Source organism: Ixodes scapularis, unplaced genomic scaffold, assembly GCF_016920785.2.
Source record: "Ixodes scapularis isolate PalLabHiFi unplaced genomic scaffold, ASM1692078v2 PGA_scaffold6__148_contigs__length_123643588, whole genome shotgun sequence".
NCBI lineage: Eukaryota > Metazoa > Arthropoda > Arachnida > Ixodida > Ixodidae > Ixodes > Ixodes scapularis.
Window position 1 is genome coordinate 47,346,118 of NW_024609881.1, and position 72,089 is coordinate 47,418,206.

The 72,089-nt window shown below is 44.9% G+C and overlaps 1 protein-coding gene across 1 annotated transcript; it reads left to right on the forward strand.

The window, feature by feature from the left end:
• The first annotated feature begins 7,518 nt into the window (after window positions 1-7,518).
• On the forward strand, window positions 7,519-56,909 carry LOC8025829 (cytochrome P450 3A14-like). Its single transcript, XM_040207943.3, has 14 exons — window positions 7,519-7,618; window positions 11,542-11,638; window positions 15,333-15,385; window positions 16,409-16,505; window positions 21,814-21,939; window positions 24,929-25,166; window positions 26,503-26,633; window positions 28,327-28,402; window positions 30,470-30,539; window positions 35,371-35,479; window positions 36,395-36,486; window positions 39,066-39,206; window positions 44,127-44,289; window positions 56,573-56,909. The coding sequence occupies exons 1-14, from the start codon at window positions 7,560-7,562 to the stop codon at window positions 56,648-56,650; spliced, it is 1,530 nt and encodes a 509-aa protein (XP_040063877.1). The 5' UTR covers window positions 7,519-7,559; the 3' UTR covers window positions 56,651-56,909.
• The last annotated feature ends 15,180 nt before the right edge of the window (window positions 56,910-72,089 follow it).

Sequence of the window (72,089 nt, forward strand, 5' to 3'; positions counted from 1 at the left end):
TTTTTTTTAGTGAGTCCACAGTGTAAACATCGCCCGGTAGGTTATTGAATATGGAGGGCAAAAAAACTCCGAATTCTTTTTTCGTACTTTGTCACAACAAAAAGCATTTCATAACGTTCGGTTTTCCGAAGTGATCTAGACACGACAAGGGGTACTTCGTAATTATCACACCAGAAATGTTTCAGTACAACGAACTGAACCAATAAAAAGCTGACCAATGGCAAACCCAAGGCTGCTATCATCTCCTCTTCAGTTTGCGACATTGAAGCATAAACAATGGTTTTAAATATTCCTTTCAATTGAATCAATTTCTTGACCCCTGTCGTACTGGGCTGTGAGAAAAAAATAGTTATTCCGTAATGCAAAACACTGTATTCCAAAGTGTTGCACTATGTATGCCTAATAGTTGCATTAGGTATCAGAGACCTGGAATGGTACAGTAAACAAGATACGTTTTTCAGTCGTTTCCTAAGTTTTGACAGATGAAAATTCTACGACAAAGCACTTTCACATTGAATTCCTAAATATTTAATATGATCTGCATAAGATATAGGAAAACAGTTACAGGATAAAGAAAGAGAAGTATGCATATAGAGAGGATGATCGGACGTTAACATTTTAAGAGAATTACGAAAGCAGACAAGCTGAGTTTTAGATGTATATATCGTAAAACATTTTGTTTTGAACCAGTCATAAAGTCGACAAGTGTTTTCGTGGAGTAAAGCGACTGCTACAGGATAATCAAGTTGTTTCGAAAGTGTCGTCCAGCTCCGCCAAAAATTCAGCAACAGACTTGCTGTTGTCGAGCCCCATAGCTTGGGCTCACGCCGCTGCTGGCCGCCGGTGTCATCCTTGACCGCTGCTAAACACTCCGTCACCAACTCCAGGGCAGTGGACATGCCGCCCGTGAGAGCCAAGATCTCAGCCGACGATGGACCGGAGCCCAAGTCCGACTCCGTGTCGCTGGAATCCTCCTCATCCTCGGCTCGCAGCTTGGGAGGCAAGGGAAAGGAGACGAAAACGTACGGCAAACAAGAAACAAGCAGGCACGCGAAGCTAACATTAAAAAACAAATCATCACAGCTAGTGTTTTCTATTGAAAGGTATCGCGCGCGTACGCGCGAAAAGAAAAACCGAGGTTGAGGCTTAGAACGGTGTCGACGCCGATGGCAAATTTTGCGATCAGTAAGTTGCACTCACTTGTTCCTTGTCGCACCATTTTCTTCTGCTCGTAATGGCGCATATCATATGTGACGTGAGTTGTAGCACACCCGGATTGAGGCACATCGAGTTGAAATCCAAGTGACTTGTCACTCAGCTCTGCCGGCCCTTCTGCTTGCGTTTTGCGGCAGGGTACACACGGCGGCCATCACACTTGACGGCGGTCTCCATCGGCATACAGCAACCACATTGGTAGCTTAAAACAGAAAACCGGCATCAACTATACACGTGAGTCTTACATGTTTCTTGGAGCACATAACTTTCTGATTTCTAGTCATCATCGGACAAATCTTAGCCAGTTTGCAGGGCGCAGAAAAAACAATATTAATATTGTATCTGCTGGCAATCCTTTCTTATGTTGTGTGAAACTCTGTGCATATAGGGAATGACATGTATTCTCTTTTTTTCCTTTTTTGTGATACTACCATTTTCTTGATTCTCTTGTTTGATTTTTTTGGAGCAGGCTTTCACAGACACTATACTTTGTCTCATCCTACGACGAACTAAAGGCCAAAGCCACGGGCCGCCAGGTTCAATCACGTTACACGCTAAACTATGACATGCTTATCATTAATTAGGGGTGGACGAATAGTGCTCCGAATCAAAAAGCGCGGCATCATTTTTGTAGTCTGTATGTCGTGGCTTTCTTTGCGATGTACAACTGATGAGTCACTCAATGCTATTCAATTTGAACCACTGTCCACCCATACCCATTAGTGATCCTAGACGGAGGAACCGACAGGTGCGCAATAAAGAAAAAAAAAGAAACCGACACGTGCGTCGAAGCGAAATACCACGCAATTTCTAGGTGGCTTGTGATTGGATCTGGAGGCCCGTAGCTTTTCCCTTTAGTCCATCCTAGGGTGAGACGAAAAATCAACCATGAAGGGAACCCTGCATTCCGTAGCCTTTTTATTTGTATATCAAAGCTAGTCGACATTTGGTGATTACAAATTTTTTGCGAATGCCGCTTGGGGGCGGGTAATAGCCATTCCCCGCTTAATGAGCTCGAGCTTAGACTGAGCACTGTCAAACGACGCTAAGCTTTTTTTTATCTCGGTTTATACATCCAACAGAAATTGTCTCAAGAAAAATTGATCATAAGATCTAAGAATTGAATGCGCTTGTCATCTGGCATCTCCCAAGTGAACTTCAAACCTCCTGATGCCTCTGTGAAGGCTCTGACAACTTTCCCAACAACTTCATCCAAATTAAAATCAGTATTTAAAATTACAAGGAAATCGTCGACATACCTAAACGCCTTTACTAAATGTAATTGTGCAAGACCTTCAGAGATCCGCTTGTCCAACCATGCTAAAAAATTTTAATTTGCAAAATTTTGAAACACCGCCTCCCCCGAATCAATAGTCCTGTTCCACACAGCGCTCATGAAACCTTCGTGCAGAGCAGAACAGTAGTGGCGTGTGCGTGGCACGAGCAAACGTGAACATTCTTTCGAGCCACCAAATCATGTTGCTAGTTCCGATAAGCTACGGTGACCTAGATTGAGCTTGTGGAAACATCACTTTTGTGCCGAATGTGACTCATATTTCACCCCAAAGTCCATGCAATGAAGGTTTTCGCCTCGCCTTCACAAAGACGCCTTTTGTTTCCTAGAGTTTCTCCCAAAAAAAAATCCTCAAGCAGCAGGGGTGGTTTTAAGGAAGTTAAGATTGCCACACTGAGACGCAACGCAGAACGGGAAACGACTTACAACAACAACGCGCACTTCAGTGGCAAGGAAATAACAAATAGAAGCAAATGCAAAGCGAACACGAAATTAAGACTTTTTTTTTTTATTTATTTCGCTACGGCAAAACGCCGAGGTTCTTTTCTCCGCTTTATTTTTGACGTCAGTCCGCCACTTATTGCTCTCGCGAACACTGTCTGTAAGCGAACATTGATAAGCAAACAGGAAACGAACTGCGAACAGGATGACCTCTCAAAATGCCAACAAAGCGTCCCCCAACGTTGAGAGCCTTTCTGAACGCAACTTACTTGAAGAAGTTGCGACGAGTGACGTGGTTATTATGTTAGCTCTCTTTGTTATCCATTCACTCATTTCCGTATACCAAGTTCGTTTATAGTAAACTCCCCATATAGGGAATATGGATTGCAGTTAAAAACTGCGTCTAAGGTGCGCCGCAGGACGTGATATTCAGCGATGTCACTATTCGCAACTCTCAGCGATGTTGGCACCGCGGTGTGAAAATCGCGCTCTCTAGCTCTTAGATGATAGGCTTCACAAGAAAAAGTGATTGCCTATACTTCCAGGCGGGAAGAAATAAACTAAGGCTATTCGTATGAAGCAAAACTAGAATTAATTACGCGTCGCAGAACGCGTTTCTCACTGCTGTTCTGCGACGATCATATAGGTAACAGCCATCTTGATAGACACCATCGCGCCACTTATAGGCCGTGAAAGTTGCGTATAGCTAAAGCGACGTTTTGTTTTGTCCCAGAAATGTTTTGTAACATGTATCAGTGATATTTTGCTCCTTATAGTTGGAGTGCATAAAATAGCCCTACTATAGTTTGGTCGTTTTGGGTTGTTACGTGCTAATAAACCATTCTTGTAAACTAGAGTTGCGAAACTATAATTGTGCTTGTCACTAACGTCGACACAAATTACGCAATGTGGAAGTGTCTTCAAAACTAATTGAGTTACATTTCTAAGTATTTTTATTCCACTCAAGATACTTTACAGAGAAAGTAACTTGAATGGTATTTTAAATACTTTATGCTGCAGGTATTTAGTAACTTTGCTTAAATTTTTTATCGAATATTTTGTCCAACACTGATTCGAACGGAAGCCACCATGCCATCCTTGATTCGAATGCAGAATGGCAACAAATTCAAGGAGAAACTTGGCACGCGGCATTCGAATTATGGATATGGCCGTTACTAATGTCTCCAGACTGCCTTTCGTGTGATGTGTAAGCAGTGTGAGCCCGGCTTAACGGCTGTCGAGTCATTACTTGACGCGGACTTCTACTCAGGAAGCGCGATAACGATAGAGATCCCTACGGGAGTTTTGAAAAGAAAACACCGGAGGTAAAAAAGGGCAGAAAAACAAGGGGTATTGCTATGAACGACCACTAACAAGTTGCAATCGGGAATCTCACCAATATTTCTTTTCGTCGGATTACAGTGACATAATATAGGATAAAGCAGGTCACTCGGCACAGGCAAGTCATTTTTCTCGCCTCGTGCGATTGCTGATGACGGTAAATAGAAAATTCGGGTTGTTTTATTTTCTAAACTATAGTCCGTTGCAACCTAAGAACGAAGGGCGAGGGTAAGACGGGCCGGGGAGGAGGAAGCAGACGGAACGCTGGAGAAGAGAGGGGGAACCTCCTTCTCTCTTTAGCGTTCCGTCTGCTTCCTCCTCCCCGGCCCGTCTTACCCTTGCCCTTCGTTCTTATGTTGCAACGGACTATAGAAGGGTAGTTCTGTCCAGTTTACTCGTCGCTAGTTGGTCACCCGCTTTCTTTAGTTCCAGCGGTTCAACCCTTGTCTTTCGCAAACCAACTAGGCGGTACGAAGTATTCAAGCTCTATGTTGTTCGTCTTGTTATGTTTTGTGAGGTCTATCCGAGCGAAATATGTAACAGTGCATTGATTTATCATGAGTTGACCTGATTCGCCTCTTGCCTGCCACTAAACCAGCGCGAAAAGATGTTTACGGCTAAATATGCTGGTTTGTCTTGAGTCATGAAAGACCTGACCTTCATCTGCTCAAATCGTGCGAGTATTTAAGCGTGCTTCCTTTTATGTGTAGCGCGTGCCATCGAATTTTCTGGTTTGTTAGCAAAAGCTGGGCTTCTTAACGTGCTCTCTCGGTGCAAGTGGTAGTCACAAAATCACGCAGGCCAAAGGAGGTCTCCCATTGATGCTCAAGACCTGACGGACACTGATCGACGGCTCCTTTCTTTTCGCTCAAGGGCCTTGAGCGAGGAGAACGGAGACTTCGATCTTTCTCCGTCAGTTGACACATTAGCGATGAGTAAACAGGAGACAACTTTCCCAAGCATTTTTTTTAATAAAGTAATCAGAATTTTTTACTTACCCTTATCAGCATCCTCACAACCGCAGAATGACTCGCATGTGTCGAGTGACCTGCTTCATTCCTCGATATGGCACCATGCTCCGACAAACAATGAACTTTCTAGTGCGGAATCCCCGATTGCAACTAGTCAGTAGTCGTTGGAAACAATACCTCACGTTTTTCCGCCCGTTCATAACGTCAGTCCTTTCCTTTCAAAACGCCAGTCTCACTCTATCTTTATCGCGTTTCCTGAATAGGAGAAGTCCCAGTCAGGTGATGCCGATGCCGTTAGGCATCAAAGTTCGGAGTGAGGAGGGTTGACACCGGTACAAAGGAAGCAGCGAACCTTCTATACAGTGGCGGCAAGTACGATTATCACACCATATCCGCCGTTGTTTGCGTTTACAGCCGAAAAGGGCGAGTGGAAGCGGCTGCGGCAAACCGCGGCGTGTCTTTAACTGTAAACAGTGAATTAATACGCAATGCATTTGAGAGTCAAGAATGGGCATGCGTAGAACCCTCTGCGAAAATCGCAGTCCCGACCAGAAATTGCCTTGCGTGTGCTCAAAGCTTCTCAGCTCTCCTGTCAGCTCTCCTGCCAGGTGGCATGTTGTGCGGTGAAGAGGCCGTAAGAAACAATGCCAGGTTGCGACGCGGGAGCGCAAATGCAATATTTTTTCTCGCTTTAGAAAAGAAAGTCCTTCTGATTAATCTTTCAGAAATAAAAAGCAATAAACTATTCTTCTAAAGTCGTTATTTTTTTTTTTTTTTTTTACTTGGACCACCTTAGGGCAAACCGGCTGTTTAGGTGGCAAAACTGACTTTTTCACAAATTTAGAATTTTTTCTCTTTAAATATATATTTATTTATTTATTCAGGTTACTTTGAAGCTCTTAAAAAGGTATTATTGGGAGGGAGCGATGCGAAAACATGAGCAAATCTACAAAAACACAGGGCACGATAACCAGAGCGCACAAGCATATTTGTAGTAATTACGTATCGTACTCAATTGAACAGTGCCATGAGAATGATAAGATTCGCATCAGTTTAAAAGTCAACATTTAAGACATTATCGAAGAACAAAGTGTTATACGGGATGATGATCGTGTATTCCGGTAGACTAGAGAGTTCCAGTCAGCCGTTGTAGATGGAAATAAAGGAGGTTTTAAATACATCCGTTCTACACGGGTACTCTCTCACTTCTTTTTAAGGATCTTCCTGATGTGAAGTGGGGAGGCAGCATATAGTTAGCTTTATTTATGCCGATGTAATTATGAAAGACGCTATAATACAATTTTAATCACACAGACCTTTTTCTGTGGGATAATGAGATTGAATTAAGCTTTCTTACTGGATTTAATAAATTCAGTTGTACGGCCTCAAATATGTTTCGTTTTTAATAAACCTGCAGGGCTCCCAATATAATAACTAATAATTGCCAGGCGCCAAGCGATATTTAAACGAGAAATTGAGAACTTTTCTATGTTATAATTTTGTTTAATTAAAAAATACGTTAACAATAAAAAATGTGTAATCATCAAACGTAACTAGCTAAAAGCCGTTTGAATTTCATAAAAGAAAGTGTGACGCATTTAAGAAAAGATCGTAGTTCGCTGAATTATTGAATGGTGCCTTGTTTTACAGGCATTTTAAATGTCAAAATCACGCTCAGGAAAAACTAACAAATTTTTCGGCTGTTTAAATAAAACTGTTTAAGGAACAGGTTAAGAACATTGCATTAAAAAGCCATGATTTATATTTATAGGAAATGGTCGAGCGCAACGTTTGGGACGTTTGGCGTAAAATGGCCCAGCAATATCTTTTCTGAAAATATATAAGAAGCATGCTTTGCTAGATTTTCTCGAAGATTTCAAAACTTTGCGACTTTTGAAAGACGCCAGCAAACATAGTTTTCATATATTTTAACCAGAGTCTACAAACACTCAAACGTATTTAAACATACGAAGGCAAAGCCTGAGGTAAGAAAGTGTCCATCCTAATTGGCGTCCGACGGTCCCGAACAACATAACATTCGGTAAAAGAGATAATCTTGATATCTTCGAGTTGCGTTTCGGGATTCTCGGCTATGCAGGAATCTTTGTCCCGAGCTCAGCGCCGGGTACCTTTCAAGATTAAACGGGTTGAATGGACGCAGTGATAAATTATATCTGATAAGAGACTCCTTCAGTCGCCTTTAAATCCAGTCTCCTGCAGGTTGGTATAGAAAACACCTGCTGCCTTCATGGTGTACTCGTCCTAAAACCTGAAGTGCTGGCAAAAAAAAAAAAAAGATGTATGCCGTTGCTGCCTTGTTTACCGTTCTGATCATTCTTGGAATCATACTCTTAAGGTGAGTTCGTTCATTCATTGATTCATTTATCCTTAAATCTTTCCTGACGACGAAGTATTCGTGCAAACGTTTTTATTTTTCTATTTTGCGTGCGGAGCATTATGACATATAAACATGTGGCCAATTAGTTGTTCTTTCAAAAGAACAGAAGTTAGTATATTGCGCAAAAAATATTTTAAAATGTTATATCATGAAAGTACATTGTATGTGCCGAAAACGTATGAATGCAGAAATTTCTACAGCATTGTCAAATTAAACAACAAATAAGAAAAGTTCAAAATACAGAACATTTGCCCCACACTTACAGCTATTACTTCTGAAGGTTAGTGTAATCTAACTGATGTTGTCTATTTTTGGTTCGTCGGAGAGATAGTTTCCGTAACACGAGCGCTTTTCAATGAAGGAATGTCTATATTAGTTAAAGACAGTTAGTAAACCTCACATCCTCAGCAGAATGCTTTCTTTTTGTTATACTTTGGCTTTGTCGTAGCCTTGATTGCAGATGCTTTATATTTAGCACTTCTGTCCATGGGAACATAAAACGTACAAACGTAAACGTCGACTCAGACGAGCATTGGAATATATAGTGATGCTTACCGACAAATATCTGTATAGTAACGTCTATAGCATCATTTAAATTGTCCCCAAAGCTCTTGAGGTTTATACGATATGCCAGAATACAGGTTAATTATGTAAATAATGCCCTTTTTGTGACGAAGACTGATGCAAGCAGTTAGCCATGTTATACAAGTGCAACCACCGTTTGCGGTACTCTTTTTGACAACCCACCAGCTTGTCATTAAGATCAAACCAAAAATGAAATTGAAACGAGAGTACATCGGCTATTTACGGTATTGTGGAACAAAGTTCTCCGCAATAAATTTAATTTCTTGGCGCCGCTTGGAAACCTTCAATAACCGGTGATCGATGGCTTATGTGCGCGTTCAGGAAAGAGTTAAAGGCTCCGAGGGAATTAGTTGTTGCAGTTAGAGAAGTATAGCGTATCCCCGAAAAATATTAAGTAATTTTTCACCGCACCAATTAAACTGCGCATCGGAAAAATCTGTCTCCGCCCAAACAAAGCGCTGGCGGTCCGGACAAGACGTCAAAGTTTAAAAACTAACAATTATCTTGTTCAAGCGTTACCAATGGTTTTCTGAAATTTTATTCGGAAATGGGGGGTGATCTCGCGCTGACGGCATTCAGCTCCCTGTATTTGTGGGCTTCGTTTTGTCATCATTTTCCCATTTAAATGTCAAAAATGTGCTCTTACTTTGGAATAAGATAATATATTAGTTTGAAACTGCTAAATCTGGTCCGTACTGCTAGCACTACATTCAGGCAGGCCGTGAGCATTCGGCGTCGCGTAGGTTTTTCCCTTGAGGTGACAAAGCGCTGTAAACTATTTTTCGCGGACACACCCTGTATGTTCTACCTGTGCCATCAGAGGTAACAAGCTTGGAATAAAGTAATTATATTAATCTGTAAATATATCGGCTTGAAATAGTTCTGCAGTGTATAAATGTGATTGTGATCGCTCATGGAAATATCGCGAGTGTAGAGGTATAACATCTCGCATTTTCTTTTAATAAGCTGAGGCATTGAAATAAAAATGGCTTGACAAATGTTCTTGAGACATGTGTCTAAAATTATATGTTATACTATTTAAATAAATTATAAACTAAAATAGTTTTTGGCATTTGGAAAAGTTGTACAAAAATAGGGCAGTTCTAGTTACATTAAAGAGGAATGCTTAGGAATTTCGAGATCATTTTTATATCTAAATTTAACTGTGCCCTATAGTAAGTCAGTGCTTAAAATAATATAATGTTAAAGATTAAATTAATTAGCTTAAGTATTACAGCGAAATGGAACAATATACGCGAATGATGATCCAATTTTCTATAGTAAATAAATGACTAATTTCGTGAATTGCGTGCTAAACAAAGAGCAAAAAAAGAAGAAAAGCGCCTTATACAGGGACATGTCCAAAGTTGAACATAATAATATTAACAGCTTTTTTGCACAAGATATGTGTGATGCTGCGGTTGATGGTGATGGATATGCTAATACTTCTAATTCGTGGACTCGACTCGACTTACAAGTTAATTATATAAAATTTAAATTTTAATCAGTGATTTAATAACTGAAAAAACTGCGTTTTTAACTTAAACGCTGTTAAGCGCAAAATTTAGTGCCGATATGCGTAATATAATCTACTGTGCCGCAGCTATATAACTAATGTCAACTTAGTAAAGCCACAGACGCTGCGCAAAACGTTTTGTGAAAAGAAAAGCTGTGCTCTTTTTTTTAATTTTGCGTGGATTTATTAGAACCAAATTGTTCCTTCAAACTTTCTGCGTAAAACTATTGTATTCCACAGCTCTCGCAATTTTGCTAGCAGCCTTTTGTTTTTGACAAAAAATAGTTGAAATGTATGTGATAGATTGCACGCGCTAACTCTGTTGCACTTCGTCGGCACTGCAGATAAAATAAAAGTTGTTTAACATGCTGAGCGCACTGATGTATCAGAAATTAATTAGTCAGTTACCTTTGGTGAACAGCCATCATTGGCTTGCAAATTGTTTGACAAGGTCGGAAGAATCGCTTGAAGAAATGTCAGTTCACAAACTGATATTTATATATTCCTTGATGTATTCAAACGCAACAATATTAATATTAAATGTATGAATAAACCACGAAATATTGGGTGAAAATATGACTAGTGCAAATGTTGTTTCTCTGACTCTCTTCAAATATTCGGCGAGGGTCGTTGCCAGCTTTCGGTACTCATCGGTCGATAAGATAAATTGTAGGAGGGGCAACCTTTTTACTGAGAATATTTTATCATGTCGTAGATTTCTAGCAGTTAAGATGTAGCAAGCATTGACATTAGATACCTGCTGTTGGCAAAATGTCTAAGACACTTGTACGCCAGAACGCGAACCCTCTTCTTCGTCCAATGTTTACTGCAGTTGTTTGCCGCACGATTTCTTTTGTATGCTGGGGTTTATTACGCAACATATGTTGAGAAGATTGGCAAAAATTTTGGCGCTGCAATCGCGTGGTGACGATGCTCGATAACGAGAAAAATATAAACAAGAGATTTATGGCCGAAATGAGTATTAATCTAACTTTGTTAGAAAACACTTTAGTAGTATGGAATTTTATTTAATGAAAAAGGTTCATAAATGTAGCACTTTACAGAAAACTTTAGCGCATGAAAAGGTTTTGTAAAAATAACCCCCGTGTCGATATTGATGATTCCTTGTCTAGCATAGATTTCAGTTGTTTTCGCATCAAAAAGAAGCGACTCTCCTCAGCTGTTCTTTAAGTATAGTGAGTAAAGGTTCGTAGTAATTGTCTTATTTTCATTTTCTTGGTTAGGCAATTTCTGTAGATGACTTCATGTACTATTTTTTATTTATGTAAACTAATAATACAAATGTCTGTAGGCTTGTGTCATGCAATTTTTTATAAAATCGCTGGCCATATTCTTTATCTCAATATACACCAAAAACAGGTGCCATTTCCACCGACATGCTAGTTGAACATATCCAATAATTTTAGAAATTCTGAACTGTAAAATATGTAGGATATGTTAAAGTGCCCAGAGACGACAAATGTTTAATTGTTTGTGAGTGTTTTTTCAGGGAACGTTTGACCCTCCTTGTAAGAAACACTCTGCAGAGGCATTGCTTTTTTTACGCCTATGGCCTGATCTTAGTCTGGTACGAAAGCAAAATAGATAAGAATAAGAATAAAATAATTCTATATGTTATCCCGAAGGTTATCGAAGCCGAGCTGACAAGCTATCATCAATAAACTCTCACTCAAAATATTTTTTAAGAACGCCTGATTGGGCAATGAAAAATGCAAGATCAACATAAATACCAGATATGTATTAAATGTCTGTTTTACAGATGGAGACAGAAGACCTTTTCTTACTTCAAAGACATTGGAATTCCTGGACCCAAACCAAACCTGATTTGGGGAAACCTTAGGGAATACCACGAAAAGGTGAATGTGGTTATTTATTCTGATATGTGAGCTATTGATAATACTGAACACCTTGAAAACATATGTTGAAATACAATACTCAAAGGGGGGAAAGAATGGCCTGGTCCACACCTGTTGAGTGTCGATTCTATCACTTCAGGATTATGGAATATAGGCTGCAGTTACCTGCACCCTTGCCTTAACTATGTTAATTTTCACATACATATATACACCAAGACATTGTGCACGCATTTGATTAAAAATAAGGATCTTACTGTTTTATTTTATATTACTCCTTCTAAATAGTCTTCTTCACAATGATAGGAAATCTAGTGACTTGGTACAATTTATTCCTGTTTTTGAGGAACGTTCTTGCCCAAATATAAATCACTCTAATAATTGTTAACATAAATCATATCTCATGGGTTGTATTACCATGTAATATTTTTGTTGTTAGTAATATCGTAATAAAATTTAAAAGCCCAGTTAAAATTAACCATTGGGTCCAATTAGTTATTGACAATTAGAACCAATGGGGAATCCTATCTGTGATTTCGGACTCCTAGTTAGAAAAAGTCAATTGGTTCCAAATAGTTGTCGACAATTAGAACCAATGGGGAATCCTATCTGTGATTTCGGACTCCTAGTTAGAAAAAGTCAATTGGTCCTAATTAGTTATCGACAATTAGAACCAATGGGGAATCCTATCTGTGATTTCGGACTCCTAGTTAGAAAAAGTTGAATGGTTCCAATCGTCGAAATCTAATTGAACATCACCAATTCGAACCAGTTCGGCATTGTCAATAGGATGCAACCAATTGGAAAAACCTATTTCTGTTTTCGGACTCCCAAAAGGAAAAAAGCAATTGGTCCAACTGTTTAAATCATATTGACAGATACGAATTGGGACAACTGTTAGTGTTTGGATATTCCAAACTAGAAAAAGTTGCAACTAGATCTTAAGGTACATAATCACGACAGTCTTTATTTAACTTATTAGAAATGGTTTCTTGCTTCCAGGCATCGTCGTTTTCTTCCAGGATAGCAGCTGCAGCTTCCTTAAAATAAAGGATAAATATGCATTTAATGACCTTATGGGACTATAAATGTTTAAATCAAGCTTAGAAACATACTAAACATTTTTTTTCGCTGCAAAGAAATTAGTTGCCGTGGTATAAACCTGCAGGCCTTGCATTAAAAGGCAAACATCTTTGGGTGACTGAAACACTGGTCAAAATTAGGAGATGAAGCTTTTGCCGAGACTGGGCTAAATTTGCATCTGGGATGGTTTAAGACTACTAAGTTTCCTATGAGCCTGTGAGACATATTCTCTGCTATAAAGAGAAAAAACAGTCAAATCAAAGGCATCTCTGTAAAGCTGGCCAGCGCACCTGAAAAATGCTTAAAGTGTGCCTGGGTACGTGAAAATATAAGTGTCTTTCGTATCTCGAAAAGAAATCATGCATTGCAGGCTGTGTTCCAAATCTTACTTGAATGGATCAGAGGCAACGCTGGACGCGGGTAGGTTTTTGAACTTACCCTGAGTGAGACAGAGTAAATTTTGAAACATAGCTGCAAATAGTCCGCCGGATGAGATGCAAAATTTTCGGCAACTACTGTTATTTTATTAAGAAGTCATTAACATCCGGAGGTAATGACCCGACATCACCAACCGACCGACCCCCCCACCCCACTTCGCACTCATCGAAAATTTCCCCAAAATTGCTTCATTTTGAATCCCAAAGCTTCAATTTTTGAAACTGCCCAGTCAGTGTTTTCAGCAATTCATAGTTTCGTTTTGAGATGCTTAAAACGCACTTAACTTTCCTCGCAGATACCCAACAACTTCCGAACTGATAGCTGGCCGGAAAATGTTCTTCTCTAAAGCTATACATTCACGCTGGTATCGTTCACTAAGATCAAGCAACGAGTGTCTCAGCAGGTCTAACAATCCGAAATCCCCAAACTGCAGCGCAGCAAGGACAAAGAAAATTTCTTACCTTGCTCCCATAAACGTTTGTTGCCAATCCTTCGCGCTCTAACAAGCTGGCAGCTCAAATGAAGTAATTATCACCGCACCATTGAGCACTCTGCAGCAGTAAAACACAAAAGAACTTTCTTGAATCATTGCCAGAACCATGCTACGAATGCCGTGCACGCCATCGTCGCCATGTGCTTCATGCCTCCACCGTCCTCGCGGCGCATCTTTGCCGCCCAGTGTACACCGACGCTGCCGGCAATTCCGACTAATTCGAGCAACAGATTTTTTTTCTTTTTTTTTCGTTTTTATTATTATTTTTTTATTAAATAGCGTACGAATTTTTCCCTCTTTCAAATTGCAATATTGAAAAAAATTTATTGCAACGCAATACTGAAAAAAAAATTGCGATCTTTGGAAACTTTGTGGTGAGGATAAAGAGATAATGGCAAGTTCTGTCTAAATGGTTTGACCAATTAGGTGACCCAGTGCCAATTGACTTTTATTGATCCCAATTGGAGATCAATAAAATTCAATTGGAAACATTGAAAACATAAAGTTGGAAACATTGAATCCAATTAGAGTGACCAATTAAGTGACCCAGTGCCAACTGAATTTTATTGATCCTAATTGGGATAACCAGTTGGAAACGTTGAATCCAATTGAGTGACCAATTATGTGGCCCAGTGCCAACTGAATTTTATTGATCCCAATTGGGATAACCAGTTGGAAACATTGAATCAAATTGAGTGACCAATTAGGTGGCCCAGTGCCAACTGAATTTTATTGATCCCAATTGGGATAACGAGTTGGAAACATCGAATTAAATTATAGTGACCAATTAGGTGGCCCAGTGCCAACTGAATTTTATTGATCCCAATTGGGATAACCAGTTGGAAACATTGAATCCAATTATAGTGACCAATTAGGTGGCTGAGTGCCAATTGAATTTCGTTGGTACTAATTAGGGTAACCAGTTGGAAACATTGAATCCAATTAGAGTGACCAATTAGGTGGCCCAGTGCCAATTGAATTTTGTTGGTCCTAATTGGTGTAACCAATTGGAAACATTGAAACTAATTAGAATGACCAGTTGGATGACCAAGAACCAATTGAATTCCATTGACTTCAATTGGTTCCAATTGAATGTCCTAATTGGAGTCAATGGTTATTTTTAACTGGGAGACAATTAGAAAAAACTGTTTTTGTACTTTTAGATTTTCACGAGAGTTTGCAGGCATGTTTTAAGCAATCGTCTAACATTGAATCATAGAACAATACAGGAAGGTACGATTTATTGTTAGTAATGATAAGTCATTTGACATGATCCAGTAAAATACTGCTTACCAGTATGTTTCAATGATAGCATCAGGTTAAAAGGCGAAGACGAGATTGGTTCGATGTTTACTACATCAAAATATTCACCAGGGAAGTTGCGATCTGTGCCTAATATAATACTATTGTTTCATTTTAAAAGATCTGCGGTATTTTAGTTGCTTAGAGGTCATTTACCACATATAATGTGAACATGAAGACGTCTAAGTCAGCTGTCATCAGGAAAGAAGCTACAATATTTTTTTGCGGGTTATTCATATCTCTTACCATTATTGTGCCAATCAAACCCCTTTTGAACCATTCACTAAAAGCAAAAACTCTTGACATTATTCGAAAGAAGTTTTTCGTACCGCTTATCTATGCAACTTCTATTGACTTATTTTGTATACTTATTACCAACAGGACTTATTCCAGGCTGTGAAAAAATGGTGCAAGCAATATGGCGATATATTTGGGTAAGAGTCTCTAGGCTATCAACTTTGAAAGAGTGGAGACTATAACATCTAAAAGTAATTCTCTAAAATTATAAATGTTCGATTGTCCTAACTTTTTTACAAATATATCTTAATCTGGGTTGTGGCAATTGTTTGCGTACAGTTCACTTTCATAGCGCAGGGGAACTTTTGCCATAAAGCATATACACGTTTGAATGAGTCTTCCGTACATAAAAATGGTCTTTCATTTCAGCTTGACTAAAAGAGCACGTTTAGCCGACTGTAATGATTTATAAATTAAGCCTATATAAGTTCCTCGTTATACAATAAGGCCCTTTTAAAAGAATTACTTAAACTGCAGCAATTGTTCATAACATAATACCCATGAGCCACAGGGGAACGGATGTGTATAATCCGTTTTATATTCATCATAATTAGGGTTCCGTGTTTTCGGTCAACATCGATAATCCTCGAAAATTAACTCCCGAATCGGTTTTATCAAAATAGGGAAAAAATTAAAAAAAAACACCTCGAATGAGAAAATCCAAATCTCCGGGAGAAGAAAATTTTTTATCTGCAACTTTTTCGTGCCGACTTGAAACACAGCCCCCAATAAACTGTATACTAGGCTGTTTATATCTTCAAAATCACACACATTTTCACCTTTTCATCTTTTCTCGGTACGAGGCATTTTCCGAGTACCTGCGTCATGGGTATGCTCTTTGGAAGTTCTGATATCCAACGTCAGTGCCCTATTTTCTTCTGCAGAAGCCCCGATAAGCCTCTTCTTTTCCGAGCTTTATAATTTATAAAAAAAACACAAATCTGTAAAACGCGGCGCAAAAAAACACACCCGATATCGAGAAACAAATGAAACCCAAAATACTGAACGCTTATTATAACCAAGCATTTAGATGTTCATGAGCAAACAAATTAAACAGATGATCGTGCTGATAACAACAAAAAAATACTACTTTTTATTATAACCATTGCCAAACTCCTCACATGTGTACCTTTCTTGACTCTTTGTCAATGATTTTTCAGCTTCTACAATGGAGATGTTCCAATGCTCGTGGTGCGGGACTTTAAATTTCTGGAGTACGTCTTTGTCAAAAACTTCTCCAACTTCACTGGCCGTGGCGTGAGTGTTATTTTTGGCACTGATTCTAGTACATATTTATATCGTCTTATTTTTTTCTGAGCGCATAGGGTGTACATGTTAATTTATGGCGGCGAATTTATTAACCTCAACTTTTCTACACCCTTCCTTGTAGATTTTCATGCATTTCGCGAATCTCGGTAAATTTTTCATAAAGAGATAAAAAGAAAACAGATATGCAAGGAGCACAATAGTTCAAAGAAGGTACGAAAAGTAGATACGATTGCGTTTAGTTAAAGGGACAATGAAGGCAATTTCAGATATTTTTTTTGGCGATCGTACTGGGTTCCCGGCACGCCTCAGGCCACGATGCCCAAATTTCAGCCGAAACCGGCGCTTGTGTGCCGCGCAAATCAATTAAACAGTCGCGGTAATAATCGTACCGGGATCGATCGAGGCGACGCCCCGAGCGTTGCGGGAGAAACCAGCAGAAGCGGAGGTCACGTGAACCTGTGGGGCCTGGAAGAGTGACGTCACAAGAGACGTGTCAGCGATTGGTCGAAACGAGAAACGTGCCCTCGGTCACGCTTTGGTTCGTGGTTTTTATTAACACTGTTCTAATTCCACTTGAATAACCATGAAAACTATAAATCGAACCGAAAATTATAACTAAACCGTAAACAAAACACCATAATTATTTTTCTCTTTGCTACACTGCACGCGAAACGGGCAACGAGCAACTATGGGCAAACAAAGTATATAAAATAAAGAACACAGCGCGGAGCACGCGGGAGTTTTTTGGCTCTGGTTTCAGATGTCGGTGCCGTGTTTACTTTAGGAACACGGCACTCAAGGGATTCTGCAAAACGGTAGTCATGCCAAATTTGTGCGCAGTTGAAGGATGTCCAAACGGTCGACTGAAGACCCGTGATCGTTCGGGCGACGCTAGTTTTCACCTACTCCCAAGCGATGAAGCATTGCGAAGTCTCTGGTTGAACAGCGTTGTCTTGCGCAGAGGTCTCGGCGATGGCGTCAGAATTTGTTCGCTGCGTTTTCGATCAGGAGACTTTGAACAGAACCTTCAGGTTAGCCGGAGTCTGGGCGTAGGTGTGAGACGAATCACTCTGAGTCGGCGGCAATTCTGGGGCGTCCTCGTAAAGAGGCATTCCAGAGTTCCGTGTAATTAGGAGCATCACCAGTTATGTTGGTGTCAGGTCACTGAACGGGAGCCCGAATTCGCTCGCGAGAGCGGCATTGCCGTCCATGTTGGTCCGACGAAACGACTGCGCCACCGCGCTGCTATAACCCAACTCGGTAACCAGAGTCTCGACGCCCTAAATGCTGCCGGTACCGACAATTCACATGTGACGTCACTCCCTACGTCACCTCCGTTTTTGGAGACCCAAAAACGAGAAACGCAGATAGTTCAGTTTCGGTTTCTTCAGTTCTTTCGTAGGTACAGAAATACGCGTCACAACTGTCTATAAAAAATTGGGCAGTATGCTAGGATCCCAAGAAGCCTAAAAACACCATTTAAAAAGAATAATTAAAATTGCCTTCATTGTCTTTTTAAAGCGAATGCAAGCGGCCTCGTCATACATCCGCCGAGAACATTGTGTATAATGCTATAGTTCCATAGGGGTTGCAGCTGGAATAATGTTGTCCAGATCAGTGTTTATGCTAACATGCAGAGTGTGCTTTTTGTTTCACCCAACAAAATTTGGCGTTTTCATTTGTTAAATAGACTAACTCTAAGTTGTTTCTATTGGTTGCGATGTCTTGAGGATTACGTTGTCTTGCACCAGAAGTTTATTCATATTTTCTGCTTTACGAAATTGTTGTCGAAGATATTGCTAAACAAGTGTATTTTTCAGTCAGAGATTGACCGGGCGCATATAAATATATTAAAAAGCAATGCAATCTAAAAGATACCTTTTATATTTCCACAATTATTTCGAGACGCGAACAAAACTTAAAGCCTTTGGCTCCGCATAATAGCGCAAAACGTGTAAGCTCTTCTACTCATTTCGTGGCTTTACAGTCTAGGTCAGTATAGTCCCTTCTTCTCGGCTAAGCAACGCATTAATTTTTTTTATATGTTATTCACAACTTGCACTAACTTAGCAGTGAGTAAACTGTTCATTTTTAATTATAAATATTTAGTCCTAAAAAAGCCACTTTTTATTTACTGTAAGATGGGCATGGGCCAAAAGTAAAGGGCGCCAGGTCAACATGCCAGCCATTTCGGAAACCACGTGGTACATTTGCCCCGACGTTTGTGCCAGTGCGCGCTTCTTGAGTTACCAATGTGAACGTCAGAGCAATGCAGAGAAACCCGAAGAACATAAGGCAAAATATGACTAAAGGCGTGTTTATACTCCGACGTTGAGCGCAGTGAACGCAGAGTAGCGCAGAGCGCGCGCCTTTCATTGGCCGGTAACCAGAAACACGATATCTGCGACCAATCAGTATCTTTGCGCTCTGCGCTACGACGCCCGTCGACGTTACGTTGGAGTATAAACGTACCTTAAATACAGATAAGCAAAGTAGGCATTATTGTACAGTTCTTTAAAGGGCAACTCCGGTCGATACTTTCGATTTTGGGATTATGGCTGTTTTCAGTGCAGTTAGCGCCCCCGAATTGCAAGGTGTAATTTTTTTCTCGTTATTGTGCGTAGTTTTAAAGATATCGGCGTCTCAAAGTTTTGTTTGGGGCGCGGCCGACAAAACCGAAACTAGCCGCTCGAGGTTCCGGCAACACTGGAAATCAGCCGCTATGTGGACGTGACGCCAAGATCGTTCTCGTTCAGCGAGTACGCAGTCCAAGCGGCACCTACCTCTGTTGCGCTAGCCGTCTAAAGATAGAAGGTAAGCTCATTTTGTTTTAATTCTGTATACGTGGTAGTTATCCAGCATATGTTGCAACAGTTAGTGCGTATACCCAAAAGCTAGCGACTGGAAAACCCGTCAACTCGTTCGGTGGCGTACTCGGCGGCCGCCGCCGCGCGTGCGCTATGCCGTGCCGTACTCGTTGCTTGTATACCAAAAAGCTAGCGACTGGAAAACGAGTGAACTCGTTCGATGCCGTACTCGGCAGCTGTCGGAGTGCGTGCGGTCTCCCGCACTCGTCGCTAGGCCTAAATTGTCATCGGGGCTCCGTGGATGGAGCGGCGTTGCTCTACGCCGCGCTGCCAGTGACGTACAGTGCTGGCGCTTTCGTGCTGCGGGTCAGTCCCAGACACGAAGCTTTGAGGCTCTCCGGCGCGTTCCGCGACAACCGAACAGACGTGTGTCAAGCTGTAGACGTCTGTTTTTTCGTTATTTTTTCCTCAGGCGCATAAAAGCCGAATTTGTAAGCTACGACACTAATTCACCACATAAGTTCGTCCAGGTAGTAAATCTTTGTACAAATTAAAAAAAAAAACTTGCCGCACTAAAAAAAAAAAAGTTCTTTGGGCAGTCGTTTTCTTCTCAAAGCTAGCAAAAGTTTTTGTGGGTGATAAAGGAAAACAGAGAACGTTAGCAAGGTGAGAACACTTTCTTTCCCTTCCGCATTTCCACCCCCACCCACAACAATTTTTTTTATTAGAATACATAGGATCTTAAGTTTTCCTCCGTAACTTTTAACTAAAGCAAATTTGTTTTTTGTTTTTTGCATTTTTAAATATTATATTTACCTCCAGCCGAACTCGGGCAAATTAGAGAGTTGTAACTTCCAAATCCGAACTTTCGCGATTTCTTTAAAGTCCCTTGTGGTATTCACAAACGCAATGTTAATTAATACTGCTGCGTAACGGGTTCGAACGATTGGAAGGCGAATGTTTATATCGTTCGCTAGTAGTCGTTACGGACCTGAATACTACGCACGAGATAGCGTAGTAAACAAGCAGTGACGCAAAGAAGAACATTGTTTTCGTTTTCATTACAAACTTCAGTGTTTGGAGCTAGTTAGTGGTTGCACTCTACATGCCCACCATTCCCCATTCAACAGGCATTCAATGGAGCGTGAATGCTCAATCTTCAACACTGCACTTGACAATGACTGTTTTATTTATTGATCAGGATACTTTTATCATGTTTACCTTTCTGTACATGTACAATGGGCAAAGAGCGACGGCACGGCATCCTTTTAAGCCTCGACCCCTTCGCTGACAAGCCACAAGCAACCAACACCTGTAGGTTTCGTTCGTAACTCTCCGGCGGAAAATGATCGGAGCAGAGCTTCGGTATGGGGGTCGACGTTTAAGGCTTTCCAAAGTCCACTCGTCGAAGAGCGTTCACCCACACCTTCTACAATTTCCGATCCGTTGGAAACTTGTTAAAAAGCACCTCCGGGTTGCGCAGCGGCTTGTTCGAGCAGCCCACAGCGCTTTAAGTTGTACTCGGCATCTTTCGAGGAACAGCTGGGCAATCTTGGGCGCACCGAGTTGCTCGCTAAAACGAGTCTAGGAGTCCTCACAAGCAAATAAACAAAAGGCTATACCGAAGCTACGCGGGCTACAGGTAAAAGCAACGGCTAAACACGCAATTACAAGCCGAAGTTGCGGTGGTAACGGCACAAAGAAGCGCCCGCAACGGCTGCGCCGTGCGCCCGTCCGGAACGGAGGAAAAAAAGAGGACGATGTTGACATCACGGCCCAATGTTGCTTTAGCGATCGGCAACCCGCTAGCCGCCCGCTAAGGAGCAGCGGCTCGCGGCGGGTCGCGTTTTTATTATCGGCATTAGTTGAGAATGCGGCGTCCCACGGACGTGAAATTTTGGCTGGGGTCGTATTTTGTGTCACTAAAGCGATACCAGTAATTTAATTCATTTTGAGTTTTGGCCGGAGTTGCCCTTTAAGCAGTCATCTAATTACTATCAGGCTGTCAGCATAGAGCAATGAAATTATAGTGACAGCATTCGAGCTGGTGTGTATTTACCATCTCGATGAATTACCCGAGACTGGGACTAGGTCTCAGAATCATCAAGAGTGGAAGAGAAAGAAAAAGAAAAAGGTGACAGTAAGACAAGGTCTCAAAGCCTCGCTCTCTTCCACTTTTGATGTTCACAAAATTTCGCCCCAGTTTCGGGTAATTCATCAAGATGGTACAGCAAAGAGGTTTCTCGCTTGATGCATAAACGGGCTTTATAGATTTTATTCGGAGACGTGATCAAAATAGTCGATAATCAAAAAAAGGGGTCAACTCGAATTCATTTGTCTGTTAACATAACCGCTATTTTGTTGAACGAAATGGAGGAGTGGGTAAATCCTAAAAATAAATCGTGTAACCTTTAGGTTATTTACGTATCCTCCACTTAAGGCGCCTGGAGGTAAAAATAGTTACGTTTTTTGGGCTTTTTTTTACGCAGGTAACTATGAGGACCGACCAGATGCACCCAGTCGTTGGGCGAGGTTTGATTCACGTAAAGGGCTCCGAGTGGAGGAACATACGCTCCTGCATCACTTCCGGTTTTACCGGACTCAAGATCAAGCTGGTGAGAGTCGGGTCCATCGGCCTAATATAAGCCCAACGCGCTCTTTACAGAACGAGCCAACACGAGGTGTGTGCGCGCTTCGAGTGCGTGGTAGCCACATTCGCGTGAAGTGGAGGTTCTGCGTATCTCTTGATAGTAGCGCCATTGCAGCGGCTTTACGTCAAGGACTCGTTGTGGTGTTATATATAGGCCTGTGTCTATCAGGTTTCGCGCATCGCCCCTCAGCGAGCGCTGTAAAATATGTTTCGGTGGCGCCTCGATTCCGCGTCATCGCGCGCATTCAAAAGACATTCGCGGCGGCTAAGCTGGCACGATGACATTGGTCAACGTAAAGTTGTGAAAGAAAACAAGAAGGACAGAAACGTAAAACCTGAGCTGGGAGTACGGATACCGAAAGGGCATCTCCAATGGAAAGGAAACCAAAAAAGGCTCGAGGCACACCTAAGCACTCCTTATGAGTTGTGAATCCGAAAGCACGCACGCCGCTCTTCGCTTCCTTCTTTAATCTGCGGCGTACAACGCGCTAACCTTGGGCGTGGAACGGTGGAGCCGCTGGCTCGCGGTCAGGCAGCGCCATAGGGTGAGCGATCGTTCAAACTGTCGTGGGCCTTGCGGCGCGAGGACGGAACAGACAGCAACGTAGTTTCCAACAAAATGAACCCGCTTGTTTATTCCATGCGCCGTATATAGTGCCACGCGCCGTACAACCGACAAGAAACCAGCGAACGCGGTGATCAGTGATAACACAACAGTGTGATAACACGGTCAGGATGACAACACACAAACTGATGCGCAGCGGCCAATGGGAGTGTCGTCGACGCGCGCCAGCCAATCGGACCGAAGTGTAAAAGGTGCCATTGGCTAGCTTTGCGCGTGGTATCATCAAAGTGCCGTTTGGCACGGTTTCAAACTTGATGACGCCGGCTCGCTCCATGAGACAGTGCTTTCGCATTAATAAATGAATGGGTGTCGCTATAGTGGCAGGAAATGTGATCACAGCCGAAGTGCGTGCTGTGTTGAACTGAAACCGCATACTCCACACTAAAACCGACTTTGACGATGCGACGAGCTGCTCTTTTGGCGGGGAGCAGGCGGGTTAGCCATTAGTCAAGGACCACTGTCAGAAAGGCGGCTTGCGATTGGTTGACGCGCGACCGTCGTCACGCCGTTGGCGCCTCCGCTGAATTCTCTGCTCCAGATTTTTCCACTCAGAAATAGGCGGGGGCACGAGCTTCGGTCACATTTTTAGTACGGAAATAGACGGTGCACGAGCGTAATGTTCTTTTCTTTAAATTTCGGAGTGCTAAAATTTTGTAGAATGAGTTATCATCAAGAACAAACGACCTCAGAAACCTCTTTAGTGCACCTTCAATGCCGCCAATGTTACTCCCGTGTCCCCTTTCTTTCGTGTTCCAGGAGAGTTACGCCTGGCCTAAACTCTTAGAAATCATCATGCTGGTAAAGATAAGAGATGGGAACGGGACAAGGACTCTGGTTCGGATAGAAAGGAACAACCCTAACCACAGCTCAGTTCGACAGCGGCTGGAGTTCCGGGTCAACGCGAAAAGAAAAGTAGGATAGAAACTGTGTTTCAGTGAAACTGGCTTTTTTTTATCAAAAGTTTAATTTTTTGCGTTTTTTTTTTATTTAAGGAAGTTGTCATGGGGGTTATTTTGTGGTGCTTATTGATATATGCCGAAAACACGGAACCCTAACTTATAGTCCACCTTATTTAACAGTGTGCTCTAAAAACCTCGCAAGCTGAGGCACAGTGGCAGTTATAGTGTATAGGTTGTGCTCTTCTTGGGAACAGTTTTTAGTGGTGTTTTTCGCTGCAAGCCGCATTCGTTCATATTAAAAATGGTGATAGCGCAGTGTTCCACGTACATACAAGCATGGCATAAGGTTTAATTCAGTATTTCGAGTAGCTAATCATTTTTACTTCAAAACATTTACAAGATGTTGGAGGATTAGAAGGAAGCTGAATAACTTTCTGGGTACCAGTTTAATAGTTTTCTCCGAAGTGTCTCTATAATATAACACATAACGAAATGCATGTCGTCTTATAAAATATATTATGTTTACAGCTGTATTTTTGCTGACCTCCCTTTCTGATGTATTCAACCTCAAGTTAAATTTTTAAGGATAGTCATGCGAAATTTACGCCTGGTCGGAAGAGGTTAATGGAATCTACGGCATTCATTTAGCCTCTTATGCAAAATTTTGATGGTAATTGTTTGGCTCAAACCCTGCTCTACACATTAATAGAACAGAACAGAAAAACTCTAACCACCTGAAATTTGAAAGCCCAAAGTTTTAAAGCCAGTTCGGAACCCTTGATCACGTGTTACTGTTTACGCCCTTGTCTAGTTTTCCAAAGTGCACGGTGTCAGGCTTTTCAAAGTTCCCAGTGTCTTCGAAAATTAGAATGGCTTTGGCGGTTCAGACAGAGATGGTTCGTTGAAAATAGCGTTGGGCAAGTCGGAACACGGCGTGACTTTTCGTTAGGCATCCACCTGGCTAGCAAATATTAAAATAGAATAGAAAAGCCACTAACCATCGGGTGCTCAGAATTTTTTTCATGCTATTCTCATTATTTCTAACCAGGTAGATGTCTACCGAAAGGCAGACTTTTAGGACAATCGTAGAAACATCTGGCTTGGTAACCCAAAGTGCAAGTCACCGTACATGTTTTGCTGTTTTTGTCTGAGAGCTTGAGAGGCACCATGGCAGACAGCGCTGAAAACGTTTACACTATATGTGACGTCGCCCCACTGGAGATCGCGTGAAAATTCGAAAGTTGATTTTTCCCATGAAATTCATTTGTCGGTTTTTCAGTGGCAATTTTGAATTTTAAGATTATTAACATAATGCTAGAAAGAACGAGGCCTGAGTATTCCGGATACCAATTTAGTTTGGGTAGTTTAAAAAAAACGACCGATCTTCCTATTTTATGCATGATTCTGTTTTTTTGACTCCGTGTGCGCAGATGATGGATCACTTCACTAAAGTTGGCGACGTGTTCATGGATGTGCTCGGCGAGATAGCCGACCAGGGCAAAGAGGTAAACATGCTGGAGCCGTTCCAGCGACTCATGATGGACTACATCGGTCGGGCAGCGTTCGGGATCGACACCAGTTTTCAGAAGGACCTGAAGAATCCATTTTTCCTCACGGCGCAGCGAACAGTAAAGGAAATCATGACCGGACCCTTCCACATGCTGGCCCGTAAGCTCTTTTGTTTTTGAAAGAGGTAGCTTCATATGGGAATTCTCGATGGACACTGATTGCTCGTGTAGGCGTTGGTCGCACCGGAGGAAAGCGATGAAAGATTGTGTTAGCACCGGCGACGCTATTAGTTTCATAGCGCGAGAGACAAATGAACACCAGCTAATGGAAGACGAGCAGGCTGTGTACACGACACGGCCACAAATTTTAGTCGCGACGCGCCTGCATGCCGAGTCTAGCGAAATAAAGGGCAGGTATCACATGTAACAAATTTATTTTGATATAACGTAATTTATGGAACAAAGCACAGCTATGAAGTAGAACGCATTTGGTTTTTAGTCGCATAATCTAATTAAAGAAAAACATATTAAACATGACGTAAAACTTACACTATCTTAACGATAGACAAGAAACCTAACAAAACAAATGTCAAGACACAACACAAGCGTATTCAACCAGAATTCAAACAGGTAATCGAAACACGTGTTGATCGAAACGCGAGATACATTTGACCTTCGGAGTCAAAACTCATCGATTGCAGATGCGATTGATTATAAGACGACGGTAAAAGATACATGAAATCTATCGTACCAGCGTTTCAGCGGTCATGTGGCCTCGCGCCTCCCTGAGCGCTGACCAACGGGTATTGCACTGACTCCGGGATCGGCTAAACACTTCACGACTCTGCGATGAACAACCACCTCCTCAAGCGCCGACGATAGTTTAGTGTGTATAATATAAAGGGAAAGTTCTTATGCGTTAGGGCCGCTTCCGAACGGTGGGTATTGATGCGTGCATCGGTCCTCCCGGTTGGTGGTCCCGATGGACCCATATCGCTGGCGACGCCTTGATACGCAGAAAGCAGCAGCAAGACATTGCCTGCAAGGTCTGTACCTAGTTCTTTTCTAGCTTACTTCGCAGGAAACCACCGGAATTGCGTAATGTATAAAAATAAGTAAAGCTCGCAAGCAGTTCAGCAACTTCAACTCGTCGCGGGAAAACGAACGCCCATAACTTTTTGTCTGCTTTCGCTTTCTTTTTTCTTGACGCTCTCTTGTTATTTCTCTCGGCACCACCGATGCCAACGGTCAGGATTTGCCGCTTAGTGTTCCCGAGCTTTTTTTTTTATTTCTCCGCTTTGCGCTTCCCCCCCCCCCCCCCCCTCCCCCTTCCTTGCTTTTCCTCCCTTTGATGTCGCGTATGCAACTCTGAGCAGTATGGACACCCTATGCCTGACGGACTTTTAAAAAAAAAAATATTGCTCATCGACAGTTCAAAAATTTAAGTATGCAAAAATTAACCTTTGTACCTGTTATTTTTTTTTTTTTTTTTTTAGAGTGCACAACCTCGTTTGGCATTCTGGCTGCTCCGATTTTTTGGCTGAGCCGGATATTTGGCAGTTTTTCACATCAGGATTTCGGTGAAGAGACGGCGAAGGTCATTGAGCTCCGTAAAAAACACCCAGAGGTTGGTTTGCTTGTTTTTAAGCATTATATCATGATTACTAATTGTGAGAAGTTATCAAATCTTACCCTAAAACACAAAAACATCTCCTGAAAACCGCATGTTTTCAAGCGGTTTATTATCAGGTTCTTCTTGTAACTTCATCCTAAAACTTTTTTTATTCAATTCACGTTAACAAGACACAGTAACAATGTTATTTTAAACTGTTGGACCTGCTGTACGTCATAGGGCTGTTATGTAGGAAACGGCCGATACCAGAAAGCGACCGACATGACAAAAGCGACCTGAAAGTAACGTCATCAGAATAACGTTATCAGCGCTACGTGAACACAAGCCGTGACGTGAACCTACTTGTCACATGACTTGGTCATGTGGCGACAGTTAACTAAATTCGGCGAGCTTTTTCTCGCCCTTCAATTGAGAATTTTGTTGATTTGATATATCTCGAACTTCGTTGCCGTTGCAATAATGACACAGGTGCAGCAGGGCTCCATTGGCTGGCGTAAGCGATGATGTGATCGTAGCGCCAGCCAATGGTGTCCTATCGCTGGAAGTTGCCGTTTGAGCCTTGGTACACAAATGATTTCACGAAGAGTTACAAACTTCACGACGTCTGCTTCACAGTTTTATCGGCCCAAAGTACTCCTGTAAAGGTTTCCTTTAACGCTATATTTATTATCGGTTACGATGTCGGTTCGCAGTTTTCGTCAAGCCAAGAACGAACCACACGCGTCAGTTCAGCTATTTGTTTTAACCAAATTAAGAATTCGACGTGACGGCTTCAGCTTGATGGAGCCATTTGTCAATATTCTAATCTAATTATATGCCTGCCTAATAACGGAAAGCGGCAACAGTATCTAAACGATAGGTCTGAAAACTGAATTAACAAAATGCTACGAGCCTTTTAGTGCAAATAGGGTTAGTAAGATCGTTAGGTTACTCGCTTACAAATATAAGCGTACCAACTCCTTTAATCACTATAGAGGACCACTCAGGAATCATCCCATTGAATGAATACCAATTTTATTTATTTTCATATCCTTTTTTTTTCAGCTGTTCAAGGGCGCATTTTTTTTTTCTGAGGGGATTTTGGGGGGGGGGGGGGGGGGGGGGGGACTGAAACGAGGGCTGTGTCTATGTGTCTTAAAATATGTCTGCAAATTTTAAGGTCTAGACTCAATAAATTAGCTAAATTAGCTAGGGCCAACGAATGATTAAACAAAATGAAAAAAAAAAAATCTTTATTCACTCGACTCGTTTCGAGCAGCGCTGGCGATCGCCATTTATTGGGGCGAAAAGCGTCCGCTTGAAATCGAGTCCCTGCCTAAGGGCCCGTTCACACTCTTGCAACCGAGTACGACCGAGAGAGACCAGACCCGTTTTTAAGCCTCTTGCGATCTCTTAGGACCAGCTCCACTGCATCGCATCCGGTCTTAAGAAGTCACAAAAAGCTTAAAAACCGGTCTGGTCTCTCTCGGTCTTGGTCGCAAGAGTTTGAACGGCGCATAACGCTGACGAAGCCGTCGTCTTCCGATACATGTTCAGGGTGCGTGGTGCAAAAACTACGGCCAGACTCAGATCACTGGCGCAGCAGCTGCTTAAATAACGCGCAATTTTGAAAAAAGAAAGAAAGAAAAGGTCTAGCGTGAAACGAGTTGTTTCGTCTGCGTTTACTTCTTGAATGATCTCTCTTTAGCTACGAAGGAATGACATGCTCCAGAATCTCATCGATGCGGAGTACGAGGAGCTGGCATCGACGCAGACATCCTCGGGTGAGGAAACAAACGACGCTATGAACGATGCGTGTTAGCTATTGAACCTTTTATACATATATATATACATGGTGTTTTAGAGAACGCAGGCCAAATCGCTCCTGCGAAAACTACTCATCGCAACGAAAGAAGGCTTGTGGCGTTTTGGTCCTGGGCCAGGGGCCCATTTAGGAAAATTATTAAAGTCCAGGATAATTAAGCTGTTAATTATTTTTGATGACAGCGCAGCAGAGGTTGGTTGCACTATCTCTCCTCGGGGCGCGGTGCCGCCGGGGCTGAGATGCGCTCCGATAGCAAACCGAAACTTAAAGACCCGTCGATTTTGTGTGGTTTTTCGGAAAGCCATAAAATGCTTCGCGTGCCTTCTATCCTTCTGCTATTTGTTGATTTGATGTTTTTCGATAATGCTGAGCAATTTCCTAATTTAAACAATGCCCTTAAACACAATATTAAAAAGTAAATTACGCAAATATAATTAACAACTTAATTTTCCTGGACTTTAATGATTTTCCTAAATGGGCCCCTGGCCCAGGACCAAACCGTCACAAGCCTTTTTTTCGTTACGATGAGTAGTTTTCGCAGGAGCAATTCGGCCTGCTTTCTCTGAAACACCCTGTTTATATATATATATATATATATATATATATATATATATATATATATATATATACAGTAGACGACTTCATTTTCGCGAATCGCTCACAATTCGCGAGAGATAGGTTACGCGAACGATTCCGGTAAAATGTAAACACATTGGCATTTATATCGAGATCCCACCGCGAATTATTCCAAAACTTCAGCTTTGATCTAAATCGCGAAATATTGAGCCCGCGAAAAATAATTCGTTTACAGTATATAGTACGATCTTTTTATCGGTTCCGTCTATTTCGGAACGTCACTTTCTCGCTACAATGTTGTTGTTTTTGTTTTGTTTTTCTCTTGTCACTAATAGCTTAAGAAACGCTGGATGTTTCTTATTATCTTGATATTTTTGTTCTTTAGTTTTCTTGAAGGCTAATGTCGCGATCTCATCGCCTCCATAACAATAATAAGACTCCGGGAATTCGCCGCGCATTGCTCTTGTCAAGCCGTCGTTTACTATATAACCTTGCATTTCTAATTTTTGGCATCGTGTCTGAACCACTACCACCATACGTGCTGGCGGACTCTGAGATTTCGGCGATGCGTAGACTAGTTTTCACGGAGGGAGGGGGGTTTCCGGGCTAAGACGTGCCGTCGAATGGCGGGTACAAGGCCAGCGCAGTAACACTTCTCCCTACTCCTTGATATCTACACCCCTCCCTCGAACGGTGCGACCAATGCCAGCGGTTTCCGTGAAAAAGACACTTCTTCAAAACAACAACAGTGGTGGAGGGAGGGGATGGTCAACATTCCGTAAAATCAACACCTCTTACGTAGCAGAGCCTTTGCGCTAGTCTTCACGTCATCTACCGAAGGCCAGCGAGGTGCATGGGTTGGGCACGTGTGCTTCGGCTGAATTCGACTGGGACTTGTGCTATTGCTCGTGCCCACTCAGCGAGGACAAAGAGCGTTCTAGCGGCAAGAGGACGTAGCACTCGTCCTGAATCCTTGCCCCCCCCCCCCCCCTCCCCCCTCTGTGGCCCCTGGTGGGTGGAGCGACAAAATCCACCACACGCACCTTGTTGTCTAGGGGAGGGGGGGGGGGGGCAATACCGCTTAGAAGGAAAGGCCTGCGCGTGACGTCATTGTTGGTGGGTCCCCGACTTGCCCCAAGCGGCAAACAGGCTGCAGCTTGACGAGAGTAGCCGCAAAGCGGAAGACGCGTCCGTCTTGGCGTCGACGCATACTAGCGTCAGGCTCGTTGAAAAGTAGTTGTTTTGTTTATGTTTTATTGTACATAACCCAAATTTACCATGATATTGTGTAACAGACTTTTATGTTCAGATCATTGTCTTCGAATAATGTTTACTTGTATTGCCAAGCCCTTTTCGACCCAGTTATTTTTTTTATTCAGGCACTAGTGTGTTATCAGGCTTGAAAATGATAGGCAATAACAAGTGTCTTCAATTTAATTTAACTTTGCAGGTGTCAGCAAGACCAGGGCATTATCTTCGAAAGAAGTTATCATGAACACAAATATTCTATTTCTAGGAGGGTGAGTTTTATTCGCTTGTTCGCTTCATTCCGCTAACGCGTTTGATCTATATAATGTTTTGCTGTGAAAAGAAGATTCGATATCAGCTCTGAACTTTTCAATTTTTTGTGTACGTGTCATACCAAAAACCGATCTTCGAGCATGTAGTGTCATATTCATGTTTGATAACACTTCGTTTTGTAGGGTGTGACTTTGGGGAGAAATCATGTATAAAACTAAATTACAATTAAAATAAGAGAAGAAAAACTTTAAAAAAATTTCACCCGGGTGTTAGAACAAAAACTCTCAGTTTGTTACGTTATTTATCAAAACGACTAGCCATTTAATGCCGTATAAGGCCCGTAAAATACAAAGGCGTTAACAATAGTTAATGGCTTTCCGAACAAATAGTCCAATATATTAAAGTGGGTATGCCAGTGAGCAGGTTAAATTGGCTAATATACAAAAATTAAACAAATAAATTGCCCTTATTACGAAAAGCTCATAGGCGACCTAGGATATTGACTGAGTTTTACAATTTTAAGAGGTCTAAAAATTACGAAAATTCATTTTCTAATCTCGATCATTTGCATCTGGCGACCAAGCAATCCTGAGATAACTGTAGCGTAACCAGCCCAGAGTAATCATATGCAGCCGATGAACCTTTTGACTGTAACTATATGGCTGAAGGCTCTCTCAATTTCGACAAAAACCTTCCCAGAATTCCCTATCATGATGGAGTCCGATAACTTCAAGTTCTGAAGCTTTTTCTTCTTGTCCGCACCGCTAGCATTACATTTTGGGGGAGACTGAGCCGTCTGCTATACGCAGTTTATTTTTCCAGTAAAAACATCCTTGTACACATTGTTTCCAAAAACTCGTTGTAAGGCAGACTCCCTTTGAAGACTTTTGTTTATAAATATCATATAATATAGACCGACACGCGGGCTTGACGTCACGGATCTGCGGTGGCGCTGCGATCGCGCCGGAGCGGGGTGGTGTGCGGAGAAGGGCGCACGTTTCGCATGGGCGTCATTGCATTTCAGCATGACGCGAAGCTGTGTGATCGTTAATTTCACCGCAAACTACATAAAAAGTAGCGGCGTGAGTTTCCACAAGTTCTCGGCAGACTCTGAAAGGCACAAAAGGCGGATAATATCCGTGGATCGAAAATAATGGTCTCCTCGCGCGAACGACCGTTGTGCGCCAATTCTTGAAGGCACGTCCGGCTTTCATTTCAATCTCCATCCCGAGGCTTGCTTATGTGAAGAGAGACCGTCGTCTGATCGAGACTAGCCGGATTTTGTTCCCACGGTGTTCGCGCTCAAAGCACCGGCCAAGCGCTCGTTGGAGGGGTGGTTCCCGTCTCGACCCATTCCCATATCAACCTTCCCGTTTGTACCTTCCCGTTTCGACCCGGCCCAAAACGACCTTCTCGTTTCATATTTTCTCATTTCGTCCTCTCCCGAAACAACCTTCCCGCTTCAACCACTGATCAGTATCAGTTAGGTTGGTCCAAGCGTCCAGTGTCCGTCGTCCTTGGGGACGTCATTTCGCCCTCTCCCGAAACAACCTCGGAGATTTGATCACCACCAGTCACTTTATGCACGCTTTTCTGGTGTTTGGGTGCCTGCAGTGCTCCAAACGAGCGTAGCAGTTATCGCTTTCACCGGCGTAGGATGTCTTCACTCATGCTTGACTGTTTTGATGGCATCTTAAGAATGGCCATTTTCCATTCATCGGTGGAACGGCTACGGAAACCGAGGACCACGGACCAAAAAACACAATGAGTCTTGGCACCGTAGGATAACCGCGGTGTCAGGGAGGGCTCACCCGAACATTTAAAGCTTCATTGATCTGATCAAAGGAGATGAGGCCTTGACAAGAATATCCTTTCAGAGGCTTGCAAACGGTGGTGCCGTGCGGGCCAGGGGGCATATATGTGTCAGCAAGGACCGCAAACTATCAGAAGGGACCTTTTCCATATACCGACGGCACCAGGCGGTAGCTGCATGAACTTAAAATTAAGGAAGTGACCTACCTGCGTTACCAATCGATGATGTGAACTACGCTACCAGTTTTTTCGCTCTCTGCGCTGCGGCGTGCGCCCAACGGGACTGTAAAGAGGGGCCTCCGTGGCGTCCATCTAAACGTCGTGTTTTTCTTTCCGGCCACTTTATTTTTCTTTTTTTTTTGTAGCACAATTATATATATGCTGCAATTACGTGTTCTACTCGCTGATCCACAGCCTCCTTTTGAATTTCCTTGATTTTTCGTGCCGACTTCCGCCGCTTGGCATCGGGTGCTCGCGCGTGTGCAGAACGCTTCTCGGAAAAGGTCCATTGCAGCGTTGCCTTTTTGGTGGCACAATTTCCCTGTTCGATTCTTCAACAAGGTGACGGCATTTTCTGGTCTATAATATTTTTCTGTGCACGCGAGGTTTCAGTATTTGAGATTGGAAAAATAAAATAAAGTTGCAATCATACGTCTGTCAACCTGTCTGATCTATCGCTCTTCAAAATACCTCATTTACTATGAGGGAGTTTTAGAATAACGTACCCAGCGCATTGGGTACTCTAAAAATAGCGCCGCTGTATAAAAAAAAAAAAAAAAAAAAAAAACCTGTGGCGACGTTAACTTTTACCTTAACCAAAATACTTCCGTACGTTACACTAAGACTCCCTTATTATACAGAGCACGACACTGTTAGCGTGAACAAGTAATCGACGGTTTTTGCAGTTTATCTCATAGAATCAAAAGGCTAGCATCAAAACTATTAGTGTCTTCGGAAGTGCTCATCTAGGCCACTAACCTAAGAGGTAAAATTTGGTGCCTATACTTATAACAATTCGAAGTAAAATTTTAAAAAAGCGCCAACGTCATGTTTGGCGTAACAATAGGAGGGTTTACATGGATGCGATTCTAGCGCATCGAATCGAACAGGGAACAATAAGACGCACCCTGTCTCTTTAGTTTTTCCTCTTTTACCCCAATCGCAATAGCCAAATCTCGATTCGACGCGCTACCGGTCGCATCCATGTAAATGCAACCAGTATCGCGCAGTGTACATAGTCCGTTTCGCGTTTGCAGGTTTTAAAGACCATCTTGAAAAGAAAAAAAACGTATTAAGTGGTTGAAGTAGGAATATATTACCTTGAAGCTTGTCTGAAAGTTGACATGCAAAAATAATTCAGAACACAATCTTAAGAAGAAAACATGCGCATACCAGGCTTAGAATGATTGAAATTTTTCGCTAAAAGGTTAAGATGTGCAGTGTCTTACAAATGCGTTGAAACGGGACGGATTCAAACGCAAAGAGTGTTTTCGATACGGGTTCAGATAAGAAGGCCGTTTCAGGAACGGGAAGAAACGGGACGGGTTCAAGTGTGAAGGGCGTTTCAGAAATGGGTCGAAACGGGACGTGTTCAAACGCGAAAGTCGTTTAGGGATTGGGTCAAATCGGGAGAAATTCAAACGGGACGGTCCTTTCAAGAATGGGTTGACTTGAAGCGGAAAGGGTTCAAACGCAAATGAGTTGTTTCGGGACACCCCGTTGGAGGCTCGCCCGTGCTACCAAGCGGAAGGGTATCGGCGACAGAACGGCAGTGTTGGAGGTGTTCCCGAAAAAGAGTAGCGAAATACGTTACTCGTTACTTGCAAATGAAAGGAACTTGTTACCGACCTACGTTACCTCAAAATAAAAGGAACGCGTTACCGCTACCAATAAAAAGTAACAGATGTTACTTCTGCGTAACTTTTTAAATTATGATTTAAAAAGTTTTACTGCTGTTTTGACGGTACAGGTATGCATAAGATCATATATCAAGAAACTTTATGTTCATGCAAAAACTGAACATAATTATTTATCTCTTTTTATGGTACCACCTAAATACTCGCGAGAAAAAACGCAAAGAAATACGCAGAAAACTCAGAAATTCAAATGACTTAGCGCCTAAAAACACGGAAAAAAATTGAAGTGTAATTTTTTTAAGACTTGGGAAGTAGTAACCAGTAATGTAACTACGTTACTTGAAATAGTAATGTAAGTACGTTACCCGTTACTGCCTCGAAAAAGTAACTAGTAGGTTACTACGTTACTGAAAGAAATAATGCGTTACTGATAACGCCGTTATACTTGTAAAGTGTTACCGCCAAGACTGCCTAACGGGCAAAGCGTTACCGCTTATCATGCCTTGTGGTCATGAGGGTAAGAAATATATCATAAATTTACTTGATTTGAAAACGTTGTGTGTATAGAATCAATTAATAAATACACTTCCGCACGCTCACAGTGTGCTAATCCCGCCGGCAGTGCGGAAACCGGCTCGACGTAATCGTAGGCCTCAAGAGACTTGTACGCTTGTACCGTATCGGCGAAAAAACTAAATAAACGACGTGAGCCATCGACTTCGGGGGCAGCAACTTCACGTTGGAAGTCCAGCAGGCCATGTTTACGGTGTACGGATCGTCTAAGACAACACCATCCACGCACAGTTTGTCTCGATACCACTGCCGTTCAGGCTAGTGGCAGCGAGCTCAAATAGTCGGGCTTAGCATACGACATACGTTGTCAGGAAATACGGCGCACAAATAAAGCTAGAAGCGTCCCTACAACGTCAACAGCAAGCGCACGCCACACAACGGAATGGCGAAAACACGGAGAGCCTGGCCGCTTTTGCCCCCATAGCATCCGCGCATGCGCGGTCTTTCGGACGTGTTGATAAGCAGAGCCGCGCCACGTGTCGGTTTATAACCATTCTTTAGGGTGTGTGTGAAGGCCCATAACAACCTTTTTTCAAATATAAGAACATTTTGAGATGCTAATAGTGATGCGTGGTTTTGTCACTCACAGCTTTGAGACAAGTGCAACCGCCCTGTCTTTCATTACGTATGCTCTCGGCAAGTACCCGGATGTTCAGAAGAAGGTTAGGCAGGAAGTCAAGAATGTGCTCAACGAGGGTGTAAGTTTTTTTTTTTTTTTACACAGAATGTGCTTCTACGGGGGTTTTCTGTGCAAACATTGTAACGCTCAACCATCACGTTCAATAGGAGCTACATAGCGCATAGGCACCATGGGGCCCATTTAGGAAACACGGATGCAAGAATACTCCCAACGGGAATTATGCCCGAGACTAAGTGATTCCCAGCCAGCTACTACACTGGCTAAGCTAACCAGAGCAGGGGTGTGGGGAGGGCTAACGGTTGGTTTCTAAAGTCAAAATTTTACACTAGCTTTGATCACTCTGACCCAAACCGGGGAACACGGAATGTGCTCATCTATCGTAGGCATAATGTGTGTCGGTTGGTCATGCTGTCCTTATGTGATGGGGATTAGGGCTGATGTGTGAGGGTTAGCGCCACCGCACGCTTAATGCGTATGGTAACTCTACACATTCCGTGTCCCCAGGTTCTCGTCAGCACGATCAACCTAGAGTAAATTTGTATTCAAACTGAATCTTTAATACAGTATATTCTATCAGTGTTCAGAGCATTATGGGCAACTGGATATATAAAGTTAATTTGGAAGGGACTCATCACGAAGCCAACCACGTTGTGGATAGTGAAGGCCATAATTTGTGAACCGAATAGAACGAACAGAACGAGTTTAGACTTCTCGCAATTTGAGGATACCCAACTTTATGTTTGGACAAACAAAATCTGGTTTCCGAGGTCTACTTGCTTTGGGCGTACACTGTTCCAGATAAGAATGTTATTCCACCATAATTTAATTTGTATTAAGTTAGTTATTTAGATATAAAAATGTGCATGTAAATATTGTTTGTACCCTTTTATCACAACAAAAATTGAAAGGTGATTTTTTTGTTAATGGGATTGGTACTTACGGGAGTTTTTGTTTATGGAGTTTGTACTTACAGGGGTCGCTGGACTACGAGACAGTCACAAAAAAACTAAAGTACATCACGCAGGTTATCGACGAGGCAATGCGAATATGGCCACCCGCTCTCACGTGAGTGTAGAAGAGTTTTTATTAAGTGAAAATGCAAAACAAATAACACAATTTTTTCCTTTGCTTTTATATTAAGTGATCTGCAGCTTTCGTCTTGTATGTTAACTTGAATATAAAACCCAATTAAATTACAACAGCAAATATACATTTTTTTTTGCAATTTCTATTCTTAGGTTTAAAAACCTATATCAGTTTTGCTAACAGCTCTGTTTTTTTTTTCACTTTAACACTAATTACCTCTAAATATTATTGCTTTTTTGGAACCTAATTGACTTACAGAAAGCGTTAAGTAAACAAAAGGCAATTCGAGGTGCTCAAACGTAATTTTTTTGTTTTTTTGTTTTTTGTTGTTGTTTTTTTTCAGGGGGGGGGGGGGGGGTAATTTAGCGTTTCAAGTTCAACTTGAAATTAAGAAAAGACAGAACAAAAAAAAAAAAAACGAAGTGGTGACTAGCAATGCGGGAAAGCGGTTCAGTACATAGCAAGAACATAAACAAAGTATCAAACTGAACTTTCGTATTCGTCCATGCTGTATTCAAGTAACCTTTCCTACGATCTGATGAGCTGGTAAAGATTGGCTAAATTCGGCTGCATCCTAACAATTACCAGTTGAACTACAGAACACTGCAAACGAAGCCGATGTGTTCACCGAACACCTCCTTGCTGTAGCACTAAAGTTTCGTCGTCAGAGGCAAACGAAGGACGTGGATTAAACACGAATATTGCGTAACCTTTCGGCTGAAACTTGTCTTAAATTCTTGAGGACTTAAGTTCCGGTCGAAAGGTGACGTCGTGTGCAATTCATTCCCTACCCTTGCCTCTTTGCGAGGCATAGAAACTTGAGTCATCCGGCCTTGTTGTTGAGGAGGTGTGGTTGACCTCCATGTTAAGATGTTCTGAGACGCTGCTTGGCCGTGAACAAAATCCGTGTGATAAACCAATGAGCGAAGTGCACTAAACGTTTTTGCGAGGGCGTCTTCAGGTGGTTTATTTGTCAAACACAAAGTATATCAGTGAAGGTTTTAAAGAAAAAGATATTAGCCTACACAACCTTCTTTTTGTGTCGCAGGATGGAAAACGGGGGGAAAAAAAAACTTTCTGGTTGGCGCTTTCATTTGAAGATCGCGTTACACACTCGGATCTGTTATATCCGCTTTCGAGAATTTATCTAAAAAAAACATTTCACTTTCTTTTTTTGCTTTATGTTGTGTTATTTTTGAGTAGCAGCGTCAACCAGAATGGTTTTGCTGTTTTTCTTATGCGTAAAAAACATGTTTTTGCGTAATATTTGTATATCCTATTCTCATAAAACTTGAGTACGATAAATGCACCACTTAAAAACACCCTTGTGGGAAGTTTTAATGCCCTCTGTTCATTGGCTTAATTATAAAATTTCTTTACACCCGAATAGTGCTCGTGTGCACCCTGAAATCACGGCTCCGCGTCATGCCAAACATACACGACCTTGGGAAAGCTGAACACGCCAAGAAGCACCTCCGATATCGGGGTAGAAAAGATAAATATGGACCTCGATTTATTTTAGAGTCTTTCCATTTTTTTTTTTTTCGATTCTTCATTTTCCGATTACGCTCTCGGGCTTACGGTTTGTTTCATAAATTTATGTCTTATGCTCGAGTGCATTACTTTTCTTGTAACAGCTTACGGCGAGTGAAATACTCTGGTACACTGGTGCCAACTGTCAGGTAACTCTCAGGTAGTTTGGGTATAAATATTTTATAATTTCACGCACCATATTTCCGCCGTGGAATGGAAATAATCCTGGCAATGTTCTGAGCAACCATTTTTCATGGAGCGTGCGTAGATTTTATCTCGCAAATACTGCACGAACTTATTTTTATTTATAGGCACTTTTAGGGATATTTGACAGATGGCGCCAGTGCACCAGTGTGTTTGCTCGTCATGAGCGTTTACGAGTAAATGCAGTTTCCTCCAGCGTACGCACCCGCAAATATTTGAACCAACCTTAACGTGTGGCATTAAAGCAGTGCACCTCTGCGTTTCCTGCGTTCCGGCATGAGCTTGGCAATTTTGAAATTTTAAACAGGCCTAAGTTGAACCTATCACGGTTTTGCTCCAAGACCAAAGTCTTTTTTCGTTGTCGTTTCTATGGCTATTCTGTGGCTCGCCATTTAATCGCCGAAGTGCCAGACTTGTTCCCCAGATATCAAGTATGACCCGAAGAACCGGCAGTGAAGTCTAAATTTGGCATTTGTTTAGCAATTTAGTTCTAAAGTTGCCAACTGAAAACCGAACAGCCAGAAGTGGGGCCTGACTCTGGAACTTGTTTGGCGATTGAGGCCAAATATGCGACATGACAGCGAAGCAACCAGCCGTGGGGTCTAACTTTGGCACTCTTTTGGCACTTTAGGACCAAGCTACCCAGATTCTAGCTAAAATAATGTGAAGTTTGTTTCTTCCTACGCTTCTTCGGGTTTTCTTTGGGCCAGAATTCGCCGACAAAGACCACATTTTGGCCCAAAGAGTTGTACTACTTGAGTTTCCGCACGTGCATGCCCGTTACGCTTTGGAACATAGGCAAATGTCATCCTCATCCACAGGTTTACCACGAGGCAGGCAAAGGAAGACTTCGAGTACCAGGGCATCAAATACAAGGCCGGCACAAGCATCATGTCTCCACCATTTGTGATCCACATGGACGAGAGGTTTTTTCCAGATCCCACGAAGTTTGACCCTGACAGGTATTACTTACAGGAAGCCTTTTGGATGATCATGACAATGAAAACGTGTCTCGCGTTAAAGAGAATAGCGACTGTGTATTTGTAATTCGTCGATAACGACGTATGATAATTTTATGGGTGTCATTGCGAACACTCTTCAAGCGCATGTGCACTTTTTCTATATCTATGTTTTCCAGAATGATTGAGCCGAGTTTGTTTATTTATGGTTATGTCAATCTCCAAGCTTCAGGTAACTTCGAAAAAACGAAACAATGTGAAAAAATTGCAGGTAAACTTTAATGTCAACACTCATGCCTAATGTCAGTATTCAAGTACAGCGGTACTCATTTACTGCTACAGCGTTGTATGAATGTTGGCGGAAGTAGCGGAGATAATTCTCAAGAAAGAAGACAAAAATTATACAAGCTTCGTTAAGCTGACAAAGACTGGTAAGGACAGATTGTGTGGTAGGCCCTCCAAGGAAAAAAAAGAGAAGTGTGTAGCGCTCCACCGTTCCCTCGCGCTTTGCGTGATTCGACCACCCGCCCTCGATAGCTCAGTCGGCAAAGCACTTGGTGCAGAGCACATTCTGGAGGTGACGAGTTGAAAGCTGCCGGGCCCTGAAGTCATTTAACACGGTCCCCTACGCGCGTAGCGCTTTTCGGTGTCGGTTTTTTTATACAGCACGCCGTTGCAGCCGAACGTAACAAAACTTTATGAAAATCGGTTGGTAAAATAGATTTTGTGTTCAAAGTTGGTTCATAATAGCTTTATACTACCTTGGATTTGCCTAAACGCATTACCTCATGCATTGGCCTAGGGTTACTGACATTTTAAGAAACGCAGGCAATGATCACTATGATGCGTTCTTAGGAATTCTTATCGGGTAATTCCACAAGCTCTTTGGCAGTGCACTGCTAAGAAGATGCTCGGGAGTTGCTCCATCTTGCTTTTTTTAAAGCTGTAAGAAGCTAGTCATCTACGGCTTACGAAGTGCAGAAATGGTTTCTTATCATAGTGAAAAAAATGGACTCTAGGGACAACAATCGGCACAACACAACACCCTCTCAAAACTCAGCTGTAAAATGTAATTTCACGCGTCTCCTTTAAAGACCAGTTTTCGAAATCCTAGCCCCCACGATAACACTGGGAAATAATAATCTCAAACGCCATGGTCTTGTGAAGAGAGGTGCTGCGCATAAAACAATATTTGCTTTTTACAGCACTCTTGGCATCAGTGATGGTCTTGGAGCTGCGTGACTATGCATATCTGACGTTTTTTCACTACGATATGTATGAAGGCTTCTAAAAAAACTGAGCGTGACAAAAAGTGCAGCTCCCCTACTGTTTCATGGCGTCTTGCACAAACAAACATGGCGGCACCCATGGAACAGAGCAGACACTGGTCTGTACTATAGGCCACAACTCTTCAACAATGTTAACGCCAACAACCGTTAATTCCACACACGGTTAGGTGGACAAGGTCCAATCGGTCAAAAAAGAACCCTCTCTTTTAACGCCAACATCCGCGAGCTCACAGCACAGTCAGGTTGACAAGCTACAAAAGAACCCTCTTTCTTTACCCCGACGCACCCTACTGACCTTGATAACCTAACTAGAAAGAAAAGACCGCATCTCCGCGTCCAACGGAATTGAGGGAAAACGTATACAGCTTCCGGCGCTTGTCTTACGAGTCGTTAACTCTATCACAATTTTGACCGGATCTTCTTTTTTTTTTCTTACAAGTATTTTTTACATTTGTTTACTCTGGAATACAATTGGTTCATTCATCAAAGTGTTCCAACATTTCAGAATCTGTCGCTTTTAACGCCACCGCCCTTTTATGTTCCAGTACGTGGTCAGTCACACACGGACCAGTTTGAGGTTCGTGAATCCACACGCCCTAGGGATGTCGTTGACCACTGCTTTTTCACAATTCATCGCTGGTTCTTTGTGTTTTTTCTGACACCCCCGCTGACCACCCGAAAAAGGGGGTTAAATGACTCAGTTTAAAGTCATATAAAACATCTTCCAGGCCGTGCCTTCCCGCAAAAGCTTCCAAATTGTGTTAAAATGCATAAAAATACGGCAAACAGACCCAAGGCTCAGGCTTTTTGCGCTCCATAAAAAAGATTTCTTAAGTTTGACACAATAGCTTTTGCAACACTCACTATAACGCTCATACAGCAGCCCGAGTAAGTTAATCTCAACATTTGAAAATGAACCCCTTCCTGCAAATTGTGGATGCGGCTGTAGTACCGCCCGTCGAATCACAATTCGTCACACGTTAAGTGGTAGCAGGGCTATTCGTCATATACGAGTAAATCGTCATAGGGCAGTTCGTCACTATGACAATTCGTCAAACTATTCACAGCAATTTCTTATTTCTTTACCATTTCTCATGTTTATCAAGCATAGTTCTTCCAATCGAGTTCAATTACCAGCGACACCCTTCCTTGATTTAATACTTCTTGTCGACACAAGAAATTGTAACTTTCACTAATTTCTAATAGACACAGACTGAATATGTATTGTCCACCAGAATCTTGGCTCCTCTCTCAGTCACAAATGGCAAAAATGGATGACAAATTGCTAGTCAATTGAGGGGTACTACGTGAAACGTTTGGCCCGCACATGCGTAGTAGGTGTCTGTATCGTGCACGTGGACCAGCTGTATCATTTCCGTGTTGCACATACGCAGTCTGTGAGTGTGTACCGCATGCGCCGTCTGTGTCGCAAACACGCTGTCTGTTTGTGTCGCGCAAGTGGACAAGTTACGTTATTTCTGTGTCGCGCATATGCCATCTGTGTCGCGCATGCTCATTCTATGTAGCGCGCGTGGACGAGCTACATTCTGTCCGTGTCGCTCATGCGCAATTGCGGTGTCTCTGTCGCGCTCCTAAAAGTATTATATTTTATGCTTCCGGGGTGAATTAAAATGTTTATCAACTTAAAAGGAAAGACTAAACTTTGTAAACAAGACACTACACAAAAGCTGAATAACACAAGTGAGCCAACACTAGCATAGCTATAGTACGCGGGCAACAAGATCTTCAAACATCATATCCGGTATTGCGACGAGTTGTCCCAGTCACTAATCGCACTACGACAAATTTCTTTTTGTGTCGAATTTCCCTGCTAGGAGTTGCCCTACACGGTTCAACTAGGGTGCCCTCATGTGCGCTTCGCATAGAGCGATGCCAACTGCCTGTTTCCCTTTCCCCCGACGCCATTTTGTTCCTCATTGTTTCCCCGTGCGTTTCCCGTGCGCCGGAAAGTGGCCTTTGTGTCCATCGGTAATCCCATCCGAGGGGGAAAATGCTAATCCTCCCTCCGTGGGTTCCACAACGCTGCTCCAAACTTCTGAGATAAGGTGCTTGTTTCCGGGAGGGTTATAAGCCCCACGGATTATCTCCCAGAACCAAAATGTCTGCTGGTTTGTCGGCGAGTGGTATTACGAAGAGTGGCACCACCCTAGCAAAGCGCACATGAAGGCTCCCCAGGTTCAACACTCCCAGATAAATCTTAGTCAGTACCGGCGCCAGGGAGGACCCTACACAGACCCCTCGCTTCTGCTCGAAAACACACCCATTAACCTCAAAAGCCACGGCCTTAGGTAGAGCTCAAGATGGAAAGAAAAAAAAAACTGCCAGCGTCAATGCCTGAAGCGCTTTGAGACCGTACCAAACTAATATCCACAAACTGCCGCACTCTACGAAGAATTGATTTGCCTAGTGAGTAGGAGAAATCCCTAATGTCTAAGCAGGTCAACTTGCAGAATTTTGAATGGAACGAAATCTTAAGCCCAATTAGCTCTTCAGAACTTTTTATCGAACAGCAAGTTTCCAACCGGCAGTACAATAGGGCTCTTTTAGAAAAAGTCAGACACAACACGCTGCCAGGTCCCAATCTTCGTTGATCACGGTTCGTAAGAGAAGTTGGGGATCTGATTGATCACAATCCGTGGGAGAACTTCTGGTTTTGTGATTGATCAAGGTGAGTAGGAAAACGTCGAGTTTGTGACTGACCACAGTATGTAGGGGATGTTCGCGATTCACGCATCCTATCAGGTGGTTTTTATTTTTGCGCTTTTTTCGGATGATTTCGGAATTTCATTGCCTGCGGGGTGATAATTAGATGCTCAAGATTGGCCACGCCCCGCGTTTCTTAAAGTGTCAGTGACTGTAGGAGTGTGTCGACGAGCTCTGCACTCGTTGTACTCCGTTCCCCCCTAAGCTGACACTGCCGAGGAAGCTGCGTGCGCGGTGAAGAAGTCACATGTCAATCTTCTGCCACGCGATGACACTGCCGCCTAGAACCACGCGCAAAGAGCGGAGAGCAGGTGGTCGAGGATTAGGCGGTTGATTGTTCCGGCGAGCCCGTAGCTTTCACATCGCTAGCTTAGGTGAGGGAAGAGGTATAACAGAAATAGGTTGTTGCGACGGGGCTTACCATAAAGGAGTACGTGCTCCAGCTTTACGACTCTATGGATCTCTTGACTCATAAACTCGGGCCTTTTGAATTCTCAAGCTTCGTGCTGTAATTGGAACCGTATTAACCCCTGCTCATTCGTCCTTTATAAAAACGTCTGATATTTGTTACCCACCGTATCAAAAACTTCACTAGGACAGCACATTCTACTCTGCTCATTTGCAATAGGCAAGACATGAGCACCAAATTTTTCTCAAATGGTGGGGACACCCCGATTTCGAGATAGCGCTGGCGCATCGCGCGGTTCACGCTGTTGCGCTCTCGCGCTGCGCAAAGGTTACGCCGACTACCGAGATATCGTATGCGCCCGTCGTCCCGTCCCGACACCCGTCGTCTCAATTCAAAGGGGACAACGCGCGTCAAGTCCTCCCAAGCACGCAAAAGCATACGGCGCCAAGACCATCGAAGTTTCGCGCAATCTCTAGAAAATTATTTTACCATGTGTTGCAGGTTCAGCGAGGAGAACGAAGGCCGTATCCCGAAGTTGGCTTTCCAGCCTTTCGGAATGGGACCCCGAAACTGCGTGGGAACCAGGCTTGCTTATGTCGAGCTCGCCTACACTGTGGCCAGGATGACGCAGCACTTCCATTGGGAACTCGGCGAATCACAGAAGGCAAGTAAATTCAGGCACCTACTACGGCGAGCAAGTGTTCTAAAAGGCGTATGTGCCGTATCCGGAGACACAAAGGGGCGCATGCCAATCAGAGGGCCACGTGAGAACGCGTAGATTGCGTGTGTGTAGGCGTTGCAGAAGGAAATTAGGGGGAAAGTGAGGGCCATTAGTATACGCGCATAGGGCGCATTTGTCAATGACTCTCGGGGGGTATGGGGTGGGGAAGAAAAGCGGGGAGGGAACGCGTAGAGAACACGCAGTGACGAGGCAGCAAAAGCTCGCGCCGTCATTGGTTGAGGTCGGGAGCAACAAACGCACGAGGTGCGCAAGAAGCAAACGAACTAGAACGTCATAAAAGTTCTAGGACCGCGCCTAGTGAACTTCGGGGCCAACTCTTTCATAATGACTTGAACCCGAAACTGGAACAGAAGGAAGAAACAATTTTTACAGTGGTAGAAAGAAGAGGATAAAAAAAAAACCGACACACTGTGCTGGGCCATCATGCAGCTCAGTTTTTGCGTTGTGTATCAAGCGATATGATATATTTGTAGTAAAAATTACTTGGTTTGCTTGTTCCTTTGTTAGTAGAGACTCTGGTGGAGATAGGAGTGGGCAGTGCTGGGTCAACCTCGCAGCCTTTTTTGTGCATCACGGTTAGAAAGCGTGGTGTTCTTACCAGGAGGTGTGGCCTGATTGAGTTAGATGCAGAGCACTCCAGAAGATGTGTGTTTAATCTAAAGTTGGTTGTGCTTTCTAAGTTTCGTTGTTTGTTTTTTTTATGATGGTGGGCGTGGATTCAAGAAAGCTGGTTTATCATCGAGGCAATTGTGTTAACAAGCAGCATTTTAGCGACTGTTTGAATTTCGTCAGTACCTCCCGCTTGGTCGCCTAACGACTGCTGACGCACCACCGACAGTAGTGCTGGGATAAATCAAATAAAAGTGCTTATCTCCATATATCCATCAAACTTATTAAAAAATGACGCCCGAAAACTGATCGCTCAATCTGCCGATCCAGTAGCCACACTTGATTCTACCTTTGGTCGCGGAACGCCTCTATATTCAGATAATTCAGCATCAGTTCAGCGACAGCTGGTCAATCTGGGAGTGACGACAAAATCTGAACAGCCGCTGAGGACTGGATAATGGTTGGGCTTTCTTCTGATAGATAGCGCGGGAGGCCGTGTAAGCCACGCGCTCGCCTAAGCTTTTTTTTTTATCATTTGCGAATGCACAGCGAAACAAAAACAGAACACGCTCTAAATCAAAATCTCAAAGAGAACACGGTCGCACTCCTGGATTTGGTTTCCCACCTACTGGAGGCCAGCGAGAGCCACTGATTGTCCACGGGTGCTGCCTGAGTGTTCTGCCGGGACTCGTGTCCGATCAACGCGAGTTTCAGACTAATGGCGATGCAGCGCTCGAGTACAATCTCTATCCCAGGCTGCCATCCAGTAGGTGACTTACATAATGGACCTTTTGTAGAAACATCGGTTCGAGAGTAAATGTGTCTAGTACCCTCTCTTTCTTTTTTGTGACCGAGCAGAGAGGGAAGACGGTTTCTTTTGGTGAATTCTGGTGGTCGCCTTTCTGCTCTGACCTCGATACAGCAGAGCGCCCCCTCCTCGCCGACAGAGCTACTCGGGAACCTTTTCAACCGATCACAACTGCTGGGTTAAGGCAGGTTCAGAGCGCTTTGACATTCTCAAACAAGTCACAGAATTAAAATTTCTTGAGATTAGTAATGCATTAAAAACAACACGATCTTACAGCGTACGGTGGACGATTGAGCAAAATTTACGCTCGCAACGTGATGAAATAAGGGTTGTGACGTAAATTGTTTTACGCATCGGCATGTAAAAAACAGAAAACAGCAGTAAAAGAAAAGAGACAAAAACCAATGCCTGTAAAAAGTTGTCAACTCATCGCGTTTTCGACAGTGAACGCGCTGCGATAGCGGTCATGCGTACGACAGAGCGGGCAAATATAAAACGGTTAATAAACCACATTTTTTAAGGCGAAATATCGTGCAAGCAGGATATAGCACACATCACCATGTGACATAATTCACAATGCATTATCTTCGGCTCTACCTTTATTTTACAGCACAAACCTGTGAACGCACTTTTTCAGACCCTGAAAATTTCTTGATCGACCACAAAACACAGCAGCGAGCTCTACGGGCTGCTTCTTTGTCGGTTAGGCTTAACTGATTCACCGCCGTGAGATAAACGATCTCTTGAAAACACTGGGAATGGGAATACTTCACACGTCGACTTTTCCTGTTACGGGCGCAAACGAATGTCGTCCCGTCCGTTGTAATCCTCGCACCACCGAATTCACAAGCACTTTGTAGAACCACATATTAATCGCCGTCATGCTGTACCCCGCACACCATCGCAGGCCACTGCCGGCCATCGTCAACAAAACCACGTGATCCCCGTCCAAGTACCACGTGACGCCGACGCCGCTCCGTACTCCGACGGAAACAGGCGGAGTGCCAGGGAGCGTTCTGATGGCGCGTTCGCACTGGAAGCGGATCCGCGTTCGCGAAGCGGATCCGCGCGTTCTTAACCGCAAAGCGGCCAGGATTGAGCGGTTGGAGCGCGTTTTTGCCAACCGCTTCGGGACCGATTTCTCCCAACCGCTTTCACGAACCGCAAAGCGGCAACCTAGGGAGCCTTCATGTGCGCTTTGCTAGGGTGATGCCATCCTTTGTAATACCGCTCGCCGACAAACCAGCAGCCATTTTGTTCCTTGGCGATAATTCGTGGGGCTTATAACCCTCCCGGAAACAAGCACCTTATCTCAGAAGTTCGGAGCAGCGTTGTGGAACCCACGGAGGGAGGATTAGCATTTTCCCCCTTGGATGGGATTACCGATGGACACAAAGGCCACTTTCCGGCGCACGGGGAAACAATGAGAGGAACAAAATGGCGGTGGACGAGGGTGTGCGAAAGGGAAACAGGCAGTTGGCATCACCCTATGCGAAGCGCGCATGAAGGCACCCTACGGCAACCAATCACAACGGGACGCTGACGTGACGTAAGTGACTTTCGAAACAAGATGGCACCTGTCGGTGGTGAGGCGTACAAGGTGGTGTAGTCCTAGCGCTGTAGTCTTAGCTTTCGACAAATCAACGGAGAAACTTGATGTTCACGTCCGTCACTTGAATCCGCCGTGAAAAGAATTGACTCGTAATTTTAACGGGCTTCGCACCGGTGATTTGGTTCCGGTAAGAGTTTGTTTATTATTCCGCGTGCACAGCCCAAGCTCGCTGCCTTGTTAATCTCTGCCTGTAGAACGTCGGAACCCGCCCCTGATCGACCGAAATGTCAGCCTTTCTACCCACTAAGATAGTCGCGTGAACTATTGAAAGCTTTCGACACCGTGCATGACTACCACGAAGGCCGATAGAGACGTCGTGAGCTACCGCGGAGGGGGTACCTGCGCTAGCTCGACCTGTAACGTTTACTACTAATAAAATAAATAAAGGGAACCTACTCAAGAAATAAAGTGTACGTACCAGACAATGCAGATGTAATCCATACGGCGTTTATTTGAGCTTAATGTCAAACAAACAGTAGACTCGATCGACGACGAGTGACGAGAGGAGAGTCCGCCACCAACGAAGCCACGACCGGCGGCTATAGTCAGTTACAGGTTAAGAACGTAGCGGCAAATGCCCCTCAAGGGGAATCAGATATCCCTCCGCCACCTTTGCATCCAATAGCGTCCCACCGTTTCGGTGACGTCGCGGACAACGCGCGAGGAGGGTCTTGCCTTTCTGTACATATTTGTTTTATCTTTCGACTTTGACTTAGCATTGTGGAAGCCACGATAGGGAGATTAGAGTTCTCCCCCACCGACGGAAACAAATACGACTTTGGGGGATTAGCTTCCCCCTATGGATACAAAGGCTGCTTTCAGGGGCTCGGTTCCCTCTCCGATGAATACAAAGGTCGCTTTCTTAAAAAATGGGATCGAAGACAAGTGGAAATCCATTGAAGCGGAACAAGGAGCGTTTCCAGTGAACTCTTCTTTCGACTGCGGAGAGATTTGAAACGGTCGCATCACACTTCTGGGAGGAGCTTCTCCTACCTTCTTGATGTCCCCGCACCTAGGGAGCCTTCATGTGCGCAAAGCGCACATGAAGGCTCCCTACCCGCACCACGGTCCACCCCACCGCTCACAACTTTGAAAATGATAAGAGCGAACAACAACGAGGGGGGAAAACTGGCCCTCTATCCCGAAAACAAGGTCAGCTATTCATGCGGGAAAGGCCGACTTCGAAGAAAAGGTCGGGGGCATCCTGTTCTGAGTCAGCAAGGCACGCCTAGTTGGGCTTTGTTTGTGGGCGAAGTCGAGGAAATCGTAGGCGAGTTTGGCAGGACCATGCTTCTTTTTTTGCTGCCTAAACTCGTGAGTCGTGAAGTGGAAGCTCCTCCCACCTAGGGTGCCTTCATGTGCGCTTCGCATAGGGTGATGCCAACTGCCTGTTTCCCTTTCCCACACCCTCGTCCACCGCCATTTTGTTCCTCTCATTGTTTCCCCGTGCGCCGGAAAGTGGCCTTTGTGTCCATCAGTAATCCCATCCGAGGGGGAAAATGCTAATGCTCCCTCCGTGGGTTCCACAACGCTGCTCCAAACTTCTGAGATAAGGTGCTTGTTTCCGGGAGGGTTATAAGCCCCACGGATTATCGCTAAGGAACAAAATGGCTGCTGGTTTGTCGGCGAGCGGTATTACAAAGGATGGCATCACCCTAGCAAAGCGCACATGAAGGCTCCCTACTCCCACCTATTTCCACTTGAGCAGGAAGGCTGGAGAGGAGGCTACCTCCTCTCCAGCGTTCGCTCTGTAGGGTGGAAAGAGGTTCGAGAAGCTTCCAGTTCGTCCTTGACCTGTTACGGACTATTGGGCCCTTATCATTCATTCATTCATTTATTGATACTGTCAGCCCATTGGGCTATTACAGGAGTGGGTATAAAAAAATAAAAGATGAAAGTAACCACTATACAAAGAGTAATTAAACAAGACAATAGATTGCTCAAGACCGCTTCATACGCTTAAACGCGCACAAGAAAACGTTACAAAACTGAAAGCAGCACAGGTATTAACATTTCACAAAAAAGCAGAAACTTGGTCCGTATTTATACGATTACGGCTTTTCACGACTGTCACATTCGACAATATTATGTATACTTTCTAAAAAGGCATTAAGGGATGTTGACGAGACAGCAGAATCGGGCAGCATATTCCACTCTTTGATGGTTCTAGGGAAAAAACTGAATTTAAAACAATCATTTCGTACAGTTGATTACGAATGAATATGCTATGGCGATGCCTTGAGAATTCGTTAGTGCTGATTTCGAAGTAATCCGATTTGTTGATCTTTATAAAGTTGTGTATAATTTGAAAAAAAAAATTTCAATCTTTCGTACTTGGTCCTCGATTCCAAAGATGGGAGATTTGCGAGTTCACATAGTTTTGTAGGAGAAAATGCTTCGCCGAATTTGTTAAAGATGAACCTGGAAGCAAGTCGCTGAATTTTTTCCAATTTATGGCAATTTGTTACAGTATGTGGATCCCACACAATTTTCGCGTACTCAATAACCGGTCTTACCAGAGCTGTATAAGTCAGGCATCTTTATTCCGGAGTTGCACTAGTAAGGTTTCGCCTGAGGCACCATAGTGCTTTGTTGGCCTTAAGAAAGACTTTATCAATGTGGGTATTCCAACGTAGGTCTGGTGTAAATACTAAACCTAGGTACTAATGCTCTTTTACTCTTTTAAGTCCGACGCCGTCAATGTGATAGTTGTATGTTAAAATATTTTTTTTCTAGATACTGACATGAAGACCGATTTTTCAAGATTTAACACCATCTGCCAATGATCACACCATTGTTGAATTTTTTGTAGATTACGATTTAGTTCATCCTGGTCATCTGGAGTTTCTATTTTATGGTATATCACACAGTCATCTGCAAATAGTCTGATTGGAACGGTTATGTCTTTATGCAGATCATTTATGAATATTAAAAACAAAAGGGGACCCAAAACACTCCCCTGGGGAACCCCTGAAGATACAGGTGAAAGGCTAGACTTATGCCCCTTAACTTCTACAAACTGTTCTCTAGAAGAAAGATACGATGAAAACCACTGTGTGACGGCTGAATTTTTAAAAATGACGTCAATTTTCAGTAATAGCTTAGGGTGCGACACTTTATCAAACGCTTTCGCGAAGTCCAAAAACACTACGTCAGTTTGACCGCGACAATTAATCGTGTAAGAAAGGTCATGTACAGTTTCGATAAGTTGGGTTGTGGTGGAAAGTCCCTTCCGAAAGCCATGCTGGGATCGGAACAATAATTCATAATCTTCGAGATAATCCCTTAAATGTTTAGATACGATATGTTCAAGCAGCTTCGAACATGTACTAAGAAGCGAAATGGGCCGATAGGTGCTTACGTCAGACACACTGCCACCTTTGTGGACAGGAACCACTTTCGCGCGCTTCCAAGCACTAGGAAAAAAACAATTATTGATGGATGACTGGAAAATCATGGATAGATATTTGGAGACCCAAACTGCGTATCTTTTCAAAAACTCATTTGGAATTCCGTCGGGCCCGGGGCTCTTTTTTGTATTGATATTAAGTAAAAGGTTCAAGACTCCTTCCTCGTTTATTTCTATATCTTTAATACGAGGGCTTTCTGAAAAGTCAACAAATCTAGGCAAGTTTCCATCGTCATCAATAAACACAGACGAAAAGAAAGCGTTAAATTGTTCCGTGCGCTCTTGATCATTGGTTTCATCGCTAGTACGACGCGATTTGACCGAGGGATTAACGTACCGCCAAAACTTGTGTGGTGCCTCCCTGAGAAATTTTTTAAGTGTTACATTGTAAAATTTCTCTTTAGATTTCTTTACTAGCCGTTTTAATTCCTGACTCATGCGGTGAATGCATGATTTATCTTTGATATTCGAACCATGTGAACGCGCTCGCTTTCGTTTGAGTTTTCTTTTTGCATGTATTATTTCCCTATTAATTCAGGGGTTTTGGTTCCTAATTTTTTTATTATACTTTGGAACAAACCGCTCAAGGCATTGCTTAGTCATGTTCGTAAAGAAGTTCCATAGCGTGTCAGTAGTGGCATTGGATTGGAAAAGAAACGTGAAGTCAACCAATGACTCTTCAAGATAATCGAGAACGCTGACATCATCGGCAGCCCCGAAATTTAGAAACGTCTTTTGCGAGCTTTTATGCGTGATATTCGGGGTCATTTCAAAAGACGCAAGTACCATTTTATGATCCGAAGGGCCCTCAATAGTTTCACAGCCGGAAAGAAACGATTTCAAGCGTGCCGATATAAAAACTAGGTCCAAAATTGATGATCTTGTTGAAGTCACTCTTGTGTGATCAGTTACAACCTGGGTTAGATTGTAGCAAAATGCAAGCTCTATTAATTGGTCACAGCTAGCTACTTCCGTCGACCCAGGAGAAAGTGATAACCAATCTACCCCGGGTAAGTTAAAATCCCCCAAAAGTAATATGTTGTCCTCGTGACGTAGATTCAAGTTCATATAAGTTTGAAGCTTTATCATCACATCAGCCGGCGAATTCGGAGGCCTATACATTCCACCAATAAAGACAGTACTATTATTGAGCTTAGTTTTAATCCACAATGCTTCAACGTCACGTACTTCATCAAGAGCAGAAAACTGAATATTATTTTGAATCATGATAGCAACTCCACCACCTCTTCCTTCTCTATCCTTTCTTACTATTGTGTAGTTCGGGGGAGTTACTTCAGAGTCGAGGACATCTTTATGCAACCACGTTTCTGTAATTACGACGATATCAGGTTCATGTTCCAGGATTATGCTTTCAATTACATCGACTTTATTCAAAATACTTCTGGCATTCATGTTCATGATCTTGAAGCACACAGGCTCTTTGAATTTTAGTCACTTATTTTCATCTCCTGGGTGGTTTCTATGCGAGTCTCAAGGGGACCCTCATGGCACTTAAACCTCTCATTAGTAGCTTCGTTCCAGGCATAAAGGGCATTGTCCACTCTTAGCTTATCGAATACTAATTTCACTTTAGTACCCCTTCCTCTCTCTTCTGCCGTAGAATTCCACAGGTTTTTGCGGATCTCAACAACCCTTTTAGAGAAATCTTCACTGATGCTGATTGGGGTACCTTTGAGCTTGAAGCAGTTTTTCAAAATAGCCAGTTTATCTCGGAAGTCTGAAACCTTGAGCATAATCGGACGGTCTCTACCTGAAACCTTTTTTCCAAGCCTATGTATACGCTCAATAGAGTTTAGTTTATTATTTGGAATCTTATCAAAAACGTCATCATTCACCCTTTTTAGTAAAATTTCTTCGGTTTCTTTGCTGACTTCTTTAATACCTCTAACAATAAGATTGTTTCGTCTGGAACGATTTTCTAACTCATCAATTTGCCTGGCGAGTGTTTCAATTTCGGCTTCGCAACCGCCGACGGAGTGTTCGAGCTTTTCAAGTCTAGTCTCAGTTTCATCAACCCTTTGTAGCTTTTTTTCTATTGTCAGTAGTCTGTTCTGCATTTGGAGCATCGTTGCTTCGGACGATGCCTGTTTTGTTTGTATCTCTGAACTCTTAGACAGGATTTCTTTCTGAGTTTGAATCATTTCATTGAACATTTCTTGCGTAATCGGTCCGGGGTTTTCCTCAACATCTCCGGATAGCTTTAGTAAAAGCACTGCTATTGAGAAAAACTCACGTAAACAATCAAGGACTACATGTGGACACGGCAACACTAACAAGCAAAGGTGATCACTATGAAAACCAAACTTTCGAGCACCAACCTGCACAAAAAGTGGCACGCTTGGTGACATTGTCACGGCGGTGTTGCCGTGTCCACTGAGGCCTGAAGACGCTGGTATTGCTTTTATATGCACGCTGATTCCTCAAGAAGCGATGACGTCACCATGCCCATCGGAGATGCGCTGAAGACGCTGGCCACGTGCAGCCCTTGCGATGCGTCGATGACAAGGCGATGAACGGAGTTTCCATCCGCAGATAAAGTCGGTGTTGCGTCCAAGGCTGTGGATAAGCATCCAACGATGATCTGCACAAAAAGTGGCACGCTTGGTGACATTGTCACGGCGGTGTTGCCGTGTCCACTGAGGCCTGAAGACGCTGGTATGGCTTTTATATGCACCGGTGGCGCTGATTCCTCAAGAAGCGATGACGTCACCATGCCCATCGGACATGCGCTGAAGACGCTGGCCACGTGCAGCCCTTGCGATGCGTCGATGACAAGGCGATGAACGGAGTTTCCATCCGCAGATAAAGTCGGTGTTGCGTCCAAGGCTGTGGATAAGCATCCAACGATGATCTGCACAAAAAGTGGCACGCTTGGTGACATTGTCACGGCGATGTTGCCGTGTCCACTGAGGCCTGAAGACGCTGGTATGGCTTTTATATGCACCGGTGGCGCTGATTCCTCAAGAAGCGATGACGTCACCATGCCCATCGGAGATGCGCTGAAGACGCTGGCCACGTGCAGCCCTTGCGATGCGTCGATGACAAGGCGATGAACGGAGTTTCCATCCGCAGATAAAGTCGGTGTTGCGTCCAAGGCTGCGGATAAGCATCCAACGATGATCTGCACAAAAAGTGGCACGCTTGGTGACATTGTCACGGCGGTGTTGCCGTGTCCACTGAGGCCTGAAGACGCTGGTATTGCTTTTATATGCACCGGTGGCGCTGATTCCTCCTTATCTGGATGTTGAGTCTATGCAAGGACAACAAGCTTGTGAAACGTGGTCATTGTATTTTCGCGGGTTGCGTTTTGGACCCCTTATCGAGCGAAGCCGACGTTGTCTCTAGCAGCGAAAACCGGCACCTTCATTTCGTCTGTAGCCGCGAAAAACGACACCTAAGTTCCCATTGGCTGAGCGAAACGACACCTGAAGTCCCATTGGCCAAAAGCACGGTAACAAGGATGCTTCGTCACGGAAGCCGGCCGGGCGCTCAACATGAAAGCGGACTCTCATCAGAAATAAAACATAAAGAACAGCACAGCAACGCGGATGCATCGTCACGGAAGCCGTCAAGCACTCAAGGCAAGACACGCCTGCCCAGCAGAGTTGCGTGATGTCACCGCCGGAACGCCATATGTGATAGGAACACGTGCCGCGTTGCTTGTAGGAATGTGCTGCGTGTAAGAATGTTTTCGCATTCCTACACTTAAGCAGCCTGTAAGTGTCTTTCTGTAATTTGTTCACTGGGGGAGCTCAAACCAGTCAAATTTGGACCTCATTCAGCGTGCAAATGGGAGAGTCAATGATCCGGGTAGGAGTAAGATTTACGACCGTTTCTGTTCCTGTTAAGTTTACTATCTCTAATTATACCAATGCGACGTCTGAGTGGGATACTTTATGGCGATTACAGGGCCATATCCAATCCGAACTGTTTTTAACGGTAGATTGCGCAATGTGGTAGTTCGATTTTTCCCCGCTTTATACACCAACACGTTGATTGTGGCCACTGCGCATGCTCAGTGCCAACAGCAGTGCCACCGCAATGGAGTGACGTCAGAAAGATGTGCTGGTGTATAGTCGTGGCAACTTAGCAAAGTGGGGGTCGTGGAAAGTCTCCAGAGCCTTGTCATCCGTGCGCAGTTAAAGTGATGCTGAACCGAAATCTGGATTCAACAAAACACGGCGGCAAAAGCACGCAACGGGGTGCTACAAACACCAAAACATCATTCTGCAGCGATATCTCGAACAGATGACCGTATTTTTAAAAAAAAAAGGAGGCGCATTTGACAGATTTCTTTTCGCCTTGTTTCTTCGAGAAGGAGAGGGAACGGCCTCGCGTCTTCTACTCCTTACTGCTTTGAGGGGGCGAAGCGAGGAGGGGAGGAAACGAGATATCTTGACGTCACGCGCCTCGTCAGCCTCGTTCAATCTCGACCTCTTTTTCCAAAAGTACGGTCGACCACTCGAAATATCGTCTTACAAGTAGTGTTGTAGGGATTGTAACGTCCCGAAAACATCTCCTGCATTGTTCTTTTAAAATCCAAATCCAAATAGCTGACAAGAACGCCTGACAATGAATCACGCCGCGAGAGGCGTGAAGGCAATGCGGAGAGGAAATCGTCTGCTTCTTGCATAAAAGCTGTAGTGACGTCAGAACTACTCTGAGCTCTGATTGGCTTTGATTGAAAAGATAATGGGTAGGCCTCAATGCTAGATGCCAGGTCTAACCACTATTTGTTTTTTGTTGTTGTTGTTGTTGTTTTTTTTTTCAATCAGCCAATGCGAGTTCGGCGTTCTGACATCATTGCAACCCCTGCGCAAGAAGCAGACGAACTTGCGCTCCGCATAAGCTACACGTTAGTGTTTCTTTAAGGGGCACTCAAGTGGATTCTAAGATCATCTATTTATAATGATGACTCAATCTACGGTTCATTAAGCACCCTAAAAGCCCGAAATTACACTTATGGGCGGGCAATTTACTTCTCACAAGTCTATTCAGAGATTCGTGACACGACACCTCTGTCTGCACCTTGGAGCACACACCAGGGGGCGCCGTCGGACGGCGATCTCGAACGATAATTGCCGTGTTACGTCTCCCACAACAAAAGATTTTACGTGTTTGTTGAAATATAATGCGCAACGCGCCTAAAAAGAGCAATAATAGTAACGTTCCCAATCTCCTCTTCATGAACTATTTTCATTGGTCAAATTTTATGAAGGTTGCAGGAACCCGAGAAATGGCACCTACGTGAGAATTAAGTGCCCGTTGAGTTCAATTTCTGTGAGTTTAAGAAGACGTCTTCCCTCTAGAACTGGTCATTTTGCTTGACTAGAGCCCAACAAACAATTTGCCACCAAAAACAAACTTCTACAGAAGGCACCAGGGCCCCGCGATCAATGACTGTAGTTAAAAAGTCCATGATTGAAATGTCTAAGAAACTGAATCTTATATTTGAACGAGTTCATGCCATCATCATGTTTCATCGAATGTGAACTGTTTTGTTGTAACTTAAGGAAAGTATAATTTCAGAAAGAAATGCCCTTTAGACATTATGGCATGGTACTGTCCAAAGACCAACAATGTGACACCAAAAGCAAGCTTCTACATAAAGCACTCGACTGTAGTTGAACGGTGCATGATCGAAATGTCTGAGACCTTCGATCTAATATTTGAACGAGTTAGGCCATCATCATGTTTTATCAATTGTGAACTGTTTTGTTGCAAATTGTTGCATGTATAATTTCAGAGAGAAATGCCCATTGGACAGTACGGCATGGTATCGACGCCGGGAAGAGGACCTTGGATTGTCTTCCACAGACTATGAACACTGCAACTCGCCAACGACCATCCCTTTTCTCCGTTGCGTCCATACGCCGAAATTAGCTCAGTGGCAGAAGCTACAAGTCATGTGACTGTGTTACATATGTTACCACGCGGCATCGGCGGTACTAACAGAACCGAGCCCCAGATTCGAACCTTATGGGAAAAGACCCGCAAGAGACTGCAGTCAGCGAGGACCATTACGGACGAGCTCCTTTATTATCCTTTTGTTTCATTTGTGACAATAAAATTTTTTCTCCGACCTTGTGGAATTTTCAACAAAAAACTAAGTCCCTGCCACAAGTAAAGGCACCGGTACTATACTGAGCAGACACTTTAGTGATATTTGGGCGATTATAGCCCTAAAGATAGAAACCACAAAAATATATAGAAAAGTAATTGTTTTGAGTGAATGTTTATAGACAGCCGGAAGTTAAATAGCCGCATTCGGCGTCTGGTGTCTCGGTTGTAGGCGAGACATTTAGTGAGTGCTGTACCACTGTTAGCCTATTCCCGTTTGCTGATCAATGCGGGTATCTCTCCCGGCACAAAATCCCTCCAGAAGAGGGATTTAGAAATCATGTGACCGGCTCTGTGGTGAGAAAGTACTTAGCGTTCCAGCCGGTTCCTCACCAGACTTGTTTTCAAAAATATACGGAAGAGTCAGACGAAGACGACGGACAGGACAAACATCTTTCGACTTTCAACACGTTGAGGTCTTTATTGCCAGGCTACACTGTAGCCAGGCCGACAAGCAACGAGCTGCCAAAGATTTGGGGAAAGGGTTAGTGTACATAACTTCGTGTTCGCACGACTCAACGTCCCTTTGTTTACGAGTCACATATATTTTACCTAAAACAAAATCGTTAAGTACAACACTAGAGAGTTGAGGTTGTTGGTACATTTCTGTAAATAGATCAGCTTGAAATTTAGAAGGATACCGTCTTTTCCTGTCCTTTCTTCGTGTTTAAACAAAATGCTAAAGTTCAATCTGATCTATTTACACGGTATAAAATGTTGTGGCGAAGTGTAGTAGGTCACATAAAATACCCATGATTGGTGCAACTTTGTGCTGCAGTATTAAAAGTTAAATCGATTGTGTCCTTGAACTAAGGAATTAATTACAGTTCATAAAATCATGAAATGGGCACCTTGTAACCATATATATCATGAAATAGGGTTTACGAAATACGTGCTGTATATATATATATATACAGGGTGAAACAAGGAGACGGCAGGCTCTTTAAGTCGACCGGAAAATTCGGTTTCTTAACCTATCGCGCTACGACTTTGTGCAGAGTTGCCCGCAAATGGTGCATACATTTTTTTTTTTTTTGTAAAATTTGCGAAGAGCGAACTTACCTGAGGAAAAAGTAAAGAAACAAAAAGGCTTAACTCCTATGGAAACGCAATGACGCCACCGGTATGCAAACAATACGGCGCTGTTTCGCACGGGAGACAAGAGATGGCGCAACAAACGCCGCCAACGTAAAGTCCCTTGCGCCAACGAACTGGGATACGGCGCCGAGAGCAGGTATTTTTTGCAGACGATATTTTCGACTCAAAAGCGGCGCGCGTTCCGCAGGCGGCGACAATCACAGAAACAAAAAAGACAGGCGCGGTAACAGCAAGTAACTGCAGTTCCTTCTCTGCAAAAGGGCCGGCTCTCAGCGTTGTCTGCCCGTTCGTTGGCGGCAGTTGGCGTCGCAACCGCTTGCGCCATCTCTTGTCTCCCGTGCGAAACGGTGCCGTGTTATTGGCAGACCGGTGGCGTCGCTGTATTTCCATAGGAGCTAAGCCTTTTTCTTTATTTACTTTTTCCTCGGGTAAATTCGCTCTTCGCAAATTTTACAAAAAAAAAAAAAAAAAAATCACCATCTTTGGGCATTGCTGCACAAAGTCGTAGCGCGATCGGTTAAGAAACCGAATTTTCCGGTCGATTTAAAGAGCCTGCCGTCTCCTTGTTTCACCCTGTATATATAAGGACGACACAACTGAGCTGAAATTTTGAAAATGTCACGGAAGTTTTAGGACAATCTCTTTCAGTCTATCTTTTATAGAAACACCGAGCGGCAATCACAATGCTTGTTTTTCTAACCAAACATTGTTTACACACAGCACCGTGATACATGCGACTAATCATGAATAAATAGGGTTGTTCGTTTTCGGGTTCTACATATATATATATATATATATATATATATATATATATATATTTTTTTTTTATCTTTTTTATTTTTTTTAATTTGGAAGGTGAAAATTGAGTGCTATTTTTCAACCCATAATCGGGGAGAAATTGTTTTTTTGTAAAAACATTCCCAAATTCGGGTTTTTTCTGGTTAAATTTACAAATCTACTCAGTTTTACATTCATTTATTTTATATTTTAGCGTATTACGAGCCCTTTAACGCTAACGCATTAAAATTCGGGCTCTGTTTCAAGCTAGTAATCGGGGAGACATCGGGGTTTTCCAGCTTCAATTGCCGTTGGTCGCTTCAAGGAAAGCACTGCCCACGGAATCTTCCTCTCCCTGTGAACAAAAACCCAGACCGTTCGAGGGACGTTCGTCTTCGATCAGATATTTCGCTACGGAACAAACTTGTTAGGTTTTCCCGATCTCAGTGATGTGATTGGCTTAAGCCCTTCTGGAGCACCTTTCGGAGCAGACAAAACAGTGTTTTGGAGCAGCAAAAACATTGTTTTGGAGCAGCCAAATCAGTGTTTTGGAGCAGCAAAAGTGGCTTTTAAAGCAGATATTCTTAGAAAAATATAAATATTTTTTTAAGTGCTGGACAGATGAAAGGCACTTTGCTCGCCGCAATAAACAAGTTACGGTCAAGTTAGACCAGCTCTGAGTCTTTCAACATGTGAACTGAAATGCCAATGACATGACACATTTTGCAATGCTTCAGTTAAATGATAAACATATATGTACGTACCCGCTATCGATAAACAAGAGTCAAACTGCACATATTAAAATTTATTTGAAAATGACCAGCTTAATAGAAAATATCACAGCATTAGGTTTACTAGTTATATAATATAATAAAGCAAAGTAGTCTCCAACTGATCAAACACCAAACTACTGCAGTGCAATGCGGAACTGTACACAAGAAAAAGTTGCATTACGACTAGCGGGTGCTTTTCGTTTCGCTTTTCGAAACTTTCTGAAAGGCTGCTGCAAGCCTCGCTTTGCCTTCGACAAGTAATGAATGTCCAATTTCAATGTCTCCAAAGAGACATTGAGACGTCCCGCTGCAGGCGTTGCCAAGCAATTATGTAAAACCGCTTGCCAACATTTTACTGTTCCCGACGTGCCAGATTTTCGTTAAAATAAGCAAACGTAAAGCAATGGATTGCAAGCGACCCGGCTGGTGCCTCTCTCGTGCAATAATGTTCGAATGCACGTGAGGGCAACTTCGGCAGCTTGCAGTCGCATGTGCTTCGTCGCGCGAGCGGAGATGGCTGTTCGATCGAAACCGAAACCATGCCACTCCGCTCCCTCGCCAACTGGTTCCCAAAATTGTACGCAAAATGTAACTGTCCAGCAGCGCGTGCTTGCCAGGCCTGCAGACGAGATACAAGCTAAATACACCGAAAAAAAAAAAGAGCCTGAGCGCGTCGATGCAAGACATGGCGAGCCAGGGTCAAAAAGTTTTTGGAGCGCTTTGTGGAACGACTGAACTTGAGACGAACAAACGCGCTGTGCGGGTTCAGCGTGCAGACATTGCCTTCTTTGCTTTAGCTCAGTTCTCTTCACCAACTTTCTTTTCCGGTAGATTTTTTTATGTACCCGGGTCCCTCTCGAAAGAAAGCCCACCGAGAGAAACCTAGGTAATGAATACTTCGACACAGCAGTCTGAGTTAAAGAAGGATTTTTGTAGTAGCGTAATTTAAACAATAACAGGAATGTTGATGACTTTGCGGAGGTCCTTACGTTTCAGTTTAGAAAGCGCCATATCCGCAGCGACGTGGGCACGGCAACACCCGGCGTCATGCAACCACGGTGACTGGTAGGCAGGGACCAAATATAGTTTTCCAACAACCATTGCTATGAGTCCATATCACCTGAGCGAATGACGTTTTAGCGGAGAGAAATAATTGAGCGAATCGACGTTTTAGAGAATAACAAAAGCGCGCGTTAATCCCCCCTCCCCCCCCTCCCCCGCCACCGCCGCCGCGCGTTGCGCTTACGACGCTTTGCGGCGACGGTCTGCGGCGGCTCATTGCAAAAATATGAACCCACTTGGCCCACCCGAAAATGCCGCTTTGCGGCGTCCGACAATTCGCTAAAGTGTCATTCGGTGAAACGTGGGCATTCGCTAAAACGTCATTGATCAAGTGAGTGCCTCCCTACGGCATGGCTGTACCCGGCACGCTAGCGTCGAAGCGTCCGCACACGCTTCCATCAGCGCTTGCATCTATCGTTGTAAAAATTTTAAAGACGTCAGAGACGAGACCCACGAGATGACTAGGGCGCAAAACGAGAAACGGCGAGAAAAACCATGCAAGACCGGATGGACGATTGATGCAAAGTACTTTGTGTCGGGCGGCCGCTTGCGCCAACTAGCTCAGACATGCTCAATTACGGTATTCAGTTTAGTTTCGGTTTTAAAAGGCGACCGAAATTGGTCCTTTGGCGCAGCCTTGGCACAGATTACCCATTTTCCGGCAAAATGTAGCAGGATGTATCAGGGTTCGCCCCTTGGCGCAGTTTGGCGCAATTGGCGCAGCAATCACATCACTGCGATCTGTTTACGCGACTGACTGACTCGGACGTTGTTCGTTAGAAAGGTTAAACGTCAGCGAGATGGCCTTGCTACCCGAGAGATCTTGCTGGGCGTCAAAACCTCAGCGGTCGAAGGGGGATGGATAGTGCATTTCACAAGCTGCGTACAGCAGGGCAGAAGCTACGTGGCGTGCCGAGGCGGTTCCACCTGCACAGCGGGTGGAATGAAATGTCCCTTCGAGGCCATAACGCCTATTGTCACTTTTCCTCAGCCTGCTTCCGTAGAATGTCACGGTGAGTTAGGCGCGCGCGCTCGTTGGGCGGTTGGTTGAGAGTCATGTAGCGTCCACAGTGCTGCACGCAGCTTGCGAAAAGAACTATTAGCGTCGAGATGTTTCGGTGGCGCCCTCGTTCGGTTACCTTTCGTGACGTCTTTACATTGTGAACAAGTTCGATGGTGTTTGTAATGGGCATGGTGGAAGCCTGAAATCATAGCGCTCTCAAAGCAACACTGCCAACACCGCCGAAATTGAAGTTCTTACATTTCTCTTATTTCCGTCGATGAGACTTCCTTTGCTGACGTCATAATCAGCATTCGGCCAATTGTGTCGGGCCGACCACAGCGACGCTTTCGATCGCTCTCGTCTCCAATAGGGAGTATTCACTGGCGGCCATGTCTATATGCGTACGTGGTTGCTGCAGCGCGTGCTGACGGGGGGCTTCCACAGTTCTTTTCGCAACGCGCATTCCGCACATTAAAATTTCCGGTCTTAGCAGCCTAGTAATGTAAGCTCGTTCTGAGCATGCGCCTTAAACATCGCCCTCAAAAATGGCGTCCAGTGAATGCCCTTTATAAGTCGCTGTTGTCCCGAGGTAGGGTAGCCAGCGCATGTGCACCGAAAACTCCGTGCGGCGTAAAAATAAATAGGTTGGTTATGTGGTTTTGGAATTCGGGGAGAAATCGGGTTTAACCCGATTCTCCTGAAACATGTTCGGGGTGTAAAAATCGGGTAAAATCGGGTTTTACCCGAAAACAAACAACCAGCATAAAGGACTTATCGAAATCGTTCAATCTATACGCACCTTCGCACTCACATCGAATCTGGCCCAAAATAGCGCTTGCCCGAGTGAACATTTTCTTACAGGATAAGCTGGCACAGCCTTGACAAGATGCCGGTCAATTTGATTTGCAAATGAGCATTACCCTCGCTAATCGGTGATCTTAAAGGAGTCATGAAACGCTTTTTCAACTTTTTTCTGTTTAGCTTTCCTTCTCAACTCATAAAACGCGCATTGTACCAAACAGTTCAAGAAGTCGGAAAGGGGGGAGTCCCCTCTTGCTCGGAATCTCGCTTGACTAGCCGGACACAGCCATTGTCCCCCTAGAAGATTAGCCCGTCGCTCGAAATTCCGACTAGTTGCTTTCCCCACCCCGTTCACCCCGAAGCTGACAGTGCTGTGGAAGCTACGTGCTCGTTGGGCCAGCCACACATTTTCCACGTGATCATGCCCTCTCGCGCATACCGACCCGCAGAGAATGAGGTCAGGTGATGAAAGGGAGACGGCTGATTGGTCCGGCAAGCGCGTAGCTTCCACCGCAATGTCAGCTTAGGGGTAAAGGGATTAAGTGAGGTCCGGTGTCGTATGACGTGCGCTTGGGCCCTGGTGACGCGCTGCGGGGGCCCGGTTATGGTGGCTAGTAGCCCGATGACGCGCTGCGGGGTCCGCGGATGTATCACAGTGAAAAGGCGGAGAGTTTACGAAGGGAAGGAGGTACGAAATAGTCCGCTATGTTTTGCAAATTTTCGTAGCGAAAGTCAGGCTTCTGACTTTCTACCTTTGTTCTTTTGGCCCACTGAACGATGTGCTATTAGTAAAATCCCAATATGAATTGATTTACTCCAGCCTAAAATTCGTTTCATGGGTCCTTTAACGCCATAGCGTTAAGGAGTTCATGTCGGAGAAAATCCGATGTCGGTTGCGTGACTGGAAAATCCTGATTGGTCAATAGGGCCATGACTTTACAGCTACATTCCATCACGCATGAATTTCAAACCACCCACAGTGCTCACGTGAAACGTTACATCACGCGTGCAATATAGATAATTAAAACATGATATGTAATGCGAAATAAAGGTCTCCGTATGTCTCAAATGATTTCACGTTATTAAGTAATTCCTTTGCGTTAAAGAAGGAAATAATAATTTTAGGCAGAATGCGAACCCACGACCCTTCCGTTCTGACTAGCCACGCAAGGCACGCTTGCACGGCGAATCAGAAGGCAATGCGACCGAGACCCGTTAACGCTATCGCGTTCCACTTTTAAAGGCGAAGCTTAAGCGTCCTCCAAAATTTTCTTGTTAAGTAAAACGTAGTATTTCATATTCTACTCGACATGGCAGCTAATTATTGGCACTTTATGACGGTTTGCGTGCGTATTCGTCATAGTTACGGCGCGCGCCCCTGTGTACTTCGTTTTTCCTACAGACACATAAAAGTAATGTTCAGCGCATAAAAGGGGCAATAACAGACTTCTATATGGTTGAGAGGTTAAATGTGTGAGGAGCACATGGTTTTTTTAGATTAGCTTCAAAATCAGAAATCTGTGTAAGGCTGTTCCAAATCACTTACAACGTGCCTGTCGAGGATAATAATGCCGGAAAAGATTTACAGAGCACCTTTCATTGATCAATATAGAAATAGATTTAATTATTAACTGAAGACTTGACAACATAAATAAAAGGCCGACCACCCTAAAGCAATGCCCCTTCCTACCTGTAAAGTGTGCACCTCCCACGATGAGTGGTAATATCTGACAGCCTTTGACGGTAAAAGCCAGCTCCCATTTAGTTACGCCGCCCAAACTAAATTTCCACCTGGTTTCGCTATGCCAACTCTTTTTGTTATAATAAGTGTTGTGCCAAGTGACGGTCATGTCAAAGTACCAGTGCGCCGAAAATCAGCACATCGCACAACAGGTTATTACACAACAGCTAACCGCAAAAGCCCTTGGCGGCCAAACCGTGTGTTGGCCGACAACTTTGTTTTCTCGGCTTTGGAACCCCTTTTCGTAAAGTTGTTTCAATTGGAAGTACAGTCCACTAGTCCCTTCCTACCTCTAAAGTCTCCACCTCCCCCGACCAGCGGTATTCTCTTGACAGCCTTTTCATGGTCAAAACCGGTTCCCATTGAGTTACGCCGCGCAAACCAAATTTTCACCTGGTTTCCCTATGGCACTTTTCTTTGTATAATAAGTGCTGTTCCATGTTACTGTCATGTCCAAGCACCTGTGTGCCCAAATCTGCACTTTGCACAGCCCGCTATGACACAACATTTTGGGTCCAATATTGGATATTGCCGCGCGCAAGGCTGAGAAAGCAACGCTCGGTCACGGTCCTCCAGAAAGTTCCCGTTTATTCATGTACCGCACGTAACTTCTATCATTTGTCCCTGCTTTTGTTTTCTAGAAAGTGCGTGTTCATTCTCGCCCCGATCACGCGACGCTCGAACCGCTTTCGCCGAATCTTCGAGATAGTGGCGCACTCTAGATAAGAGGCCGCCCGCGACCTTGTCGAGTCAGTCTCGCCCTAGCGCTCGATTCTGCTGACACGCCGACTTCGACGCCCGCGACGCTCTGCTTTCTTCTGTTTCCTTCTTTATTTTCGGCACAAGTTCGCCACATTAAACGTTTATTTCTCCCTGTTTATTTCCTGTTTTCTTTTGGTGACCAACCGTGACATTTTGGTGGAGGTGCGGGGTACCGCATGCCCGTACAGCGTTCCCCTCCCGGGGCCCGCAGTGCAAGCCCGATTCCAAGCCCTGTGACAAGACCACTCAACGCGGAACCTGAAACTCGGACCAGTCGCCGAACCCAAGGTCTACACCCGGAATACGGACTTCTGCCACCCAGGACCAGGCAGCCTACGAGGCCGACGATGGACGACCAGCAATCGCAGTCCCCAACCGCCGCCGCCGTCGTCTACCTGCCTGTTGCCCAGCGAACCCCGACGACCTTCCATGGCGAGACCCACGAAGACGTAGAGGACTGGCTCCTGCACTACGAACGTGTAGCACGCCATAATGGATGGACCACTGAGCAGCGCCTCCAAAACCTCTACTTCTCCTTGGAGGGTACCGCGAGGCAGTGGTTCGAGAACCACGAGGCGTCGCTTACGTCGTGGGACACCTGTACCGCTGGCCTGAAGGAGACATTCACGAACCAGACACGACGACAGCGAGCGGAAGACCTCCTTCAAGTACGAACTCAAGGGCCCAACGAAACGGTAACCAGCTTCGTTGAAGACGTCCTCCGCCTGAGCAGCCGCGCCGACCCTCAGTCCACCGAGGAAAAGAAGCTGCGTATCCTGATGCGCGGCGTGAAGGACGACATTTTCGGTGGCCTCGTACGCAACCCACCGACGACGATTCAAGAATTTGTAACCGAGGCGACGAACATTGAGCGTGCACTGCAATCCCGAGCCAGCCACTACCAGAGGCTACCCGGCGTCAGCGCGGTTCCGCCGTCCGCTTGCGACCTTGGCTCCAGCATCTCCAGCATTCGCCAGATCATCCGGGACGTCGTCCGGGAGGAAATTAAGAAGCTCCTGCCTGCTACCCACCAGCCGGCTTCGGTGTCAATAGCCGAAGTTGTCCGCGACGAGGTTCAGCGGGCAATTCAACTGGAGGCTCCTGCCAACGTAGCTGCACCCGAGGAGCCCACCGTGACCTACGCCGCAGTGGCCCGACGGCCACCGCCTCCTCCTCGCGCCTATGTCGCGCCGCCCCGACGCCAGTCTCCTGCGCCGCAGCACGACCGACGCCGCGACGACCAGCCCCAGTACGCCAGCCAGGAGCCCCGTGTACCCCGGAAGACCGATGTGTGGCGAACGGCCGACCGACGCCCGCTCTGCTACCACTGCGGGGAAGCCGACCATGTGTACCGCCGATGCCCATACCGACGACTCGGGCTGCGCGGATTCCACCCAAACGACCCGCGCCCCCGGTATGGTGAACGCCCTCGGGAGATCGACGAGTACCTGCGACGACCCCAGTCCCCCGAGCCTGCGTCCCGCCGAGAGTTCCGGTCGCCATCGCCCCGACGTCCAGCTTCGCCGATGCACCGACCCCGACGTGAAAGCCTGTCACCCCTCGCTCCTCACCGGGGAAACTAGGCGCGGCAACCCCTGGAGGTGGAGTTGCCGAAGACAACCGACGTAAAGAGCCTCCAAGAACGACGGAGCGCTCCCACTCTCCCGACCCCAAGCATCACAACGACGCTCCTGCATCGGTGTCTAACAACCTGAACGTTGTGATCGACGGCCTCGACGCATCGGCACTCGTGGACACCGGAGCAGACTACTCAGTCTTGAGTGGGAGGCTCTCCCGCCGCCTTCGAAAAGTCATGACGCCGTGGGAAGGACCCCAAATACGAACCGCCGGAGGACATCTCATCACACCAGTCGGGAGATGCACTGCTCGCGTCGACATCCACGGTGAAACGTGCCCCGTCAAGTTCGTCGTTCCGCAAGACTGTTCGAGGGACGTTATCCTCGGAATGGACTTTCTCTGCGAGTATGGCGCCGTCATCGATCTCGGAACAAACCGGCTGACGCTACGAAAACCTGCTCCACCAGCGGAGGGACCCCAAGCGACGTCACCCACGGTCCGAGTCCTCGCAAACCACGTAAACCTACCACCGCGGTCGAGTGTTTTCGTACTTGTCGGGATCGATGAAGCTTCCTGTGGCGAAGTTCTTCTCGAGGGAAGCCTCCAATTGCTCCTGGGAAGAGGCATAGGCGTCGCAAGGGGAGTAGCTGAACTTCAGGACGGGCGGACTGTGGCCCTCGTGACGAACTTCCGAAACGAAACGCAACACCTCACAAAAGGTGCAGCCGTGGGCCACATCGAGAAACTCCGAAACCCCGCCGAAATCACCGCGATTACTGACGAATCCTCGCCGCCCCAGCAAGACAGTACGTCGCCAGCGCAGCTCGACATTGACCCTAAGCTTCCGGACCCTAAACGGCGTCAGCTGGCTAACCTCCTCGCCGAATACCGCGACTGCTTTGCGACGTCGTCGAAGATGCGCCAGACCGCGGTTGCCAAGCACCGCATCGTTACCGAGGACGACGCGCGCCCTGTGCATCGATCGCCGTACAGAGTCTCCGCTAAGGAAAGGGAGGTGATCCATCAGCAAGTTCAAGAGATGCTGAATGACGACATAATCCAACCTTCAAGCAGTCCATGGGCCTCTCCAGTCGTGCTGGTTAAGAAGAAGGACGGAACTCTTCGGTTCTGCGTGGACTACCGGCAGCTCAACACGGTTACGAAGAAAGACGTCTACCCACTCCCCCGCATCGACGACACTCTAGACCGGCTGCGCCACTCTCGATACTTTTCATCGATGGATCTGAAGAGCGGCTACTGGCAAATCGAGGTCGACGAACGGGACCGAGAGAAGACAGCCTTCGTCACGCCGGATGGACTGTACGAGTTCAAGGTGATGCCCTTCGGACTATGCACGGCGCCAGCAACTTTCCAGCGTGTCATGGACACCGTGCTGGCAGGGCTGAAGTGGCAGAGTTGTCTCGTCTACCTTGACGACGTCGTAGTATTTTCAGCTGACTTCGACGAGCACTTGAGACGACTCCGAGCTGTTCTTCAAGCCATTCAGACCGCCGGACTCACACTCAAGCCGTCAAAGTGCCGGTTCGCCTATGACGAACTGAAGTTCCTTGGCCACGTGGTTAGTAACGAAGGCGTCCGCCCAGACCCCGAGAAGACTCGCGCCGTCGCGGCATTTCCAGCGCCGACAGACAAGAAGGCCGTGCGAAGATTCCTTGGACTTTGTGCCTATTATCGACGCTTCGTTCGGGATTTCGCAAGGATTTCCGCACCACTTACGAATCTCACGAAGGACGCCGAGGAGTTCGAATGGGCCCAGGAGCAACAGCAGGCATTCGACGAACTGAAACGACGACTCCAGACTCCTCCTGTGCTTGGACATTTCGACCAGGATGCGGAAACAGAAATTCACACGGACGCAAGTAACGCGGGACTGGGCGCAGTACTAGTCCAAGTGCAAGAAGGCATCGAGCGAGTCATCGCCTACGCAAGTCGGACATTGTCCAAGGCGGAGAAAAATTACTCCACGACTGAGAAAGAATGCCTTGCGGTCGTCTGGGCAATAACGAAGTTTCGTCCGTACTTGTACGGGAGCCCGTTTCGTGTAGTCACGGACCACCACTCGCTCTGCTGGCTTGCGAGCCTGAAGGACCCGTCAGGACGCCTCGCTCGATGGAGTCTTCGACTACAAGAGTTCAACATGACAGTGGTCTATAAGTCAGGCCGCAAGCACAGCGACGCCGACTGCCTGTCCAGAGCCCCCGTCGAAACCCCTTCCGGCTGCAGCGACGACAATGACGACGAGTGCTTCCTAGGAGCAGTGAACACCGACGATATGGCACGACGTCAACGGGACGATCCTGAGCTGCGCGCATTAATCGAGCACCTGGAAGGGGGCAGGAGTACCGTGCCACGTGTCTTCTCACGAGTACTGCCGACCTTCGCCATCCGACAAGGTGTACTCTACAAAGAGAACTTCGGGAACAACAACTCGCCGTGGCTGCTGGTAATCCCGACCGACCTTCGAGGGGAGATCTTTCAAGCATGTCACGACGACCCGACGTCCGGACACCTTGGATACAGCCGGACACTGGCCCGTATTCGTGAAAAGTATTACTGGCCCAAGCTCCCCAAGACCGTCCACCTGTACACACGATCATGCCACGAGTGCCAGCGACGCAAGAAACCTCCGACGAGGCCGGCCGGACTCCTGCAGCCTATTTCTCCTCCAACTGCACCCTTCCAGCAGATCGGAATGGATCTACTTGGTCCTTTTCCGCCTTCGACGTCGGGGAACCGCTGGATCATCGTCGCCACAGATTATCTCACGCGGTACGCCGAAACGAAAGCTCTTCCTTCGGGGACTGCTGTGGAAGTTGCCAAGTTTTTCATTGAGTCCATCGTCCTCCGGCACGGCGCTCCAGAAGTTGTGATTACAGATCGCGGATCATCGTTCATGGCACAACTGACCCAAGAAATCTTCCGACTAAGTCACACCAGCCATCGTCGTACAACTGCGTACCACCCGCAGACCAACGGGCTGACGGAGCGACTCAACAAGACAATCGCCGATATGATCTCTATGTACGTCGACGTAGAGCACAAGACGTGGGACGAGGTGCTGCCCTACGTCACGTTCGCCTACAATACGGCGGTTCAAGAGACCACTGGATTCACCCCTTTCCAGCTGGTACATGGTCGGAAGGTAACGACCATGCTGGACGCCATGCTGCCCCATGAGCCATCTGACAACGAGAGCGACGACGCCCAGGCGGTTGCTCAACGCGCCGAAGAAGTTCGCCAGCTCGCCCGACTCCTGATTCAAGACCAGCAACGCGTCGACGCCGGCCGCTACAACCTTCGTCGCAGGGACGTCCACTTCCAGCCCGGAGATAGGGTGTGGGTATGGACGCCCATCCGTCGCCGCGGCCTCAGTGAGAAACTGCTGAAACGGTACTTTGGACCATACAAGGTACTTCGTCGCCTCGGCGAGCTGAACTACGAGGTGATGCCCGACGGAACACGAACATCGTCACGCCGCTCACCACGACCTGAGGTCGTCCACGTCGTGCGCCTGAAGCCGTACTACGCTCGATAGGACTGTGGACCTTTTGTGCTCCAAAAGACTCTTTAGTTTATCGTTCTTTTTTTATTTTGATTTGTTTTACACTGCATCGGGGCGATGCACTTTTAAAGGGGGGAGTAATGCCGCGCGCAAGGCTGAGAAAGCAACGCTCGGTCACGGTCCTCCAGAAAGTTCCCGTTTATTCATGTACCGCACGTAACTTCTATCATTTATCCCTGCTTTTGTTTTCTAGAAAGTGCGTGTTCATTCTCGCCCCGATCACGCGACGCTCGAACCGCTTTCGCCGAATCTTCGAGATAGCGGCGCACTCTAGATAAGAGGCCGCCCGCGACCTTGTCGAGTCAGTCTCGCCCTAGCGCTCGATTCTGCTGACACGCCGACTTCGACGCCCGCGACGCTCTGCTTTCTTCTGTTTCCTTCTTTATTTTCGGCACAAGTTCGCCACATTAAACGTTTATTTCTCCCAGTTTATTTCCTGTTTTCTTTTGGTCACCAACCGTGACAGGGATAAATAAACCGTACAGCTTTATTTCTTTATTCGTTAGAAACATAACTTTCACACCTGCTGTCTAAATGAATCTTGACACACTTCGTGCACAAACTTAGTGAACATCTCACTCGCCTCCAATATCATCGTTCCAGCAGTCCTACGTTTACAGCGACGAGCGAAATAAATTTCCCACTCAGAGCAATTATCTTGGCGGGCGTCTTGCTTTTCGGAAAATCGCTCCAACTCCTTTTTGGGCTGCAACTAGAGAAATTACCCCTAATAACGACTCAAACTCAATATATAAGAAGTGGAGAACAGCTAAATGGCCTTTCTTAGGTATGCCCCAGCACGCATGCAACGTCACCCTCAATGTATCGGCTCAAGAAGCAAAAATTTCGTCCGTGCGCGCTTCCGCCGCCACAGCTTGGCATGCGAAAAGGCGCCGCAGGCTGCTGAACGCGCCTCACGGTCGAACGCCAGCTCCTCCGCTAGCGGCGCTGCGCGCGTTTTTCAAAGCGCCCCCTATAGTTCCCGCACGGAGTGTGTACATGCTGGGGGTCCTTGTGATTTCTTCTTGCTTAAAAAATCAAATTCAATGGTGCAAAATGCACATTGCAGAAGGTTCGCGCTCAGTGAAATCCTAGTATTTGCAAGATACGTATTATTATTCTTAGTGCATCGTTAACTTGTGAGGAACGGGGTGAGCGTCTGGCAGGACAAAAACGCGCTTTTTGGCCAGTGTGTTTTTGCAAGCAAAGTAGTTTTCGGAACCAAGCTTTTTGGTCTGCGCCGATGATGGGGGGAGAGGAACCTTTACATTACAGTATGTTTTTTAAAACTACCCCCTCCCCCCCCCCCCCCCTCCCCCCCCACACACACACACACATTCCTGAGAAATTGCCTCCTCCGTTTTGAGTATGTTAATTCGACAATTATATTTGTCACTTATTAACAGCAACCCTCAATCGCTTTTATTTTGTACACCGTGAAGCTTAAAGGAGTCATAAAACGATATCGGCTTGGAATGTTCATGACTCTTCAGAGGCGTACTGGTCCTAGTCTGGCCCGAGTATACTCGCACGGACCGTCACTGATTCAGAAGCTTCTTTGTCGCGGTGAAATTGCGAGGTTGCGGCTCAAGAATTGGACACGAGAACTGCGTGAGCATTGGACATCGGTTCGTAATAATCAATGCCTCGGCGGACACTCGGGTAGTGGCTCGTGTCCAACCACTGCCGGTGATGAGGATAGCCGAACTCTAACAATGCCTGGGGCTCAGCACGCGTTCACGTGACCGCTTCTGGCTCCGACTTGAGGGAATGAACGATGCTCATATTTTTTTTTTTTTTAATTTCTTTGGCGACTGTCATTCCTTAGAAAAAAGAAGTAAGGCATGTTTATTCTGTTATCAACGTTAGGAAGTGATTCTAAGTAGTATTTAGTGAATGTATAAAAATCGTTTTATGGTTCCTTTAAATAAAATACAGAGGTGGTCGAACTCATAACTTGAGAAC

Coding starts and splice junctions, on each gene's coding strand:
- LOC8025829 (XM_040207943.3), top strand. CDS start 7,560: ATGTATGCCGTTGCTGCCTTGTTTACCGTTCTGATCATTCTTGGAATC. Junction 11,639..15,332: donor TTAGGGAATACCACGAAAAG/GTGAATGTGGTT, acceptor TATTACCAACAG/GACTTATTCCAGGCTGTGAA. Junction 35,480..36,394: donor AGAATGTGCTCAACGAGGGT/GTAAGTTTTTTT, acceptor TTGTACTTACAG/GGGTCGCTGGACTACGAGAC.